General features: G+C 40.0%; 4 protein-coding genes and 1 pseudogene across 5 annotated transcripts; 3 read left to right on the forward strand and 2 right to left on the reverse strand.

Annotated features, from left to right (window-relative positions):
- The first annotated feature begins 1,955 nt into the window (after nt 1-1,955).
- On the forward strand, nt 1,956-3,154 carry LOC149823257 (uncharacterized). The gene is made up of 2 exons (XM_090019907.1): nt 1,956-2,177; nt 3,000-3,154. The coding sequence occupies exons 1-2, from the start codon at nt 1,956-1,958 to the stop codon at nt 3,084-3,086; spliced, it is 309 nt and encodes a 102-aa protein (XP_089876033.1). The 3' UTR covers nt 3,087-3,154.
- Nucleotides 3,155-4,231: 1,077 nt separating this feature from the next.
- LOC149823258 (uncharacterized) lies at nt 4,232-8,887 on the forward strand. Its single transcript, XM_090019908.1, has 5 exons — nt 4,232-4,237; nt 7,904-8,029; nt 8,175-8,306; nt 8,482-8,673; nt 8,813-8,887. Exons 1-5 carry the CDS (start codon nt 4,232-4,234, stop codon nt 8,885-8,887), a joined length of 531 nt encoding a protein of 176 aa, XP_089876034.1.
- Nucleotides 8,888-18,130: 9,243 nt separating this feature from the next.
- LOC149823259 (D-xylose-proton symporter-like 3, chloroplastic) lies at nt 18,131-25,374 on the forward strand. Its single transcript, XM_090018741.1, has 14 exons — nt 18,131-18,500; nt 18,639-18,748; nt 19,118-19,196; nt 19,275-19,334; nt 19,466-19,532; nt 19,626-19,750; nt 20,156-20,257; nt 20,348-20,725; nt 20,871-20,918; nt 21,011-21,073; nt 23,331-23,411; nt 23,602-23,700; nt 24,268-24,405; nt 25,173-25,374. The coding sequence occupies exons 1-14, from the start codon at nt 18,246-18,248 to the stop codon at nt 25,305-25,307; spliced, it is 1,740 nt and encodes a 579-aa protein (XP_089874867.1). The 5' UTR covers nt 18,131-18,245; the 3' UTR covers nt 25,308-25,374.
- Nucleotides 25,375-35,470: 10,096 nt separating this feature from the next.
- LOC149823260 (L-type lectin-domain containing receptor kinase S.4 pseudogene) lies at nt 35,471-37,971 on the reverse strand (annotated as a pseudogene). The gene has a single exon (XR_016435064.1). The product of XR_016435064.1 is annotated as an L-type lectin-domain containing receptor kinase S.4 pseudogene (transcript).
- An 18,040-nt stretch (nt 37,972-56,011) lies between these two features.
- LOC149823261 (ribulose bisphosphate carboxylase/oxygenase activase, chloroplastic-like) lies at nt 56,012-59,932 on the reverse strand. The gene is made up of 7 exons (XM_090018742.1): nt 59,603-59,932; nt 58,145-58,470; nt 57,844-57,949; nt 57,665-57,750; nt 56,818-57,290; nt 56,357-56,638; nt 56,012-56,273 (listed from the first exon to the last, which is right to left on the reverse strand). The coding sequence occupies exons 1-7, from the start codon at nt 59,804-59,806 to the stop codon at nt 56,158-56,160; spliced, it is 1,593 nt and encodes a 530-aa protein (XP_089874868.1). The 5' UTR covers nt 59,807-59,932; the 3' UTR covers nt 56,012-56,157.
- Between the last annotated feature and the right edge of the window lie 12,157 nt (nt 59,933-72,089).

Below are 72,089 nucleotides of genomic sequence, written 5' to 3' on the forward strand. Positions count from 1 at the left end.
GTTTGCAAGGTGAAATCCAAACTATACCCCGAGTATGATCAGTTACAAGAAGATGAGTTAGCTGAAGACAGTGATTACTATCAATCAGATGATGTCTGTGACTTCGCTTATGGTCACGATGTTGCGCATGATATGCATGTCATATCTCCATTGGCTGATGAAACATTCATAGAGGAATGTGATCCAAATGATGTACCAAGTGGATGGGCAAACAATGAAGAAGAAGAAGAAGAAGAAGAAGAAGAAGAAGAAGAAGAAGAAGAAGAAGAAAGTCAAACTAGTGACGAGGAAGAATTCTCAAGCTAGTGAAAAAAATCTTATACTACAAACCTCTATTTAAATGCATTGTAATACTTGATGTGAGTTGTATTGCAATACTTGGTGTGAATGATTAAAAATTTTATTTCAATGTATTGTAATACTTGATACGAATGATTCGAATGCATTGTAATTTATCTGAATGTATTATAATTTATGCAATTAACGAATGATTTGAATTAGTGCAATACTTGATGTCAATGATTTGAATTATTTGAATGCATTGCAATGCTTGATGTGAATGACTTGAATGCATTGTAATACTTGATGTGAATTATTTGAATGTATTGTATGACATATGTTATTTGTTAGAATATGGTTCGTGGAGGTTATAGTGGTCGCTCATCCAGTAGTAGCCAGGCTCAACCTTCATCTTCACGGGCTCCTGTGATAGGTATATCATATAACTAATTAGATGCTTGATTAGTTCAAATGCACATTCTGAGAACTTGGTGTGTATTTTTTTACAGATGATGTTGCGCCTGTATACGACCCACCTACACCAGTTGATCGCACAAGTCAACAGCCAACACAGGAAACAGGGTCTTCACAGGCTGGCACAAGAAGACTCATTCGAATAGTGTATATCGATAATCGACCGTAAGTATTTTGTTTTCAATTATTGCATATCTTTTAAATATTTTATATTGATATTTACTGTGTAACAATTCATGTGCAGCACGAGGTTTGAGCCACAAGAAGTAGTACGGGAGATTAGGAATTCACTTCTTCAACATCTACCAGGACCAGTTGCTCAATGGAAAGAGTACCCAAAGGAGGTATTAGACAGATTGTGGTCCTCATTCATGGTATACAGTTGTTCCTCATAGTTAATGTGTTTCATATTTAATTTATTTAAGCAATGTCTACTAACTTTCTGAAAATATTTGTAGGCTTCGAATCGCTTTGCAACTACGGTGGAAGAAAATGATGCAAGGAAGGTGTGGCAGAAGGTGGCTGCCAATCGATTTGCAGACATGCTGCACACTATGAAGACTGCAGCAAAAAAAACATCTGGCGTAGTAGATGATCCATTACTGTGGAAGGGCCATGGTCCTATTACTATCAGGAGAGATTACTGGGATGAAATGTGCGATATGTGGGCGGGAGATGCATTTAAAAATCGCTCTGCGAAGGCTTCACAAAATCGATCGAAGATGCCCGAAGCCCATCTACACACAGGTGGATCTAAGACATTTGGGAGCCACCTAAAGAAAATGGTAACTCATCAATATATAATATTAATTTTATAAGTATAGTTGCAAATTTGTGTACTAAATCTTTTGTCATTTAACTTTGCAGGAAGCAGAAAAAGGAGGCAGTGTACCATATAAGGATGTGTTTGTAGAAACACATAAACGGAAGACCACGGGAGTCTTCGTATCAGAGAAGGTGAGAACGACAACGGTATGTATTAATTCTATTAATAATCATTGCAATATATATGCAAGTCATCATAATGTTATCATTAATTATTAATGAATACTTTAAACATTATTTTGTAGGAGGCATATGAGCAACAAATGGTAGAGCGATATGGTGAAGACGCTACTCAGCATCCATCATTTGATCCTACAGCATGGGTGACTGCAGCAGGTGAACCCAAAAAAGGTCGCGTGTTCGGGTTTGGGAGTAATATGAACACTTCACCAGTTATTGGTTCTTCCAGTTACGGCTCACCAACTTCTTGCGCCGACATAAGCTCCAAGCAGCCGACTATTCTTTCCGGTGATGATGTACGCGAGATCATTAATGAATCACTGAATAACTACTTCCAATACACCGTCGCCCCCTTTCTCCGAAATGAGATCAAGGCCGCTGTTCAGGATAGGGGATCTTCGATTCCAGGTCCCTCTCAGGTATAATCACATATATAGTTTTTTTGACTATCTTAAAGCACATCTGAGCATGGTAGAATCACATATAGAGTTTTTCTAGATGCCTTAGAACACATATGAACATGCTATAATCACATATTCAATTTTTTTACTGCCTTAGCACACATATGAGCATGATAGAATCACATATATATATATTTAACTTTTTGTCTGTCTTAGAGCACATATGAGCATGATAGAATCACATATAAAGTTTTTTTTATTGCATTAGAACACATAAGCATGCTATAATCACATATTCAGTTTTTTTACTGCCTAAGAACACATATGAGCATATTATAATCACATATTCTGTTTTTTGACTGCCTTAGCACACATATGAACATGCTATAATAACATATAGAGTTTTTTAACTGCCTTAGAACACATATGAACATGTTATATATCATTTATGATAGAATCACATATAAAATTTTTGGCTTTGCCTGCCTTAGAGCACATATGAGCATGCTATATTCACATATTCAATTTTTTTACTGCCTTAGCACACATACGAGCATGATCGAATCACATATATAGTTTTTTGCTTGCCTTAAAGCACATCTGAGCATGGTAGAATCACATATAGAGTTTTTTTATATGCCTTAGAACACATATGAACATGCTATAATCACATATTCAATTTTTTGACTGCCTTAGCACACATATGAGCATGATAGAATCACATATAGAGTTTTTTTATTGCCTTAGATCACACATGAGCACATGATAGAATCACATATAGTGTGTAATTTATTTCATTATATTTTGTTTATCAATACTGACTGTTCTTTTCTTGTGTAGGCTGCTAGCGATAATCAGGGTAGTGGAGCTGAAGGGACAGATAAAGACAATGAACAAGAAGACGCACAAAATCTTGGCGATGATTAGAGGACTGTGTTGAAGAAGTTCTATTTTTTTTATTTTTCCTAATTGTAATTGTTGAATTGTAAATAATTAAACTTTTTAGTTTTAAGGTGGAACGATTAATTATTATAGATACTTGTTATATGAATTTTTTTGTGTGGTTTGTTTTTTATTTACAGGAAATATAAATTGTACAGGAAATATAAATTGTACAGTTCTCCGTAATTAATTTTTAAATAAATTTTTTTTGATTTTTTTTCGTTTTTGCGACGGATTAGCGACGGATGATTCCGTCGCTATTCATATTAATCTAGCGACGGCTTAGCGACGGAATTAAATCCGTCGCCACGCCGTGGTCGCCGTTTAGTACCGGCGGATTGGCGACGGAATATAGCGCTCGTTATTCCGTCGCAATTAGCGACGGACTTGGCGACGGAATAATTCCGTCGCCAGTTAGCGTCGAAATATTCGCGACGTAAGCATATTGTCGCCGCGTTGTCGCTAATCCGTCGCTAACATGGTTAGCGACGGATTAGCGACGGATTAGCGACGAAAGGTGGTCGTCGCTAATCTACTGCTCTGTTGTAGTGATCCCTACTTCATGCATATTCCTATTCCTATTTATTCTTGTATACCAAATCTTATATCCCCAAGGTTCTATCACTTTTGCTTTCTCACTTACCCATTTAGTCTCTTGTAAACATAAAATATCAATCTTTCTCCTACACATAACATCTACTAACTCTACCAACTTACCAGTTAAAGACCCTATGTTCCAAGTGGCTAACCTAATTTTATTGTCTTGGACTAACTTTTTTACCCCCACCCGTCCAACAAAGTGAGGGAACCCTTGCCTATTTGACACCACACCCCGGCACCGGTGTGACGCGTCGCTTTCGGGCGACGACCTAGCAACCCTTGCTCATTTATCACTGCCTCCAAGCCTATAGAGTACAACGCGTCGCTCAGTAGGGAACACCCCAACGAAATTTTCATATTGGTTCATATTCATAGGGTATGACTAAGTTTTTATGTTGGTTGTCACTGGCCTACAACAACCCTCCTCCTTTATCCGGGCTTGGGACCGGCAGTGTATAACTAAACAGTTATACACAGGCAGAGTTAACTAAACAACTATACTATAAATATTGGGAAAATATTAGCGGCTAATGAAGGTAAGAAATTAATGAGTAAAATTCACTCATTTCTTCAAAAAATTTCCAATTTTTATGTGATTTACATGATTTGTTTAGTAGAAAACTTGTTTTGAATCACATGATTATAACAAGTAATTAGGTTTTTAAAAGGGTTCAAAAATCAACAACCTACAATGTATCAAAATTTCATAACTCAAAAGATCATGTTTTTACATGGGAAAAGCATGGTCTATGAATTGATCGGTAGTAAACAAACCATGCTGAACACATGTGCTTACATTCAATTGATACAACTTGCATGTATGATTTCTAACTCACTAGTTTCTTACCTTCATTAACTGTAAATATTTTTGCTCATATATATATATATATATATATATATATATATATATATATATATATATATATATATATATATATATATATATATATATATATATATATATAGAGAGAGAGAGAGAGAGAGAGAGAGAGAGAGGAGAAAAGTGACAACTGCATACCACTTTTTTAGCTTACCGCAAGTGAACTAGTGTTTTCAGATTGTTTTTCACAAATCTGACCTTGCTAATGTGTTTGGCATGGTTGATTTATTAGGAAAAGATATTTAAATCATGTTTTTTGTTAAAAAACATAATTTTTTAAGCCATGAATACTTATGAAAATCTTAGACCATTGATGTTTAAACCTTATAAAAACCTACTTGTGTGTTAGAATAAGTGTCGATTCTTACAAAATCAAGCATGTAGAATGTATCTGTATGGTCATTTAAAAAAAACTATTAAAAAACTTTTTAAAAGCCTAGTAGGTTGGCAGTAGGCCGAACTGAATGGGACACTCAAGGTGTGTTTGATTGTGCGCAAAAAGGTGCTTCAGTGGCGGTCATCGACCACAAGGCATAAATTTGGTTTTCAGCATGTGACATTAATTGTGTGTACTGTGTACATCTGATTTCAATGGAACATGAAGGGTCTCTCTCTCTCTCTCTCTCTCTCTCTCTCTCTCTCTCTCTCTCTCTACCACTTTTTTTTATTGGGTTATGAAGGGTTTCTTCTCATGTTTTCCTTAATTCTGACTGTATAATTGTGTTCTGCATGCTTGAATTTGCAGGAATCAACTATTGGATTGTCCAATTCTACGTATAGGTAGATTGTTATAAGGTTTAAAAATTGATGATCTAGTTTTTTTATAAATATTCAAGGCTTACAAAGCATGTTTTTTTTTTATAAAATAACATGATCCAAATATCATTTCCAAGAGGCAATGAGCGCGCGCGCACACACACACACACACATATATATATATGAACATCAAACATTAAAATAACCGTATGAGTTAATCAAAACATGTTTTTTTTTATAAGATAACATGATCCAAATAACAATCGATATGCGAAAACAACCTGAAGTTTACTTGCAGTAGACAAGTGGTAGACCAAAAAAGATAGGCAACTACTGCCTACTCATTATATATATATATATATATATATATATATGAGTTAATCAAACATTAAAAGTGTTTAACATGAATTCAACCACATTAAAATAACTAAAATACCCTTAAAAAGTGGTATTTTAAAACATATAAGGTTAATTTTTAAGGTAAAAAGATAACTTTAATGAACTTATAAAGTTGTCTTTTTGAAAAAGGTGTTTAACTTTTCAATTTTGTTTAAGTTCAACCAAAAAGTGTCCATGCATTTCTTAAAGTACCACTCTTTTGAGGGTATTTTAGTTATTTTAAAGTTGAATCTACATATAAGATTTTGTTGCCGGGCAAGAGGAGCATCTCCCATCCAACCATGACAAAGGTGGTTATTGCTATTCTTCGTGGTGCTATTTTTTCTTATATATTGCAATAAGATTTCTCCTTAATTAAAAAGCACTGAAGTGGCCATAATTCTGTTGATAACTTGTGATGGTGGTGGTTTCATGCAATTTGATTTGCTATACATTTTGCTTCATCTCATGTTATTTATTTTATTTAGAACATCAGTAATCCATGCTTTGGTAGATGAAACTGATTAGAGCATGCTGTTCACTTCAAGACTGTCTTCTCCATTGGATGGATATTATTATTTAACTGTTAAAATTGCATAAAATGCGTAACCGTTTTTGTTTGTAATATATGTGAGTACCATGATACTATCAGCATCTCTTATTAGCCCATATACATGGAATTGATTGGTGGCTTTTGCCCTGTGGCACATGAGGAGGGTATTGAATGAGTGTAATAGAACAAAACATATAACAGAAATTTTGAAGCACAAGCTATCTTCTCAAGAAAGTCCTTCAGGTTTGACCCTGTATTCTGCAGCCCAGATAATGATGCAACAATGCACAACGTAATGTACTCTTTGTCAAGAGGGATTGACTTGTTACACATCTGCCAAGTAAAATGGTACTTGAATTATGTGAAACAAGCTGCAAGAAGAGCTAAAGTCATTCTTGTGGGAGCTTATTGGGAGATGTGATATGTGTAGTAAAGGGTGCAATTAGCCTCTCTTTGTTGACCTAGACAACCTAGGTGCTGCCTTAGTTGTCAAAGGCGGTCCCTAGGCGGCCTAAGCGACCTAGGTGCAGTCCTACCACTTGGGCGATCAGGTCTGGGCGGTGTCACGGCCTAAGTTTTTTTTAAAGCTTAGTTTTTTTTTTTTTTGAAATAATTTTTTTGAAGATTTTTTTCTTAATACATATCATTTGTTTTCTTTTTTGAAGAAGAGGAGAAGAAGAAGACAGAGAAATGTTATTTATTGTATTATGTCTATTGTTGAGAAGAATAAGAATAAGAAGACATTATTTGTCTATTGCTTGTATTATGTTTATTGTTGAGAAAAAGAATAAGACATTATTTGTCTATTGTTCGTATTATGTCTATTGTTGTTAATTTTTTTGTATTCATGATTTTATTTTTTTGTGTATTGTTCATTTAACTTGTTAGTTGTATGGTTGTTTATTCATTTGTTAATTTATTCTTAGTTTGTTTGAGCTGGTTAAGGTTATGAAAAATAATTATTTTATGGTGTTTAACGGTGCCATATTATTTGTCTATTGCTTATTATTGATTGATTTTATGTTATATGCATGTTTCTTATAATGTTTTTTATATTTTTAATTTTTATTTTATTTTAAGTACCACCTCAGCCTTTTTAGGGGATCACCGTCTAGGCTCCTCTTAAGGACTATGACAACTAAGGGTGCTGCACAGAAACTAGATAACACTCGTTTTAGTTAGTACAAACTGTATGAAGGGCAGCCATGTGAGGGCATAATTGACCAGTGCATTGGTTTTTAGTCTTTTTAGTTTTTATTTTAATTTTTAATTATAATTCCAATTTCCAACAAAGGCTAGGCATGCCCAGGCAAGTTAGTCAATTAGCCTGGCAGTCTAGGTGGCTCTTAGCGATTTTGACAGGTAGAAATTGTGGTGTCTAACCAACTAAAAGGCCACACTAGTCAGTGAAGGTGAACAACACTAGAAAGTATGATTTTTTCTTTTCGCCTAGAAAACCAATTTCCTATTGAAGTTCGTAACTTGTGGTTAATTATTCTATGGTACACAATTATGTCAAGAAAAGCTGGTGTTTCCTGGCATGTTGGGTAGTTTAGCAATAAATTCCTTTCTTTGTTCTAAAGGACATACCAATGATGGTCATAAAGCCTTGATTTTATGTGTTCTTATGTGAAGGACTTCTTCGTGATGAATGGTGGTAAGCGAAAACGAGAAAATTATGCTCCACAGATTCATCCTGCTGGGCACATTCCTCAACAAGATGGAGCTGACGATGTTGGCTATGATTCCTTTCTTTTGAATGTGCGCCCACGTTCCCTTTAGTTGTTTCATAAAAAGGTGGTGTATCCATGTGGCAGCTGTAGCTCTTCTGATTACTGCTTTGTTTTTTTGATACTTGATTTCCATTGTAAAGCATGATTATTTCTTAAGACACTTGACTTTTCAGGCTAGTGAAGGTGCAGCTTCATTGGCTGATATGCATAAAGGAATTGCAAAAAAAGGGATGGCACTAATTCAAAATGGAAGTAGCAGTGTCACTATTCCGCAGCAAGATGGATTTCATGATGATTACCAAGATGTAAGCACCATTCTAAAGATATTGTTTGTTGATATTGGTCATTCTTGCACCTTGTTAAGCTGTTCCACTTGCATTTTGGTGAAGGGGTTTGTCATTGAAGACTACAATACAGCAGACCGTGGTAAATTTAAACAAAAAATGTGTATCCTTGAATATATGGCCAGTTCTTTTGCAGGCTCACCCTGCAGTGTTTCTTCATGCCATCCACAGCATCCCTGTACCTGGCCCAAGTGGAACTGAAGTTGGTGATGTTGATGATAATGATGAACCACCTTTAAATGAAGATGATGATGACGACAATGATGAATTTGAGCAGGGAGAGGAGAATCATGGCATGCATCATTTAGTTCTCTCCCAGTTTGAAAAGGTATTTTTGAAAATGCCAAATTGCAAAAGTGGATGACTGGACTTGGACTTTGTGTGGTCCTGAATTTGATTTAATTGGTAGCAAGTTGTGAGGATTGTTGCCTTATTTGTGCTTGATAGTGGCCATGAATTTGATGCAGTTGGTAACAAATGCTGAGGAATGTTACCCTCTGCTTGGACTTGATCTTGTTGCTTTGATCAAGTCTTCTGGATGACAAGTTCAGTTTTTGCATCCTCGAATTTGATAAATGCTCCTCTTTTCCCTTTTCTGCATCACCTGCGTAACTTGGTGTTTTGGCCCTAAAGGTGGTTTGCGTTACATATGTAGGTGACACGAACCAAAAACAGATGGAAATGCATGCTCAAGGGTAGTATAATGCATCTCAATAACAAAGACATCCTTTTCAGCAAGGTTAGTTTCCTAACTTTTCGAAAATCAGAGACTGTATAATAAAGCTAGTTGGTTTATGCTGTTCCACATATAACTGTAAAAACTGCATCAAATGGCGAGCAGTAAGTTTCCCCTATAAGTCAAAAACATGGATCTCAGTATTGTAGGCTGAATCGAGTCGCAACAAATCTGGATGCTTTGTTTATTTTGTAAATCTATTTTGCTGCTTGGTTGTTCTGAGCATCATTATTCTGTCCAGAGGCTTTATCTTGTTCAATTCAACTTCGTGTAGGCAAGTGGAGAATTTGATTTCTGAACTTCAAAACATTCTGTATATCAGCTGGTTGATATTTCCTGTTCTGGTGGAGGAATGAGGTGTCAGGCAAGACTCCAAACTACAATACAGAACAATTGCCTGCAACTGTCCACTCGCATCACCCTGCCACATTCACTTCGCCCTCTTTCTCTGTATAAATATGGTAACTTTTTTCATTGCTGTAAATTATTTTTGACATTGAGAGAGCCGAAAGAAGATGAAAATTACCACTCATGAAGATCAACAAAATGTTGAACCCATGAACCAGACAATATAGAAAACAAAACAAAAACATAGAAAAATAAAAAGCTAAAGAAAAAGAAACTACAGACAGATAACAACAGAGAACAAAGCCAAGCTCAGCCAGGATCCGCTGGATTAGAAGAAACCACCGATGAGTGAACGTTGTTCAGAGAGAATGAGAGGTCTCTAAGATGCATACGTAGAATCGCGTGGTTTTGACATTGAGAGAGAGAGAGACGAACTATAACCATCAACATTACGAGACAGGTTCAACCAACATTGAACCTGCCAAAAAGACAAAAAGGCCCAAGACATGCCAAGAAGCCCAGAAAAAAAAAAACAAGATATAAAATACAAAATACAAAATACAAAATACAGGTAATCGACGAGCATCACCCTGGATCCGGAGGGGGCCATGGAGGAAGATTGTGTTGAAGACCAGGAAGGCTGATGCGCAGAATGACGTACACGTCTGCCAAAATAAGATTCACTAGTTTATTGAAAACAACCGAAATATGCTGAAAAATGACATTGTTGCGGTCATCCAAACGGCCCACCAGAACGAGAGAAGCCAAGTTCGCCAAATAATCCACCATTTATTACAATGGCGAACTGGCTGAGGACCCCACAACAAGTCGATGGCGAACTATTTCTGACACACACTGACCACCGACTTATTCCAGGTGACCTTGAAGATGTTTTGAAAAACAGGGCACTCCCCAAAAAGGTGAAACACATATTCTTCGGCCGCCTCGCACAACATACATTTACTCGGAAGATGAAATCTGATGGATTTGAGGAAGTTGTCAGTCTGCACCTGATCGTGTAAGATGAGCCATGCCAGGAAGCATGATCGAGGAGTCGGTCCCTTGCCCCAGATAATGCTTGTCGGGAACCGGTCCACCCTTGAATGAAGGAGAGCGAGGTAACATTCTTTTGAGCGGAAAGATCCGTTCAGAGCAAAGGCACGTTCAAAGAATTGGGACTACGAGTCAACATTGCCATTATTTGAAAGAACCGCAAACCAAGCTTGGATCCATGATCGTAGAAGTTTTGACATTGTTTGCTGACTCACGCGTGTGACCCCAACCAATGATTCCACCCCCCCCCCTCATATTTAGCTAAAAGAATGCTTTCACACGGGGACCCAAGTTGGTGCGCAAGCCAGCTCTGCTTCACGACGAATATCATACTCCTCAATCTGGGATCCTTGGTTCCCAACCCCCCTATATAGGGGAAGCCTAAGGGTGTCCCACCCAATCAGGTGGCGCTTGTTGTTGGAACCTCGCCCAGACCACAGGAAGTTCGTCATTATTTGAGAGAGCTTCTTACTAACCCCCATGGGCATCAGGAACATAGACATAACAAATTCTGGCATAACATTTAGAACATGCTTGATAAGAGTTAGTCTACCAGCGTATAAAAGGTAGGAGGCTTGCCATGCTGATATTTTATTCAGAACCCTTTGAAGAGTTGTAGTCCAAGCTACTGTTGTGACATGACTGATCTGAAGAGGCAGACCCAGATAAGAAAAAGAGTTTTTCGATAACGTGCAACAGAATATTCATTGGCCCATAGCCAACATCGACGGAAGGGCATTTACCATGAACAGACAACACTTATCGTAGTTCATAGATAAACCTGACATTGATAGGAAAAAAAGGACCAACTTGAATCTTAACATTTGTTGGACTGAAGCCCTTCCGAAGATAATTATGTCATCGGCGTAGGTCAGGATATGACTCGGGCACTCTTGTATACCGAGTGGCTCAAGAAGACCACACTCTACTGCCCTCTTAACCAAAACCACAAGACTTTCAAAGACAACGTTGAAGAGTAAAGGAGACAGGGGACATCCTTGCCGAAGACCCCACCCAAGTTTGAACTGCTTGCCCCTATCCCCATTGATCTGAATTTGTGACTGGGCATTGGTTACCAGCTCATGCACTTAGCTAGAGAAACGTCTACCGAAGCCTAAATTCACCAACATGTTGAAAAAGAATGACCAATGAACAGAGTCGTAGGCTTTATGAAAATCAAGCTTAAGAGTGAAAAAAGGTCCTCCGCTGATCTTGAGAGAGTGCAACACTTCTGTGGCCAAAATGAAAGAATGTTGAAGTCTTCTATTAAGGATGAAGGCGAACTGAGCCTCCTAAAAAATTCTATGAACGATTGACCACATCCTATTTGCCAATACCTTGGCAATAATGCGGTATAAACCCCCTAACACTGAAATAGGGTGAAACCACGAAATATCCGATGTGGTTTCCTCCCTAGGAATAAGAGACACAATGGCTAGGTGGGAATGAACCGACAATCGTCCATTGCGATGAAACTCAACGAAGACACTAAGAATGTCACTCTTGACGTATTGCCAGAATATGCGAAAGAAATCCACTGGAAACCCATCAAATCCTAGAGCTTTCCACCCAGACGAATCCCGCATAACTGAGAAGATTTCGTCTTTGGTCAACGACACCTGTATTGACTTGGATAGTGGTTGATCCATTGACAAAAATAATGCAGTTTCCATAGAGCCACCTAAAGCTTGGCTGCAGGAATATAGGTTATAGAAATAGTTGGTGATAGCTTGGAGTACCTGATTGCCCGAGTAGGAGACACCATCAATAGACATAGAATGAATCATGTGTCTTCTATGCCTATGAGAGGCGAAAGAATGAAAGAACATTGTGTTCCTGTTACCTACTTTAAGCCAAGTCACTCTTGACCGCTGCTTTCAGTGAATCTCATCCTTTAGACGCCAATATTTCAATAGTAGAGTCAGCTCGACCGATCTAGCATGAGAGAGAGAGAGATGCCTGGGGTGGGGGCTTTTGGTTTTCGCTCTATGGACTGGTCATTGACTTTGTTCAGATGTAATAGATCCCTATTGATCTCCCTTTTGGTGGGTCTCTCTCTGACCTGAGGGTCATGTTCACTATTGCTGCTATTAATGGAAATGTTTTTCTGTCGGTGACATTTACAAGTTGTCCCAGATCAGTGGAGCTCATTAGCGATGGCAGTGGACCAGGGCTTGGGACAAGGTCTCCACCCTCATCCTGTCTCAAAATCCAGACCTTCATTCTTCCCTCCAACGGGTTATGATTTTACCTTTCACCCCAGTTCAAACAGGGCGATGCAAAATAGGGCCCGTTTCTCTTCGATCCACTGCCATCACTAAAGAAGGATTGAGGACGGGGCAAGGTGAGGATAAAGATGGGGATGGGGCAAAGTGAGAGAAAGCATCAGTTCATCCCCGCCTCCATCCCACACAGGTTTTGATTTTAACCTTCATCCTGCCTCATGTCCTTCATCCCCGCCTCATGTCCTCCATCCCTGGTCCAACCGAGGCGGGGCCAGGCCCCGTTTTTCCCTTGGTCCACTGCCATCCCTAACGCCCGTGTATTCAGACCATGTAGGCTTGTCAAACAAAGGAAAAACAGTAACTTTTGTATTGTGCCCGATCGACTAATGACCTCTTAGGTTTGGGATGCTCTTTAAAAAAAAGTATGGAATGGATGCTTATCATAAAACTAATACAAGATCACGTTATTTGTAGTTTGTTTGTTTTTTTGTTAAAAAGTTCTTGGTGCTCAAGTCTCTTGTTTAAAATATGTTTGGTGGTAAATAGTTCCACTTCCATAAGTGTGGGCTTGATATATTGATAATGTTTGCTGTGACCATAGGCATGTTTTTAGTTGGTCCATTACTGTTTGGGAAGAAAGGTTGGGGATATTTGAACATCTAAGAAATGAGAGGGTCTGATAATAATAATAATGATAATAAATTATTATTATTATTATTGCAATGGAAGGATTTCTGGATCCCTTTCTTATAAGTTGAAGGCCAAAATCCCTCCCAAAGGGTTGTTCCTGATTACGAAATCCCTGCTCCAATACCTTCATGCTAAAAGGCCACAATTAAGGGAGTTTGCCTGATGGTGATGGTCCATTTCTTTGAAATGTCTCCCTAACTTGTGATGCCAAAAGAAAAGTTTAATCTGATTTTTTGATTGAGTTTTGTTTTTATTTAGGATGTGTTTGGATTCAGATGAATTTTTAGTCAAGAGAATTCACGTTTATTGCCACTTCAGATTCTTGTGTTTGTATCTAGTTTCAGTTTTGGGAAAAAGAATTCTAATTCATTTAAATTCAACATTTAAAGTTCCCACCTCCCTAGGTGGAGACTTTAATTCTTGTTCTCACCTGTGATATCGAGGAACCCTCAAATTTCTTCTCTAGAGTTAACTCAACTCTGCATAGCTGCAACCGACAACAGCTGGTATCTCTCTCTCTCATCATCTTCATGTTGGCATGACCAAAGTTGCCAAACTAGGAAGCGAAAGCCCGAAATGATATGAAAAGGTAAAGCAAGAAGCATGACATTTTGAAATTTATAGGAAGCGGGAAGCGAAATATAAATAAAAAAGGAAGTATTATGGTAACTGAATAGGAATTAAACAAGAAGCAAATAAAACCTAAAATAAAATTGATTATTCTTATATTTCATGATTATTCAATAAAAGAGTTAAATTTTTGTTAAATTCTAATAATGATGGTTACCAATATAGAGAAAGTACATGGGAAGTGAGTTAAAGCGTGAGAGAAAATACATGAAAAATATGAAAAAATATGAGAAAAGCATATAAGAAACATATACCATGTGTATGAGAAGCATAGAAGAAGCCTGGGAGAATCGAGATTCCCATAAAGTTTTGGAAGCAAGGAGTATCGCGTTTTCTAAGCACATTTTTGGGAAGCGCGCTTCCCACATACCTAAGAAGCTTCCGATAACTCTGGGCATGACCTCTCATCCAATTTCTGTGCTATAGCTAAATAATAAGAGGGTCCTCATGATGTCCCATATAACAATTTTTTTGCTATGTGATAGCCTGCAAGAATGTGTGTTTATAGCATACAAGACATGCTAATTTTTCTTTGATGCTCCATACTAATAGTATGCATATTCAGAAAAATCATTTATAGTCTACAATAAAGTTACCTGCAGTTAAAAATAATCTTGCCTTTATGTATTGTAGGTTTCTATACCATCATTCTATAATGTTTTTAGTTTTTCAATAAGCGACTGAAGATAAATATCTATTTTATATACTCCAGGAAAGCTTGGTCTAAATATAAGCAGTGAAAACATGGTATATGGATGCTTCATGCACATCCACGATGGCAAATTATATGCAACTATAACAACTGGACATATGTTATATGTTGCACTCAAAGTTTGAAAATGATTAAAACCATCTCTGGCTAACCCGAGTCTCACATTGTGACAATCTAAAGCAAAAGATGAATGTAATGTATAAAAAGATTTCTAAGCTAATGAATCTGCAGGATGCTTTAGAACACCATCTTTGATGCGACCTTCATGGTGCCATCTCATTTGAGCAACAATGTTAGATAACATAAACAACAACTTCAATCTTGGTATCAAGGGAAAGTAATGTAAAGTTTTATATAAATTTTTCTTGAGTTTCTTACAAGATGAAGATGACATAAAATTTGATTGACCTTCAACTTCTCTCCATCTTGATGCCTTACAAACCTCACATGCTTATTTTTTAGTTGTTTCTTCCTAATATAACATGCAATTGTGAGGATATATATCAATTTTTTCATAACCGAAACCAAAATTTTCAATTGTCATCTTCGTGTCATGATATGACTTTAGCAATTGTACACCTTCAAGGAATGCTTCAATAAGTCGAGCAACATATCAAACGATTTATTACTTCAGTCATTAAAATATTTTAACAATGAATGCCAACTTTGTAAATTTAACATATTCGGGATATAGTTCTTGTTCAACATCACTGTTCTTGTTCAGCATCACTCTATAATTTGAAGTATGCATTATCTTATGAGATCTGACTTTTAATAAGCTCATATATTTCATCACCATAAGAATCATGTATTCGAAATACATCATGTATCAATTCATCCATAGTATCTATGTTATCTTTACATGCATCAACATGCTCTGTTGCATATGGGATCGCCGATTCACCATGAAAATGACACAGTGTAGCTTAGAACAAAACTAAAACATACCATGTGATCAACAATAGTTTCAACTGATTACAATAAGCAATTGTTGCATATCATGCATAAGCACCTTATCTTTTCCTCATTAACTGCATTGTTCACTCGAGTAAAGTTGATAAAGCTAATAACCATTCAAATAATCAGTTCCACTCCTATCAAATGCAAAACATAATCCAAATTATTTGCATGCATGAACATTTAATATATTTTTTTATTGCAAAACAAAGAAATCTTATTTGTTTGACTAAATACCTATTCTTTTGAATCCAACTTCTATCATCCATGGTGACTTACTTCTTTCAACCATTAGCTTACAAAGTATACACATAACAATTAATATAGAAGTTTAAAAAAAAAACTTAGACAAAATGAGAAAGGATGAGGAGTTTGAGAAAAGGAACATGGTTGCACATTTTAAGTGTTGTACTTTGGATAAAATCAATAGGTATCTAATTTAATCTCTAACACGTAATCTCAAAAAGTCACTCCAACTCATATGCATGAGATGGTAAAATCTTTCTCACCAGTAAAACTTGTAAAACATGGTAAATACTGCAACTGTTTTAACCAAAAAATGCATTGACGGTCCAACTATACCCCTATCCTCATGACATTGAAAGGATTAGATTTTCCATTCAAACTTAATATTGCACAACTCCCATGAGCATCAAGAGGCTTAGATTCTGGCCTTTAAAGAAGGTTTTGTTCAAGAACTACAAGCGTAGGCTATACACACTTGAGGCACATTTGCTTAACTCCCATGAGCCAAAACAAATGTGAGAGAATGGTGCATGAAAAAGCGACCCTCATTTTCTCAATTAATTTGCTAAAATCATCCAATAAGAGAAAACATGGTGAGGACACAACTTCCAATAACAAGAACAAACAATGTAAGCCACAATAAAGAGTGGACTTTCTGAAATGGATCTTTTTTAAACAGTACCGACGTGTGCACAAGCTTCATAGAAAAGTATACTTACAAAAGAATATACAACTGTTGGTTTAAAGTGCAACTTACCAGATAAGATAGTTTTTGAATGGACAAGCAAATTTCATATGGACATCCATCTTCTGAAACAAGAGAATTCCTATGTTTCACAAGAAGTCAAACTAAACTGCAGAAAATACAAGATTGCATACCCAAACATGAAAAATGAAAAATCAGGCCCCAATCCCGTAGCAGTTTATCCCTTATGGAAGAATAATTGTATCTCATTCAGGTGTCTGCAGCAAGCCAACTCTGCCTGCAGAAATACCCCTCCCTAATCCCTATTGATATTTATCACAAGTGGTGTGCTTCTTCAATTCAAATGAAAACTCTAGTCCTAAGAGAACTGCTCCAACCCCAAATTTTAAAGCTTACTGGAATATCAGCAGACAAAAAACTAATAGTATGGTTATTGACCAAGAATTTTCTTGATGAAATAAACCAGATGAAAGATGAGAAAACACACAGACAACTTAAAATACCCTGAAATCCTCAACCCCACTATGACAATCACCCAAGCCCAAAACAAACCCCCACGCAGCAGTATATTAATAGGTACACCTGCATCTCAAAACCTGTAAAACGCTTGTTTTTAGTCATCTTCTACTAGAGACAGTATCGTCATATAAAATTCAGATCTTGATTCAACTATACTTTATCGGATTTCATTGGTCTCTGTACTTTAATTAGGATCCCCATGCATGCATCTTCGATTCAAATTAAGATCTAACATGATCTAGCCCATATCCCATCTTTTTGCACTGTTATTTCATATTGGTGGCTTGAATATTAGGACACCATCTTATTATGACTACTTCGACAGTAAGGAAAACATACCAAAAAGCATGAAAATTCAATGAGGGAGGATCAGGTGCAATGTGATTGCACACTTTTAGTGAAATGCTGCACCTCATCACTCATCATCTTTGGGAACAATATCAGCATTGATTCAGGGAATCAGCAGATTCTGATTCACCTAATTCGATCTGAATCAGCCAGTTTTGAACCAAGGGATGACACGAGTCAGTAAAATGTTAAAAAATATTAAAAAACTTTTTTTTAACAATTTTTATGCCGAATCAACCCTGTTTGGTACCGATTTTGGGTGGATATGATACGAATCGGCCAATTCAGGCCTATTCGCAACGATACTGATACAATGTGCTGTGGGGTCCAACAGCAGATGGTGGGTGATCAGCAACACTCTAAAAGTGTGCAATCACATTGCACCTTATCCTCATCCAAGTGAGGCTCTTAAAGAGTACTAAAATAAGATTCTGTGCAAAATACAAAATACAAAATACAAATTCTAAAAGTGTGCAATCACGTTGCACCTGATCCTCCCTCAAATTCAATCCAAGTGAGGCGTTTGAAGAGTACTGAGATAAGATTGTCTGTGCAAAATACAAAATACAAACTACTTTCACATGCTATAAATATATGTCCCTACACTTGGCACACTAGAACCAAAAAGATCTGTTCTCTTGTGAGCTCTGAGACTAACACTCACTATAAACTTGAGAACTTAGATCGTTGAATTCGCCACTCTCCACATTGTACTCTGCCCAAGCGCTACATGTCGTTACCGCTCGAAATCCCCTTTATTACGATGTATAACGCAATCGGCTTGACGTTTTGGCACTCCCCACTGTGCGCGCTCGCCTCCTCTCCATCACCATCGAAAGCCTACCACCGATCTCTCTTTCCCATGACGACTCACCGCGCCGTTTCTAGAGAGGGTCTTCTTCTTTCTTCCTTGAAGAACAGCCATCGTAGCAGGGATTCAGTATTACCCACCATGCCGTTTTCTCAGGAAATGCGCTCACTGAAGGTAAATTTCCCATCTTGTGGCCTCCCCAGCACCATGGGAGTGGGAAAAAGCGGGAATTAGTAAGTGGGTTGGGGAGTTTTGGTTGGTTTAGCCGAGTTGGGGACTCTGAATTTCGTGGGATTTTTTTTGAGTTTTTAGGTTCGTGTTCGAGGGGATTACGGGTCAGCAGATGTCGTGGAGTCCGGAGAGCCGTTCGTTGGTGATGCATCGACGGAGGAGAAGTTCTCTTGGTCTTCTGTCATTTTACCGTAAGATCGAGCAAGAGACGTTTTGTTTCTAGCAGGATGGGTTGGTGGTGGTGCTGTTCAGTAATGGGTTTTTAGTATTTTATTTGATTCTTGTTGAATTTAATAATGTAGACTGATTTTTGCTAATCTGTTGATTTTGTAATTTTCTTTTGCTTTTTTATGTTTTTTTCCTGAGTTTTGGGCTTGTATGAATTTTCTATACCTTTCCTTTTTCTTGTTTAGAACTTTAGATTGTAAGTTTTTGCAGCAAGCATGATCTTGAAAATTTGTGTAGTTGGACCAACGTGATTTTTTTTTATAAGGTTCAATCATGTTTATATGTGATTTGATTTATAGGCTTTGGTGCTGATTTGTTTACTGTAAATGCAGATTTTTATTCCCAGCATTGGGAGGCCTGCTATTTGGTTATGATATTGGTGCTACTTCTGGGGCCATCATCTCATTACAGGTACTGCGAATTCTTGATGCATTGTCCTTCTTTTAGTAGCGTTGTATTATCTAATTAGATGGTCTTTGTTATTTTCAGTCAGCAGAATTGAGTGGTACAACATGGTTCAACCTTTCAGCCATACAGCTGGGTCTTGTGGTATTCTTTCATATAATAAGATGAATGTGAATGGTGTTTGGGTTGCCTGTCTGTTTATTAAATTCAGGCATCTCAAGTTTTCATATTTTCCAATCTATTGAATTTTGCTTCATAGCGTTCTCTGTTTGCAGGTCAGTGGTTCACTTTATGGTGCTCTGTTTGGATCTCTTGTAGTCTATCCTATTACAGATTTTCTAGGTATGGCTTTGCTATATAAGTGATTGTCTGATTAGTAAATCGTCATGGGATAAAGATGCAATACGTAAAGTCATTGTCGTTTCTTTGTGAAAGGAAGAAGAAGGGAACTGATTACAGCTGCTGCCTTGTATATTCTTGGTTGTTTAATCACTGGTTCTGCACCTAATCTTGCTATTTTGATAATTGGGCGGGTTCTGTATGGCATTGGCATAGGTTTGGTGAGTTTATGCAGAAACTTTTCCAGTAGATCAGAATCTATTGCATGATTTGTCTTTTATGCGCTTGAACTTCTAAATTGCTGTGTGGCCAGTATTTTAGTTGTTCGGTCAGTTATAGAAATAAGCAGTCTCTATCATTGATTAGACTTAGATTTATGCCTACATTGCTGGATCTGCAAAAGAATGGGAGATTGCCATCTGATTTACTGATTAATTTAAGAATGGACTCTACAAAATTAGGTATTTTTATTGCCTGTTGGAGACTGAGGGTGTTTCTTACCTTTGTCCACGATCAGGATTCATGCATTTGAAGTTATTGATATGAACTTCTTGCACTGCGAGTCAAGTTTTACTTAAGACTTCAGTTATGTTTTATCTTAGCATTTTCTTTTATTCTTTGTACAGGCCATGCATGGAGCTCCTCTCTATATTGCTGAGACCTCTCCATCTCAAATTCGTGGGACACTGATATCTCTAAAAGAGCTATTCATAGTTCTAGGAATCCTGGTATTGAAAGTGCTAAACACTTGTAGTTCATGTTGTGGTAGCATAAGCACATAAGTTCTTTCTCTGAACTGAACTGAGTCATACTTGCAGTTTGGTTACCTTGTTGGAAGCATTGCAATCAGTTCTGTTGGTGGATGGCGTTTTATGTATGGATTCAGTGCACCTATTGCAATCCTGATGGGTCTTGGAATGTGGATTTTGCCACCTTCTCCTCGATGGTTGCTACTTAGAGCAGTGCAGGGAAAAGGCAGTATGGAGGAAAACAAAGAAAAGGCAATCTATGCACTTAGCAAGCTAAGAGGTCGACCTGATGGTGATAAGGCATCTGAGGAGCAAATAGAAAGTACTCTATCATCACTGAAGTCGGTCTATGTAGACCAGGAGTCAGAAGGTAGTTTTTGGGAGGTTTTTCAAGGATCTAGTTTGAAAGCCTTCGTAATTGGTGGTGGATTGGTCCTTTTTCAGCAGGTACGTGGTACATACATTCCAACAAGTTGCATTCAAGGTTTTCTGGATATAGTTGATTCAATCTGAGCTTTGAATATTGTTGTAAACTTTTCTTGTATAGTATTCTGAATTTAATCGGGCCTAGTGTCTATGTCTACCTTGATAGATAACAGGGCAGCCTAGTGTCTTGTATTATGCTGCTCCAATTCTTCAGGTACATTTGATAATGCTGATAATTATTGATCATTTGTCTCTATAATTTTTAGAAAACTACATCTTGATGCCCTTTTGTAATGAATACTTCAGAGTGCAGGATTTTCGGCTGCTTCAGATGCTGCTCGTGTATCAGTAGTTATTGGTTTGTTTAAGGTACAATGATGTTTGCCTCTGCTATGGCATTTATTTATCTTGCTAGACTCCACTTCTTTTTGAAGTTGGGCAGACCATGCTTTAAATTCTTGTTCATGAATACTAGTTTTTTTGGACAAACTGTGCTTTTAAATTCTTGAATACTATTTCCATGAACCAGATGATATCACAATCCAATGTCATGATGTCACTTTAAGTCGTATAGTAGTTGAAGGATCACTTTGCTTATTTGGTGTAAATCTAGGATGCCTTATTGCTTTGCATTTAAATGCTGCCATCTTGTCAAATGTATCCAAATGTTTGCCAATTATTCTTTTATTTTAATATTGGATTGGTTCCAAGATTTTTTTTGTTGGTTTGTGTAATTTATGTCAATTCCTATTCATGGTTTTCATCTTGTTGCTTGTTTTCTACCTTTTTTTTATTAACATTGTTTTCTACCTTTGAAGGCATGTTGTTTGCAAGTTTTGGTGCCTATGCATGAAGAGTATAATAATGTTTTTTTCTGTTTTTTTTTGGGATAAGCAAACTGGGTCCTAACCCCTGTATAGTAGGAAGTCAGATATAGAGAAGCCTGCTTCAATGTTGCTGGTCACATTGGTGTTTGGTTTGAATGCTTAAACTCAAAGTTGCTACTTGAGCATGGACTGAGTTATGACAAGCCTTTTAACAAGCTGAGTTTAAGTTGAACCGGATAGTTTGGTTCGATGATGACTCCTTCGAGACTTAACGTCTCTAGTTAGGTGTTGAATTGAGTTTGCAGAGTAAATAGACTAGACATGGCTCATGTAGTCTTGGCAGACTTAGTTGAGCTTGTTATGCTTGTGGGCCATGGCTGAGCCCTTTTCTTGGATGCTTAAAAACATACTTTGGCTCTCAAATCTTAATAGCTATTGAACCTGTCATTTGTGTGACTCATTATAAAGTGCTTAATGCTTGCCATGACACTGTATCTGACTTTGTGGATCCAGTTATACAACTGGATCCAACTCAGATCTCACAATGGAGTCCCAGGTCCAGTTATGATACAAGTCCTTGTGGTATTGGATCTGTTTAAAATGGGCTAAAGCTGGGAAAACTCTATCGATTTTCATGAGAAAAACGTAAAATGGGTCATGTTTAGTGCTGGGAAACAAGATGAGTCAATAGTGGTCTGGCTCGTAAAGAGCTTGTTCTAACTCATTAAATAGGCTCTACATGCCAAACATGAACAACAAGTGTTTGTCTCAGCTCGGCTTGTATAGGCTCGTTAAATGATAATAAGTATAATTGAGATGTTGCCAAAGTCATTATCAAGTTTTTGGACATGGCCCTAACTGGACATGATTTGGAACATATGGGTCAGGTTTTTGGCCTTCACATGGATCTGCTAGGTTGCCCTTTATTTGGATCTGCAGGACTTGGATCAGGAACTGCTAACTTGTTAAGGTTCCAGTTACTGTAGGGCTCTGGTTCATAGCTTATCTTAATCCACATGGCCCATCGTATTCAATGGACAAATTTGGATCCAGTGTTGCCAGGTTGAATCCTTTTCATGTTTGAACCAATTTTGGAACCTATATCCATGCTCAAGTGGGCTGAGCAGGTTATGAGTCCATAATTTGCAGGACCAGATTGCACCTGGGTTATGATAGTGCAACCTAACCATCCAGCTATGTCATTCAACCCCATATAATAGTGGTGTTTATTGTTTGTGACTTGATATAGTTTACACGCATTTCTAAATTTGTTCTTTTTTTTACATGATATTTAGATCAGGAATTGATGATTGAAATGGAAAAGTCATAAATCGACAACCACTGAAATTTGCTTGAATTTTCTGGGACCTAATCACACTTTGTTGGAACTGCTCAACTCAGACTGTCATGCATATATTCTGTAGTCTTTAGCCATACAACTGAATATGAGATTTTTATCAGAGAGATTTTTAGCAATTTATCTTTGAATTAATGTAGAAGTTAGGTTGGGCCAGATCCTGAGTTGGTGAGTTGCTAAACATTTCTGTTGAACTTGTTTTTTATTTAGTGGATCATGTTTGTGAAGTTGAGTCGGAAATGTCAACTTGGGCCTGCCTCATTAATGCTTTCCACCAAGTCTGCAATTCCTTGTAGACAGCCTGGAAAAATAGCAGGAACAAATAACCCAGGAAATCATGCATGTCTATCAAAGTCTTTATCAATAACTCAACTCATCTTATTTTCAGTCACTAATGTCCCAAATAAATGTTTAAGGAGAGATATTTGTAATGCACCTGCAGCTGTTGATGACTGGGATTGCTGTAGTAAAGGCTGATGATCTTGGGAGACGACCCCTGTTGATAGGAGGAATAAGTGGAATTGTACGTATATTTCTTACTTTTAAAGCGTTACTTATTGCATGGTTATCAGTATGTTGCTTTTCATGACAGCTCTTCAATCTGTTGCAAATCCCACTTTTATCCTTCCTGTTTACATTATGTTCTTCCCCTGTTTAGTTGTTTCTGGTTATTGTTGGAATAAACGTGATGTTCGCTGTTTTGTCTGTGACAGGCACTTTCTTTGTTCCTTCTTGCTGCTTACTACAATGTTCTTGAGGGAATCCCTATTGTTGCTGTGGCTTCTCTGATCTTATATGTTAGCTGTTACCAGGTAAGCTCTTGACGAGGGTAGAATAAATCAAATTTCTGTTCCCTATATTTGTGAATGTCGGGGAAAGTTCTTTTTGTTGATTAAATGCCCTTAACTTTTTAGACTTGGTGGATATTCTAAATTATGAACACCTGCCATCCTAACCCATTTTGACTATTCCATTGAAATGATTTAGTTAAAGAATTAGTTGATTAGTTATTCTATAGTTCTTTTCATATTACACATGAGACTCTCTCTCTCTCTCAAATGAGCTACTGCAGCAAAATTAAGCTCTTATAAGATGAATCCATTTGTTTCAAATGCCTGGGTTAATTTAGAATGTCTAATTTATAATAATCTTCAAAAGTTGATGATGAGTGTGTTGGTATAATTTTTTTTTCTTGTCAAAATCTCCTGACAGAAAAGTCCTTGCAGTCAGTATCCCATAAAGTAAAATCAAGCACGTACTGGAAGTAGATTTTCCTTTGTTGTACCATTAATGTTTCCCTCTGATGACCACATTACTCTTTGTATTTTCAATTCAAAGTTTATGTTATTGACAACAAATTTTCTGTAAAACTTTTCTAGATTTCCTTTGGCCCGATCAGTTGGCTGATGGTGTCTGAGATTTTTCCTCTTCGCACAAGAGGCCGAGGGATCAGTCTTGCAGTTCTTACTAACTTTGGCTCCAATGCTGTAGTAACATTCGCTTTTTCACCGTTACAGGTATGTGCCATTTGAAAAATGCGTATATTGCAAGTCCATACTTCATTTAGTGATTGGCATATTATACTCCACTTTCAGACCCTTCTGTCTTTTGTATACATTTTGCTGATTATATGCTTTTGAAAGATTTGCAAACTGCCAGAAGAATTCTGAGGACAGAGTATTCACACTGGATCCCACAGTTCTTTTGTTTAGGGTTCATTCTATGAGAATTCTGCTTCCTCCATAAAAAAAATGAAAATGATTTCCTGCCATTGTATGGAAAATGGGTATTTGAATTCTTGAAACAAGTGGGTTTGTGCACATGGATTCACACAGTTCACACCATAACAAATTCACAATTCCTGAGTCATAATAGGAAGCAGGAAAAGAAAGTTTTGCCTATGAGAAGTTTTAATATGAGAAATTTTCTTTATGAAAATCTTCTCTTGTTTGTGTGATATGAAGAAAACCAGGTTGGGAAAATGTTAGGTGTTTCCACTAGGGTGAGGGCTGCCCTCAAAACTGAAAACTTTGGCTAGGGAAAATTCTTCCATCTCTGAGATGGAGAAAAATTTCCTGTCAAAACCAGGGCAAAAAGTTGGTTCCTTTCAAAAAAATTTATTGTTTGGAACGATGGAAAAGTTTCCGCTTTTCCTCTCTGGCTTGCAATTCTCCTAGCCTTTCCCCGCTTCCAAACATGCCAAGGTCTAAACACACCCTAGATTTTTTTTTTTGAAGGTAAAACTGGTGATGAAATTTCTGCTTTGACTTGAAATCTCTTGCAGGAGCTGCTAGGGGCCAGCAACTTGTTTGCACTTTTTGGGATAATCTCTCTGCTCGCACTTTTGTTTGTAATCCTCTATGTCCCAGAAACAAAAGGGTTGAGCCTGGAAGAAATAGAGTCCAAGATATTAAGATGAGAACTCTTGTACTTCTTAAGAATTCTTAATCTTGTAAAGTAATAATGAATTGTGCATTGCCCACAAAGGACGACATTCTATACTTTTATCTTTCACTTCTTAAGAAAAGAAAAAGATTTGCCCACAAGTAGGGCTGGTAAACAAACCGAGCAGCTGAGTTCGGCTTGTCACAAACTCGTTCGTTATTGGTTCGTATAGCTGGCGAGCTGAGACAGGAACAACTCGTTTTAGCTTAAACAAGTCGAGCCTAAATACAAAGTGTTTGATTTGGCTCGGCTAGGCTTAGCATTTTGGATAGAATGACAAAAGCACGCAGTCATTCACGCATGCATCTATCATTACGTAATCAAAGCTAGTGCGATTAACAAATTTATTCGCCTCGCGGTGAGAGTTTGACAATCTCTTTCTCTCGGGCAACGCCTCGTTCAATAAATCAATTAGCATGTTGAACGATTTGTTACTCTAATTGTTCAATGTTTTGATATGTAACAACTTAAGAATGAAAGTTAGTTTTATTAACTTTGTACAACCAAGATATAGATCGCTTCGGGCAAGGAGGTTGTGTTTTGCATCCAATATTATCCTCATAATAACATTGTTCTGCAATTCATCAATCCGATCTTGATCCTTTATCGTATCTTCGCTCTCATCATGCACCGTATTTACGTAGGTTTGTGCCACACTCACATGTGATTGAATATATTTTATGGTAGAACCACGTGCAATCTATTGGGTTTTGATATGATCTACAGGTCTATATTTTGTATTCTTGCAGTCCTGACATGGGCATTACACTCTACCAGCTTCATCAACATAAGCACGTGCCACTTTTAGGAATTGATCAATTTCAGATGTATAAGGTTTAGAATTTCTGTCGTGTATCCATGATTGATCTATATTCATAAACAACGGCCCACTATATTTAACAAGAGAATCTTTTAACAATAGCATAGCCAGAAATCTATGGGTAAAAATATTCAGGGTTGGCTAGTCATCATACTTAATTGACCTGCTCTCATGTTCCAAGGGGTTTGAGCTAGGATTCTGGTGCTCTATTTCATTCTTTTTCCTTCAGTTTTGTTTAGTAGTCCGGCTGTTTCTCATGCCACCCAAATATTTTGATTAGGATTGGATGTCAACATAATCTTCTATACGGCCAGCATGATTTGTTGGTTTTGAAGTTTCTCATGTGAATTCTTCAAGTGACTTCAGAATTGCTGAATCAAATTTTCAGCATTCAATTCTGAAACGCTTCTCAAGTAATAGTCATCAACTCCAGAAAAAGGGTAGAAGAGAATTCTCTTGACAATTCAAAATGTGTCTAGACACTTGAAGATTTCATCTCCATATTTCAGTTGTCCAACGTTTGTATTTTTAAGGATAAAATTAATCAATGTGGGTATCCAAGAATTCGTTTGTATATTTTCTAAAACTTCTTATTGAAACTGAGAATATTTTCAACATCTTTAGAGGAACTCCTTAACACTCAAAAAGCAAAATGGAAAAAGTCCATTACATAACTTTAAGGGGACCATTTCCAGTTGCAACGATTCTAATCCCTACAGAATTCCTATTTTCTTCAAGAAAAACTCACGTAGGAAGCATTGTTTCTATCTAGTTTTTTTAATTTATCTTTCTCATTGTTTCCTTTTGTAAGGTTAACCTAATATTTATTCCCATTTCAAACTAAAACCGTCATTTCTCACTCCATATTTTGTTCGAAGAATCGATTTTCTACTCCTATATGCAATTTCCATATTTTTGCAACTATTTTTGCCTTTGCCCACAAATCCTCACTACACTGTGACCTAAATGTGCCAGAAACATTTTTGAACACCTTTCTCAAGCACTTTTCCACTTCTGTACTTGTTTTCATTTCATTTAGTTCCTTTTGAAAAAAAATCATACATACACTATTTAGAATTACTGGACATAATTGATACTAAATGAGTTGAGTCAGAAGTTACTAGGTTTTCAAACTATGTGTGAAAGAGATTGCACAATGGCCTGTGGTCATAGCAAAGGTCTTCCCAAATATAGATTTCCTGTATTTCACTTGAAGATTAAATGCTTTTAAGAAAAGAGTGCAGATTTTCAAATCATACGCACACTCGGAGAGGGCAGAGAGAAGCTCATCGGGGAGTGTCGCCTGAGTAGAGAGTAGAGAGATCGCACAGACAGAGAGAGGAACGACTGTCCAACAGTGTCACCTGAGTAGGGATTGGAGGTGGTGGCCAGCAGTGTCACCCAGAGAAATCGCAGAGAGTGTGAGAGAGGATATCCTTCAGTGGTGGCTAGGTAGTGTCACCCTGTTCACAAATCGGAGGTGGTGGCCGACAGTGTCACCCAGAGAGAGAATCGATCCTCGATCCGATCGCAGTCATGTGGTGTCACTTGAGCAAGGAGGAAGGAGGAGGTGGTCCGACGATGATCTAGCAACATATATATATATATATATAGAGAGAGAGAGAGAGAGAATTCGAATTAGGGCATGATACCATGCCCTAATTATAAACCTTATAAGGGCGACACCTAAATGTCGTTGTTATAGAGTAAAACCTATAATGATGACAAAACTGTTGTTATTTCTTTATGTGATATTCCATGGCCATTAAATATATCCATAAAAGTGGTTTAACGACAATATTTAATGACCTCACATGTCATAGTTAATGACACATCGATAACGGCAACATACAATGTTGCCATTATAGAGTAAAATCCTATAACGATGATGTTGTAATGTCATCCTTATTGATCAATAATGGCGATATTTAATGATCGTCAAATATTATTGTCAAAAGTATTTTAACGACAATATTTAAAGTCCACATATGTTGTTGTTAAAGACAATCTATAACGGTGACATTCATTAACCACCGTTAGAGACATATCTTTAACGGTGATATATAAAGTCGTCGTTATAGATATATCTATAACGGCGATATGTAAAGTCATCGTTATTGTGGCAATTCAATTCCAGCAATAGCGGTGAATTTTTGTGTTGCCTTTAATGAGTCGCCACTATTGACCCCATCATTGTAGTAAAGACACTTACCAATTGTGAATTGGTGGGTCTGAAAAAAAAAATGGAAATTGGGTATTTGGATCTGAATCCTGAGAGGATCCAAAACCCACATTGGATTTGGTTAGGGGTGGGATGGGTTTGATCCAAATAGAATTGGATCAAACATGGATCCAAGATCCAATAAAAAATATAATTAAGGTTTTTATTAAATAATTAAAATTAGATAGTATACTTATTTAATATGCTATCTTAATGGATCTATAAATAAGCACATAAACCCAGAGAGTGAGACGACCCCACCTCTCTTTGAAATTCAATGAATTAAATATCAAGTGAATTTTTTTTATATTTGTATCTAACTTAAAAGATGAGTGAAATAGATTTAAAAAACCCTTGTTCAACTTGTCCCTTGTCAGACACATGCCAATTGTGAATTGGTGTCTGCCCTAGGTGGGTCGTAATCCAGGTCAAACTCTTGTTCAATTTGTCCCTTGTCAGACACATACCAATTGTGAATTGGTGGGTCTGCCCTATGCTATCATGGGAATCAAACCTTGAATGCCCGTCTAGCAGCCAAGGTCCCACCCCACTACTTATGCCAACCCTCCATGGGGCCTATTTCGAGTTTGAACTAGCCTATAAAATCAAGCATGTAGATCATATAGAATTTAAATAAATATTACTAAAATTGGCTTCATTGATGTAAAAACGTGATATTTTACAAGCCGGTGATATTTTGAAAATACCGTCCACGATATTTTTAGCATCGCATGAAAGCATAGTTGAATACAAGATTGCCAAGTAACAATGGTCCACATAATCTCATTGTGGCGGTCCCAACAACTACAACTGGATTGACTCAAAGTGATCATTTGTTGAAACCGTGAACCCTAAACCCTAAAACCAACCAACTCTTTTCTTGGAGCCATCATCATCTTCCACATGAACCCAATTGACACAGACCCCACACAGCCCAACTGCTTCTTTTTTTTTCAACAAAGAGCTTGCCCACATCACAAACTAAAAGCAACAGTTTGCAGAAGTCAAGAACATGATGACCCACCTCGTCCAAGCAGAGGATGATAATCAATGAAACGGTAGAAGAAGTAAAACCCTAATTCCTAAGGCACATAAAGCCACTCAATTGTTTGCTCTACAAGGCTATGCAACCAATTAAAGCCACAATTTGCCTTATTTGGATGATTCAAGAAACTACATGCATGGTGATCCCTGAATTAGACTAGCCCCACTAACAAAATAATTTGATAGAACCCTATAGTCTAAAAGCAGAAAAGTGCTAAATCAGTGCATGGCTATGACCATTGATGAATTGACCCCACTACAGAAAAAAAGAAGCTTTTAGACATAAAATATAAATGCTCTAAATCAATTTTGCCAAGTCAAAAACAAGTTGCACAATCGTCTTTCCAAGAAATGACCAAACAGCTGCAGCACATTAAAAGCAAAAATGAGTGAAACTCTAAACCCTAAAAGCCTAAAACCATACAACTTTCTTGCAGTCCAATATGCAAAACCACTGTTTGCAGTTAAAAGATTTGACAACACCAACAGGGGGCTCCGCTTGTCTGGTAAGAGCAGCTAGTGCACGTAGGGATGGCAGTGGACCAGGGAAAAAATGGGGCTCTGCCCCGCATAACATCAAAACCAGTGCAGAGATGAACTTACGCTTTTCTTCGCCCTGCCCCGTCCCCTATCCCCATTAGTAAAATGCTAAAATACTCTTTAAGGATGACAGTGGACTGTAGAAAAAAGGGGGGCCACCCTGCCTAGATCCATTTAGACGGGAGATGGAGGGTAGAATTTTAAAATGGGGCGGAGGTAAAGACCTTGTCCCTGACCCTGCCCCGGTCCACTGCCATCCCTAAGTGCACATCGCCTTGTGTTGGGACGTTGCAAGTTCAAAACCCAATGGTATAGTTGTATAACTGGTAGGGGACTGCCTAACCCCAACTTGACTTAAAAAAAAAATTATAAAGTGAGATAATCATGTCAGCTAACGGTAATACTGTCAGAGGCGCTTTAGGGCATGTTTGATGTGCTGTTCCCAGTGGGATTCAGACCGAAATCCCACGGGGAACAGCGAAAGCAGACAAATGTTGGATGTGGCGGACGGCGTTCCGCGCATTCGCCACGTCCATAATCGTTTGTAATTTTTGATCCACCTCCCCCCATGTTACAAATGCATCGACGCGGTGCGTCTCTCTCTCTCTCTCTCTCTGGTCGGTCTGCTTCCCCATTTTCTCTTCGGTGAGCAGACCTCACCAGTCACCCCTCGGACTCATCTCCTTCCTCGCAGTTGCGGCCTCATCCCGTTCGCCTTTCTCGCAGTTGCGACATCGTCCCCTTCACCTTCCTTGCAATCGTCCCTCCTCTCTGACTGGCAAAAACACATGCGGTAACATCAGATGCATATGTGAGTGTGGATTTTTGCTATCAAACATCTCGGATTGATGGGGTTTCCATTATTAGAGTTTTATTTGTTATATAACTTAAATTTTTGCCATGGAGTAAACATTTATCCATGAAGAACATATTTTGGTGTTTTTTTGCATTCTTTAGGGTTTCAATTTAGGGTTTCAATTTTTGGGTTTGTGCATCTTACTGGCATTGTACAGGAGATGGCATGCAACTGACATTGCAGTTGCAATTTGGTGTAAATTTCGTCAATACATTCAGAAGATTGGTTGTAATGTAGCGTAGATGATTTTGTTGCTATTTTTCATGGATCTTTCCTTACAAGTGATATTCAAACGAGAAAAATATAAACATATGCATAAATTAGATTTTTTTAAGGCTTTAAAATCAACAACTCATAATTAATTTATCATGTTAATTACCATTTTTTTTTGGGAAATCCTTATATTTCTAGATCTCGTATTCTACTGTGTGTCTGTGTATATATAAACGAAAAGAATTTGCTCTATGATTGATCGAGTCATTGTCCTTTTATTTATGACACACAATTTTCTTTTTTGCCTTTTTATTTGTTCTATACGGAAGTTCTGTGATGAATACTATATGAAATTATTTTTTCTGTTGATTTTATGCTGGAAGCATTTCATTCATGCCCTGTTTGGTGGTCTAATAGACATACTAATTGATTAAATATAGTTGGTTTGTTTTGATTATTTCTTGAACGAAATTGGTAGTGGTTCTGATTTTGGTTCCTTCATTTCTAGAATACAATTGGTTTTTTTTCAAAAATGAGTAGCAAGTGATTTGCAATGATTATACTCCCCATGTAGGTGTACTTCATCATGATTTTTCCATTGGTGCTGTGAAAGATTTTAGTTTTTCTTTTTTCACCATGATAATCAAAGGGTCTCATGTTTGAATGGGGGTTAAAAAATTGACATTATCTATTGTTAATATATATATATAATCTATTTTGTTTTAGTCCTTCTACATCGATGTCTCCGTGTTGACCGACTCAAGCGGGGTCTCGCTCGGATTTGGGTCGTTCTCTCACGAATCATGACCCAAAAGAGGAAAAAGGCAAAAACCTGATGTTTTGAGGGCAAAAAAATCATATTTGGGGCAAAAATCTAATTCGCGATTCATATTCGGGCAAAAATTCATATTCGGGACAAAAATCCAATTTGAGATCCATATTTAGAGCAAAAATTCATATTCGGGCAAAAATCCAATTCGAGATCTATATTTGAAGAAAAAATTCATATTTTGGGCAAAAATCCAATTCCAAATTCATATCCAGAGCAAAAATTCATGATTTTAGACATAATTTCGTAATTGAATCTATATCCGGACAAAAAATCATAATAAACTTGTTAAAACATGTAAAATGATGGACGGATCGGGTTATACTATCCAAAATAAAGTAATTCAACCCATTATCAATAACTGTCCAAGTTGTCCTCACATCTTCATCAAACAATGAACATTTGAAACATAACATTCTGAGTATGGTTCAAACAAACATTGGACTTGGAACAGTTATTATGGAACAAACATAACCAATGTTCTGTTCTGTCTTTTTTGTTCATTTCTTCCAATCCTATACAAGCCATCAAACATACCCTGAATTTCATTTATGTTAAAAATGAACATCCATCAAACAGTGAATTCCTCATGTGAGTAGGGATGGCAGTGGGGCGGGCGGGGGACAAGGTCTCCACCCCCGCCCCGCCTCAAGATTTTATCCTCCACCCCCGCCTCCATCCCCGGCGGAGAATGGATTTTATCCTCCATCCCCGGTTCAAACGGAGATGAGGCGGGGATATTGCAGGGAAAAGTGGTTGGGGCGGGGATTGGGGCGGGGTGGGGAAAAGTGCACGTCCATCCCCGCCTCCACCCCCGGACGGGGATGGATTTTAACCTTCGTCCCCGCCTCCATCCCCGTTTCATACCCTTCATCCCCGGTCCAAACGGGGCGAGGCGGGGCCCCGCTTTCCCCCGGTCCACTGCCATCCCTACATGTGAGCCTGTAAAACCACCCCCAGGATCAGGTGCATGGCATACTTTGAGTGTGCATCTGCACCTGGCTGCCCTCCATCTGCTTTTGAGCCCTACAACTAACAGACTGTCAGCCAAAGATGGAGGGCATCAGTTTCTGCGGCACACTTCAAAGTGTGCCATGCGATAGCGTATGATCCAGCCATTCAATGGGCTCATTTACATAAAAAAAAAACTCGAGCTACCGTCATTTTACAGGACAACCAACACATGGAATATAATCAAAGAGTTTTCTTCCAAGTTCCAATACCAACAAGTGGCAGTTGCCACTAGGGGTGTCATCGGCTCCGGTTTGGTTTGGACCCAGGTGGAACCAGATTCAGACCAGATTTTTGGTTATGGTATCGGGTCCGGACCAGGTCTAATTGGGTGTACTATAAGAGAAACCACACTCGGATTCGATAACCTGGACCATACCCAATAAAATAATATTTTTTATCATTTTTACATTGAAAATTTGTGGGTCTTAATCGGAACTAAGGTCGGCTTTGCACTGGTATAAAATTTTACAAACTATACCTGACTCCATATATTAATGAGACCTTCGAGTCCAGGCCCGTGTCTTAATCGGGTCTTCTTATTTGTCACCATACCAAACCCGACCCATTGACACCCTGAACTGCTACACCCAAAAGCCATCACTCAAATCTCTTTCTTAGATAATGTGCTGAACTAAGTCAATATAGTTGAACAACGTGCTAGCACACATGGAACTAGATTAATGATCACACCCTCAAATGATGGATCGATATTTGGATTTTACATGGTGCTGGATAACTCTTATACAAAGGTTGAAGTGTCATAAATCTCTTACATAAATGTGTTGAAGTGAACCAACATGGTTGATCATCATGCTAGCACACAATGGTGCTGGATTAATGCTTAAACCCAAAAATAACGGATCAATATTTGGACCATATATGCTGCTGGCTTGATCCAACAAGTCTTAGACAAAATGTTAGAGTAATATCTCCAGAGTATCTGGCGGATCTCTATATCGCCCGACCCTATCGACGCACTGCAAGGTCCGATACAATGATAGATCATGTTTTTTTTTTAAATGACTTTTTAAGCATTGAATATTTTTTAAAATTGTAAACCGTTGATTTTTTAATCTTATAAAAACCTAACTTGGTGTTGCAATCGGATGATCCAAAAGTCGATTCCCACAAATTCAAGCAGGTAGATTACATATGTATGGTCAGATTTTAGAAAAAATAGAAACAATCTTTCCAAAGCTCGATAGGCATGCAGTAGGCAAAAAAAAACATCAGGCCCATGGGCTGCCGACCTTAGGCTACCTCCAGCAGTACAACGCTCAAGGCATAGAGGTACACTAGTTCATATATATATATATATATATATATATATACAACAACTACGCCTTCATCCCAAAACAATTGGGGTCGGCGATATGAACTAACAAAGAAAATCATTCTGGGTCTTCCACATGAATCCTTCTCCTCCATTCATTTCTATCCAATGCCATGTCCTCGGTGTGGATGTGCATATGTCATCTATGAGATGAAATAAGTAATATTTTATTGCTCATAGTTTTTCAAGTAAATCCAACCTTACATATTTGATCTACATGGTCTATTTGGCAGAGATAGACTTTTGACTCATCAAAATCTAGTGTGTAGTTGCTTTGGTGATTCAAAAGTCAACGGCCGTAAACACACTAAACTTTTATGACTTAAAAAACGGTTTTACTTTTTATCGAAGAAACACAATCAAAGGGTTGATCTCTAACCAATTGACTATGCCGAACACATCTGCAAGGGTCAGATTGAGTAAAAACAACATGCATCCTTGAGTTTCAACATCTTCACCAAAGACTTATACTACCTGGACAGGATCCATATGAGTGAGCGAAGTAATTCAAGGGTCAAAGTGAAAGCTATTGTTAAAGATTAATTAGTTTTGTGTCACTAGAGATTAGGTCATATTTTCAGCTCTAGGTTGCTAAAGTATCCTCATAAAATTTTTGTAAGCTAGAATTAGTTGTATCAAGTCATCTTAAAGACTTTGTAGGTTGACAAAGAGTCATGCTTTGTCATTTATGTTCAATGTTAAAGAAACAAAAAGTAATATATATATATATATATATATATATATATATATATATATATATATATATATATATATATATATATATAGGTTTTGTTAATAGTCCCAGCAGACAAAATAGCTGTTTGCAATTAAAAGAGATAACACCAACATTTATAAGCAAAAAAAATTGAAGAAAGATTTTCACAATCATCTTCTTAAATGCTTGGAAGACAATTGATGAACAGCCAAATAAAGAAATTGATACAGTTTGGCAAAGTTGGCAGTGGGTTCGGAAAACCAAGCCATTAAATAGGCTTATCTAACCACCGGGGGGTGGCAGGAGCAGTTAGTGCACGTCACCTTGTGTTGGGACGTTGCAAGTTCGAATCTCAATGGTACGGTTGTATAACTGTGGCAAGGGTCTGACTAACCCCAGTTTTCTCTGTCAAAAAAAAAATTTTTTATCTGAATAAAAAAAACTAGAAGCTATAATTGTAGCCAACCCCCACGTGAAGATAATTAAAGAGTTTTCAAGTTCCAATAACAACAAGTGGCAACTGCCACACCAAAATGCCATCACCCAAATCTCTTTCTTACGTAATGTGCTGAAGTAAATCAATAAGGTTGTTGAACATGCTAGCACACATGGTGCTTAGATTAATGCTTACACCCCAAAATGATGGATCGGATCTTAGATGGAGCTGGATCCAACAACTCTTATACAAATGTTGAAGTGTGATAATCTCTTACATAAATGTAACTGAACCAACATGGTTGATCATCGTGCTAGAACACAATGCTGATGGATTAGTTCTTACAACCCAAAAATAACGGATCAACTTTTCGATTTTACATGCTGGTGGCTGGATCCAACAAGTCTTTACACGAATGCAGGAGTAGCCTCTCCAATATCTGGTAGATCCTTTATATCTCCGGACCCGATTCATGCATCGCAAGGTCCGACACAATGCCAGACCCGGAACCACACACAAGAAAAGATTCCACTCCTTAGACGACATCCTCAGCCTCCCTTGGATCAAGAAGCGCGACCGGCGAAGACGTCCCATTGGGTTGATGACCACTGGGCACGGACCCAGACGACACCTTCCCGGCCGAAGAAGACGGGTACGAATGGATGTAGTCGTCGAAGCACTCGGCCCGAGCCCCATAATCAACCGGGGGTCCGTCAGTGCTGAGCTCAGGCAAGGGTGCGTCCCCGTCGAGGTACTGCATGACCTGCCTCATTGCGGGGCGGGCGGCCGGGTCCGGGTGCGAGCACATCAGTCCGAGCTTGAGCACGAGCTCAGCCTCGGCGTGGTCGAAGTCGCCCCGGAGCCACGGGTCCACCGAATCGAGGATCCGCCCCGCGCAGAGGCAGGCCCAGACCCATTCCACAAGGACCAGCTCCTCTGGGCTGGCTTTCGGCTCGATGGGCCGACGGCCGCAGGCCACCTCGAGGAGCACGGCGCCGAAGCCGTAGACGTCGGAGCTGGTGGTGGCCTTGCCGGTGCGGGTGAGCTCAGGCGCGAGGTACCCGAGTGTGCCGACGACGTGGGTGGTGCTCGGGTTGGAGCCGTGTTCGTAGAGCTTCGCCAAGCCGAAGTCGCCGAGCCGGCCGTTCATCTCGGCGTCGAGCAGCACGTTGCCGGCCTTGACGTCGCGGTGGAGCACCACCTGCTCCCACTCCTCGTGGAGGTAGAGGAGGGAGGAGGCGACGCCGCGGAGGATTCGGTGGCGCTGCGCCCAGCCGAGCTGGGGTGGTGGCGCCGTCTGGTCGAAGAGGAGCTTGTCGAGGCTGCCGTTGGGCATGTAGTCGTAGACGAGGAGGAGGTCGCCGCGCCGCCGGCACCACCCCTGGAGTTGCACCAGATTCCGGTGGCGCAGCCGGCCGATGCTCGAGATCTCCGCCACGAACTCCCGCAACCCCTGCTTCGACCCGTGGGAGATGCGCTTCACCGCCACCTCCGCCTTTGTCCCCGGCAGCACCCCACGGTAGACCCTCCCGAACCCACCGAACCCCAAGAGCTCCTTCTCCCGGAACCCCTTCGTCGCGTGGGCGAGCTCCCTGTACGAGAACCGGTGCGGTCCGTACTCAAATTCCCAATCCTCCACTGGGTCTTCCGCCATCAACCTCCGGTAAATCACGATTGCGGCGACCACGGCCGCCAAGAGGAGGAACCCAGTGGCGATGGAGGTGCCGATGGCGAGATTCCGGATTCTAGACGCGGTGGATTTCGGCTTCGGGAGCGACGGGAGGGCGGAGAGGTCGAGCGCTTCAGCTTGGGCGTTCATGGCGAAGCTCCAGCCGAAGAGGTAGTGGGAGCTAGCGAGGAGGCCGGTGGAAGCGGAGAAGCCGACGTAAACTGTGTCTCCGACGATGGTGGGGACGTCGACGGCGAGGGAGAGGAGCGGGCGGGGCGGCTTCGACCGGGCGGCGGCGGAAATCGGGGCGACGGTGACGTTGAGGACGCCAGACCGGCCGTCGTAGTCGATCCAGGCGACGATGGTCTCGCCGCCCTTGAGATTGAGGGTCGTCAGCGGAGATAGGGAGTCGCCGGACTGGAAGTATCCTGCGGCAGCAGCGGCGGTGGATTGGAGGGAGTTGATGTCGATGCCGACGTGGTTGTCGTTGGTATCGTTGAACTCGAAGTCCTGGACGGTGTCGAACTCGACGGCGAGGACGTGGTCGGCGGGTTTGCCGTTGGTGGAGGCGTTCATGAGGCCGAGGTACTGGCTCGGCTGGGCGCCGGGGAGGATGGGGCTCGGCACGAGAGCGAACGCTAAGCCGTGGCCGCCGAGCTTGGGGTACTCCGGGACGATGGCGAAGGCGAAGGAGGTGGAGAAGGAGGAGTTACGGAAGCGAAGTGGGTGGGGGTAGAAGGCCCGGCCGATGAGGCGGGAGGTCTCGTTGGTGAGGCGAAGCATGCCGCTGGGCTCGATCTCGGCCGTCCGGACGAGGGTTATGTTGTTGTTGCTGCCGTTGTTGTTGCTGAAGCCGTTGTAGATGAAGCGGTCGACCTGCTGCGAGTGGGAGAGGTGTAGAGGGAGGAGGAGGTAGAGGAGAAGGGAGAACCAGATGAGGTTGACCATGGTTCTCTCTCTCAGAGAAAGAGAGATGATTAGGGGTGGTGGTGGTGGTGGTGGTGGAGCTTTTGAGAAGATCGAAATTGAACAGACACCCACGAAAGGAATTTGACAGAGAAAATTTGGGATATTGGTAGAGTTTGAGAGAGAAAACGGAGGAGAAGAGGTACCCACAAGACAGAGAGAGAATTTACTGGCGATCCTGGAATGGCTTGACAAAGAGACACCAGAAGAGAAGGGACTACCTGAAAAAATTCTCCATGAATCTCAGAGAGAGAGAGAGAATGTTTATGTGGAAACCGGTGAGAGAATAGGGATGATTAAAGATTTTGGAAGGGTTTTATATTACTATCAGGTTAAAGTTTGGTGTATGAAAAAACGGCAGCCAAAAACTCGCGAAATTTTGATTTTTTTTTTAAAATCTCGCGTATTCTTTGCAAAATCTTAGCAATAAAAAATTATTTTAAAATATAAAAAATATTTAAAAAAACTACACAGTTTTTCATGATAAATAGCCAATAAAAACATAAATATCATGTTTAAAACACTATATTTATCCTTTTGAAAAACTCGTGAGAAATTACTGTTTTTAACTTTCAAGATATTTTTTCATAAATCCTGCAAGATTTGTCGCGTAGAAGTAGTGGGATGGGGGGCCTAGGGAGATAGGCAGTCAATCTAGGTTCAAATCCATGGGCGTTGAAGCATGGTGACTCTTTTGGGGGTAAGGGATAAGCTTACAGAATTTTAGGCTTCAAGAACAGTGATCATAAGTAGGTCAGGCAGAGTCAGAGGGGTTTTGAACCTATCTGAAGCTGTTTGAGCTTGGCTCATTAAATAATTTGAATAGCTCAAACTCTACCAGCTAGGCTCATCAAAAAAAATTGTGAAACTTCGTTTATATGTATTTCAAGTTTAAACTAACCAGAAACATGTAAAATACTCACGTACCAGTACCAGTACCAATACCTTGTACCTATACTTGTTTAGGGATGACAGTGGACAGGGGGAAAGCGGGGCCCGGGCCCGTTTGGACCAGGGATGAAGGGTATGAAACGGGGACGAAGGTTAAAATCCATCCCCGTTCAGGGATGGAGGTGGGGATGGACTTACACTTTTCCCCGCCACGATCCCCGCCTAGCCCCGCCCCATCCCTAGTCCTTCTAAAGGATGGCAATAGACTACGGGAAATGAGGCCCCGCCCCACCTCATCCCCGTTTGAACCGGGGATGGAGGACATGAAATGGGGATGAATGCGGGGGTGGAGGTTAAAATCCATCACCGTGCTCGGATGAAGGCAGGGATGGAGGTTCTAATCTTGAGATAGGGCGGGGGTGGAGACCCTGTCAACGGGCCCCCTCCCCAGTCCATTGCCATCCCTATACTTGTTAGTAATAACATGTTTTTTTTTTAACTCGGAGAAACCGCTTCAAGCGCAGAGACCTAGCTGAGCTAGCTCAGCTATTGTACTTACGGTCTTTGTCTATGTCAGAGTAAAACTCTGAGGGCTTACCGCTCAACACCAAGGAGTCGCAAAGCTTCGGCCTTTGAGGGGGCGACGCTCATGTTTTTTTTTTTAACCTAGACTGCCCATCAAAGTCTAGGCCCCATCCCACTAAGCCAAACCCCTTGGGTCTTAGTAATAAGTACATGTTGCTGGATAAGACTACCACTAAATTCTTACACACCGGGTACGTCACAGGGACACTCAAATTCAGTCTTCTGTTATGTCCTCTCATATATTTCAACAAAAATGTCGTATATCGTGTCCTTGTGATGGTAGCAAGAAGAAGTTTTTGCAATTTTTGGTTGTTCCAAACCAGAAGGATTTGATTCTGATCTGAATCCCTATGTATTTAGCTGTTCTAGATGCGAACTGCTTGCATCCCTAACTCTCATGGGGACTGTGCTCATGGAATAAATCCCCAAGAGTATAAATCAAATCCTTTTTCACCCAAAATATTATTATAAAATTGACCAAAAATATCAAGAGTAGCTGGATAGTGCTTGAATACCATGAGCTAAACCAACGGTGCCTGTACCAGGCTCTTCTTTTTAGAAAAAATTTCACTCAGGGGCCAACCTTTTGCCTTTAATTTTAAATAAGGGCCTTTGTTTTTCTTAAAAACTGATAAACAAATACTCAAGGGGTTTGGGATAGTGGGATGAGGCCTAAACCATTTGATGAGCAGTCTAGGTTCAAATCCCTTGGTGACTCTCTGAGGTCGGAATTTTATGCCCACATGGATAGATACCGTATTGAGTAGGGATGGCAGTGGACCGGGGGAAAGTGGGGCCCCGCCCCACCTCGCTCCGTTTGGACCGGGGATGAAGGGTATGAAACGGGGATGAAGGTGGGGACGAAGTTAAAATCCACCCCCGTCCGGGGGTGAAGGCGGGGATGGATGTGCACTTTTCCCCACCCCACCCTGTCCCCACCACGATCCCCGCCTCATCCCTGCCCCAACCCCACCCCGACCACTTTTCCCCGCAATATCCCTGCCCCGCCCTGCCTCATCCCCGTTTGAAGTTTGAACCGGGGATGGAGGACATGAAACGGGGATGAAGGCGGGGATGGAGGATAAAATCCATTCTCCGCCGGGTCCCCCGCCCCGCCCCGCCCCGCCCCACTGCCATCCCTAGTATTGAGACTAGGTCGGGTAGTTTCTCCGAATAAAAAAAACGTACAAACAAAGGCCTGTTAAATTACAAGAGTGACCTTCATCGTTAAGAGTTCCAACCGTTTACTTTTTCTTTTTATATGAGGATGAATGAATACTTTTACATTTTTAAAGGATAATAAAAAAAAACCCAAAAAGAAATACGTTTTCCAAGATAATATGTTGATCTAAGGTCCTTATTTGATTGTTTTTACAAAAAAATTTGGCTTATATTTGGAATTTCAGAAAGGTGTGTCATTTTTTTGTAATTATAGGCAAAAGGTTGGTCCTTAAATAGATTTTTTTCTTTTTTTATAATTTTAAAACTTTTTCCCTGTTTAATATTTAACAAATATAATAAAATTTCAATATTATTATATTTATCAGGGTTCGTCAAATACCATCGAGTCCGTCTTAGTCAAAAAGCAGAACGGACAATGTTGACTCCCATGGTCTCAACTAGTCAATATGGTCCAAAGAAGCCCTTGACTTGTAGTACCCTGTGGCCGGACTAAAGATAATCGAGTTTCTCATATTTTAGAAGCTAGTTTTACAATAAAAAGAATTGAGTTTCTCATAGTTAAAAACTAGTTTTCTCAAAGCTTTTCATCTTTTAAAAAAAAATGAAAAGTTTTTGGCTCGAAAAATAAACCCCTCCTATGGGGTCAGAATGTGTCTGTCACGGGCTTAGAAGCGAAGGCCCCCGCGATGGCGCCTCAGTCCTAAACAAGGTCATCTATGAATTTTAGCTAGGAGGTTCGGTACCCACGAGTGTAGCTGGCCAATAATTTTCCAACAAAATCTGATTTAGGTCCAGTAAGGAGATATGTATTTGAATCAAAGTCATAATCCAAATTAGGGGCAGCAATTGGGTCGGGTTGGCGGGTTAGAATACCTCAACACGAACACAACCCGTTTATTAAACAGGTTGAATGTGGCAAACACGAACACAACCCATTTATTAAACGGGTAACCCGACACGACATGGTTAACCCGTTTAATAAACGGGTCAGATCAACACGACACAATTACACAATACAGCGACCCGTTTATTAAACTGGTCGACCCGATAACATACACACGATAACCAACCCGAGTAACCCTTAATTGATTTCCCTTACTAACCCGCCCACCTAACCCGTTTATTCGGGTTGCGGGTCAACACGTCACAACGATTCAGGTTGCGGGTTGACGGGTTCGTGTAAACGAGTTGACGACCTGCCCGCCTGACTCGTTTATTAAATGGGTCAAATTGGTTGGCGGGTTGGCATACCCCTAACACTAACACGACCCGTTTAATAAACGGGTTAGGTGGGTCGACCCGTTTACAACATGAACCCGTTTAAGCCAAACCCTAACCCGGCTAAGAAGCGGGTTGGCGGGTCGGGTTCCACCCCTAATCCAAATGGAATCAAAAGGACATTCAAACAGGATTTCATCCAATTAGCTATTTAAGTTACTCGGTTTGAGAATCAGATTTAGCTTTTTCCATCCAAATCAGAATCTGATCAGATCCAATTAGGTGGGATCCAGTAATGCCTACATCCGAATTGAATCTAACCTCTTCACATCCTTAGCTGGTATGCGTCTTGCATCTGACTAGATCTAGGCGAAACCGGATCCTGATTTGAGCTCTATTAGCAGGGGAACCAGACCTGGCAAAATCCGCATTTTGGTTATAGATCATTGATTCGATCTTGAGTTGGACTCCAATCTGATTTATAGACTTGCAAACTGAAACCGGATTCATATGCTACATGGATCTTGTGAATCCAACCCGATTAGCAAACTGGACTTACTAGGTAACCAACATGTTGATGGTCCTACCAGTCATGTACCTAATGCTGATTATTTGTTAAAGATGTAATCTAAGTGTTAAGCACAACTTTAGGGGATGAAAATGTGTCCAATTTGGTTTAGCAAATCCTACATAATCTGTGTCAAGCTGAAGGCTCAGGATCGAATCCCTCTGCTACATGGGGCGGCTGTTGTTTTGGTAAGGGTCCGCCTAAACCTCAGCTTGCCTTTCAAAAAAAAATCCTACATAATCTGACCCATTAGGTGTTGGATACTGGTTGTTAAAGCCTTCACAAAACCCGGATCCGTTTAGCCATTTGGGTCTGTTGAGTACAATCTTGCGCAAGTTGGGTTGTCGTTGGTCTAATTGGACTCTTTTATGTCACACGGTTCAAAGGACAAATATTGTGGTACTTTCCTAAATATTGGGAAAACACGTGATATTATAAAAAAAAATTATTTAAAAAATAAAAAAGTTAATGATGATTAAATTTTGATATGTATATTGAAATTAGCATGGATTTTATCATTAAGACTGAGTATATTTTAAAAAACTTATATTTTACTTGTGATTTACTTTCTCATTTGACTGAGAAAGTGAATCTGATTTGTATAAGCAGCAGAACATAAAAAGATAAGTTGTGGACCATGGTTTGGCCTAGTTTTTTAAAGATCCGACTGACAAAATCTCACATTATATATATATATATATATATATATATATATATATATATATATATATATATATATATATATATAGGGTTAATATTGGCTATTAATGAATGTAAGGAACTACTTTTCTTTAAAAAAATTCAATTTTGTGTACATAAATGTTATAGATGTGATCTATATGGTTTATTTAGTAGTAAACTCATTTTGAATCATATGATTATGACAAATAATTAGGTTTTTAAAGGGGTCCGAAAATCAATGGGCCTACAATGTAGGCATCTAAGTGGTTAGATTGAGTCGATACAACTTACTCCTATGATTTCTAGCTCATTAGTTTTTTACCTTCATTAGTAACCAATATTTATATAGACGAAATTAGATCAAGTATGTGATTCAAAAACTGGATCTTGAATCCAATCTATCTTTAGTATTTTTTAAAATTAAAAAACAACTTAAATATTTAAGAAAATAAATGAAGAATACCATGAATATAAGATTTGTAACTTGACCCGAATTAAACCTATGGACTAAACGGACATGTTGTGGGCTTTGTATTGGACTTGGGCCCAATCCAAACTAGGGGTGGCAATCGGGTCGGATTGGCGGGTCGGGTTGGCGGGTTGGCGTGTCAGCATACCTCAACCCGAACCGACCCGTTTATTAAACGGGTCGGTTGTGGCAAACACGAACCCGACCCGTTTAATAAACGGGTAACCCAACACGACCCGCCAACCCATTTAATAAATGGGTTGGGTCGGGTAAATGGGTTTTCAGGTTGGCGGGTTGGGTTGGTGGGTTGACGGATCGGGTTGGCAGGTAGGCAGGTTGGTGGGTCGGGTTGACGGTTTGACGGGTCGGGTTGGCGGGTTGACGGGTCAGGCAGACGGGTTGGCAGGTCGGGTTGGCGGGTTGACCCACCCGCCTAAACCGTTTATTAAACGGGTCAGCCGGGTTGGCGGGTTGGCATACCCCCAACCCGAACCCGACCTGTTTAATAAACGGGTTACACGGGTCGACCCGTTTATTAAACGGGTTGGCTTAAGCCCAACCCAAACCCGCCTAAGAGGTGGGTTGGCGGGTCGGGTTGGCTGGTCGTGTCAGAAATTGCCACCCCTAATCCAAACTGGGCATAGGCCTGACCCTTGGTCAGTGGGCCGGGCTTGACCAGGCCTGGCCTGATCAAGGCCGTCCACTAACCGGCAGGAGCCAGCCCGGCCCACCCGTGGTCCAGCACTACGCGTGAGTGGCTGAACCAATTTGGTGAAACCACGGGCTATCCTTTCATATTGATTATGACTTGACCTGACCCACTGTGAAGTGTCTAACAAATCTTATATTCATTTGGATCTAACTTTCAATTTCCACAATGTCACTGATACTCGTATAGGGAAGCATTGTGATAAATTTAATTTTTTTTTTTTTTTGGACAATCTAGGATACGAGCGTGTGCATAGAGGAATTTTTTTTTTCAAAACTCTAGAGTACCATACTCTCTAGCTAAACCTCATATAGGGATGGCAGTGGGGTGGGGCGGGGGACAAGGTCTCCACCCCCGCCCCGCCTCAAGATTTTATCCTCCACCCCTGCCTCCATCCCCGGCGGGGAATGGATTTTATCCTCCATCCCCGCATTCATCCCCGTTTCATGTCCTCCATCCCCGGTTCAAACGAGGATGAGGCGGGGCGGGGCGGGGATATTGTGGGGAAAAGTGGTCGGGGCGGGGATGTGGTGGGGATCGTGGTGGGAACGGGGCGGGGCGGGGCGGGGAAAAGTGCACGTCCATCCCCGCCTCCACCCCCGGACGGGGATGGATTTTAACCTTCGTCCCCGCCTCCATCCCTGTTTCATACCCTTCATCCCCGGTCCAAACGGGGCGAGGCGGGGCGGGGCCCCGCTTTCCCGGGGTCCACTGCCATCCCTAAGCTCATAGGTGCAAGCTTTCTTTGATGAATCTATATGGGTTGCATTTATGATGGTTCATTTATTAAGAAATACACTTTGAATCGAGTGGTTTTGACATGTAAGCGTGGTTTTGTCAACCATAAAATTTTGGTGAAATGTACTGTTCAATTTTGCAACCCTTCGATCTACAAAACAAATAGGAAGGAATGGGCTGCTTCTTCTAGAGTGTATGATACACTCGAGGGCCACAAATATTTTGGATATTATATATATTGAGAGAGAGAGAGAGAGGATAGCATTTGTTAATGGACATGAGATACAAACCTCTTTTTTTTTACATTAAACTAACCTTATAGATGCAATCTACATGTTTTTTTATGCATCAATTGGCTCTTAAATTGTCCGATTATGACACATAGGCATATTTTTATAAAGCTTCTAAAATGGATGGCCTACAATGCATGATGCTTTTTTGGGTCATAAAATCATGTTTTTTCGTCAAAAAACCTAATCCAAAATCTCACTTAGGGTAGGAAAATGTTTTTTCATGATCTACATGATGCAATGCCCCCAACATTGTGTTGATGCTCAAAAAATGCTTAACAAAATCAATTCATAAGAAAATCTCAACAATATAATAGTGAGTCCTATTGGGCATGCCAAAAAGAATTGTAAGACTGAAATCCTACCTTTGAAATTATTTTTATTTGAAAAGAGATTTTAGAAAAATATTTCTTGAGAAACTAAATTCTTTTTAAAGAAATGTGGGGGTCCTCGTTGAGATTTTATTGAGAAAGTGATCTTCCAAAGCTTTCATGAGAACTTATGGGCTAAGCTTAGAGTGGTATACCCAGCAAAGGCTCAAATAAAAAAAAAAAAAAACAAATGTGTGCAAGTTAGTGAAGTGAGTAAAAAACAGAATCATAGAAAAAATAACAATGAACAATAAGAGAATGAGAGGGACTACTTACTCAGGCTTCCGGCGAGCCGGAGCCCTCACTCAATGAATCGACATAGTCGCCTCACCAACCGCAAGCCGAAAATCCAACAAAGTCTCCCCTCTCTAGTCAGGTTTCCTACATAGGAACAACATTCTCCATAAGAAAAACTACTCCACAAAGCGAGAAAGCGACGAAAAGTAAATTATTCATAGGTAGGTAGAGTGCTAAGCACTTTTTACTATTTTCCAGGTTTGGTGGCCGTTCAAGTGGGAAATCTAGCATAAGACAAAGGAAAACAATCTAGATTAGCTACCTAGCCTAAGGAAAAAGTTGAAAAATCTACTTAGATTTGCGCTAGATAGCTTAATTGGTGCATATCTTCTTGATTCGGGTCAGGTTTGGATTGGGTCTTGATCTAATCCAGATTCATACCCAAGGGGTCTGAGCTAGATGGACAGACTGGAGCCAAATGTATTAAGGTTAAATGAATCAGGTTCAAAATCAAGGGGTTTGAGCCAGATGGATAGACTGGTGCAGACTTGGTTTGCTCTAGTCTGTCCATCTGGTGCAAAGCCAAATGGGTATGGGCCAAATGGATCAGGTCTAGATCTGATCCATGTCCAGACCTCAAGGGGTCTGGGCTAGATGGATATATTGGTGCAGATTTGTCTGCACTAGTCTGCTCAACTGGCATAGACCCGATTGAGTTTGGATCCAATTTTGGTCAAAACACAAACCAATGTGGATATGGTTCAATAGGTTATTGAAAAACATTTATATCTGGAGATTTATAAATCCATTTGACAAACATTTTACGACATTTGAAAGCTAACATCATCGGTTACAACAATCGGTCTTTTATACTCAAAACCAAATTCAAGCATTTAAAAGGACAAGAGTGCTTTCAAATTGGGTCCTACTTTCTAAATAGGTTATTTCAAAATCCAAAATCATATTTTGGCTATAACTTTTACTTAGACATCAGGTCAAAGTGATTTTTAGCTAGTTGAAAAGCCTTTAATTTTGGTTGAAAGATGTTGAGAATGTTATTTTATGAGTCAAAGTATGGTAAAAAATAGATTTTCTTCTTAATGACCCAAAAACATCAAAAACCTTTGAAAATGCTATGTAAAAAGCATTTTATCAAATGGGACTTTGAAATATCCTTTTAAAATGTTGGAGTGTGCTTGATAGTAGTTGGAGAATATAAAAATCCTTCTTCTTTAGAGAAATACTTTGTATTCTTGACAAATAACAGGTTGGCGGGTCGGGTCGGGTCGGGTGGGCGGGTTGACAGGTTGACCCACCCGCCTAACCCGTTTATTAAACGGGTCAGCCGGGTTGGCGGGTTGGCATACCCCCAACCCCAACCCAACCCGTTTAATAAACGTGTTACGCGGGTCAACCCGTTTATTAAACGGGTTGGCTTAAGCCCAACCCGAACCCGCCTAAGAGGTGGGTTGGCGGGTCGTGTTTTGCCACCCCTAGTGGGACCAGATCAATTTCGCCAGTATATCGTATCGGCAGAAATTCGATACGGTTTAATTTTTTTAATATCTTTAACACGTGTTGCATTTTGATTGACATATAATATTTTTTAATTATTTTTTGACCGAATTCAGAACGATTCACACTTGATGTCGATTCACCTGAATGGTTGGTGAAACGATACAGGGCTAAAACCGATACTGACAACATTGGGCCAGATGTATTAATCTTGACAAGTGGGGTCTCCCTCATGTTCAGGCCCCAAAGGGGAATCTAGAAGTGTGTGGGCCCCGTCAACCAAGTTGGGACCCTTTTTTCTTCAATGTAATTATTCTCTAGAGGACTTGAATGCTGCATTGCGTGGGGTGCATTATTTTGTAGGTAGGTGGAAATGTGGAATCTTTGGACCTGGAATGTGTCCTTTTTGATCTTGGCGTTGTAATGGGTGACCATGGGCCAACTAATTAGACTTAAGGGAGGGTTGGTCAAAAGAATTGTGACTATGACTGATAATTTCCGCATTGACAAACATGAATTATTCTATCAACCAAGTTTTTCAAGGCAGAATATATAAATATAAATAAATAAATAATATATATATATAGGGGTGGCAATTTCTGACACAACCCGCCAACCCGACCCGCCAACCCGCCTCTTAGGCGGGTTCGGGTTGGGCTTAAGCCAACCCGTTTAATAAACGGGTCGACCCGCGTAACCCGTTTATTAAACAGGTCAGGTTCGGGTTGGGGGTATGCCAACCCGCCAACCCGGCTGACCCGTTTAATAAACGGGTTAGGCGGGTGGGTCAACCCGCCAACCCGTCTGCCTGACCCGTCAACCTGACCCGCGAACCTGAAAACCCGTTTACTCGACCCAACCCATTTATTAAATGGGTTGGCGGGTCGTGTCGGGTTACCCGTTTATTAAACGGGTCGGGTTCATGTTTGCCAGAGCCGACCCGTTTAATAAACGGGTCGGTTTCGGGTTGAGGTATGCTGACACGCCAACCCGCCAACCCGACCCGATTGCCACCCCTATCTATATATATATATATATATATATATCTATATATATATATATATATATATATATATATATATATATATATATATATATATAGGATGTAATACTTATGTTAAATAATTTTTTTTTGAATTTTTTAGTTTTAGTTTTAAATTTTGACCATACATATGTGATTTATGTACTTGATTTTATAGGGATAAACTCTTCAAGCGTTCAGTTCTGACACATGAGTGGAGTTTTATAAGGTTTGAAAAAATCAATCATACTAAATTTTTATAAAATTTTGAAGCTCTAAATATCATTTTTTTTCATCCAAAATGCATGAGGTGTGTATTTTTAATAAATCGACTATGCCCAACATATTTATGGGGGTCAAAATTGAAAAAAAATGAAAAAACTGAAAAACTATTTATTAATTTTCATTTAGCATAAATATGTATATGTGTGTGTAGAGAGAGAGAGAGAGGGTGGGGGCGTTGGGAATTCAATCTCTTTCTTTGTCTTTGATTTATATTTTCTCGTCTGATAGGTAGTTGGCCAAACGATATAAGGCCGGAAGGCCAATACTGATACTGACAACATTGGTCTAGATCTCTTAGTAGATATGTTTGTGTATTTTGTTGATGAATTATGGCTCCTTGCATGCATGATGCTTTGGTCACCCAAAATGCAACCTACAAATTTTTTTTTTTTGATAATCCAAGGGAAAACCCCTCCATCACCGACTGCGCCTTGGCTGGCATCCGGTTGGTAAAAACCCTAACCGGACACTCAGCTTCGACCTTGCCGCAAACTATGCCACCCATGAGTTTCGAACTTGTGATGTCCCATCAAGTTGGTGATATTCACTAGTGGTGTAAGACCCGCAATTTTTCAGAAAATATCTGAATAAAATTCATGAGGCATTTACCGGTAAAAATAACATTTCTTCTCAGAATGCGAAACGAATCAATTCCTGCGAGCCAGTTATACTTAGGATATTCGTCGAATCGCGAATATATGCTCAAACACTCTGGAAGCCATAACTTCCTACCTGAATGAAATCAAAGGATTCCTGCGAGCCAACTTTCTTAGTTACGTCAATACGAAGGGAATGACGTACTCAGAATTTTTCGGAAAAAAATCGCCGGAAACCCGAAATTCTTGCGGGACCCACGGAAATATTGGTGGGACCCACAGAAATATTCCTCAGAAAATATCTGGTGGGACCCACAAAATATCCCATGGAAATATCTAGGTGGGCCCCACACCAAGGAACCTCTTGGAATTAAAAAGAAGCCAAGGGGGTAGAAGGGGCATGGAAAAACCCAAGAGGAGGTGGGCTTGGGCTATAAATAGCCCTCCCCACTCTCTCTCTTCTCATAAAAATCGACCCCTCTCTCTCTTGCCTTCTCTCTCTCTCCTAAACCTCCCCTACCTAGCCTAGCCCACCTGCGCCCACCTGACCTGGTCTGAGCCTGCCTGACTTAGCCTGAGCCTACCTGACCTGGTCCTAACCCACCTGACCTGGGTCTGAACCCACTTGACCTGGTCCAAACCCAGTTGACTTGACTTAAACCTAGTTGGGTTTAAAGTCAAAGTCAAAGTCCTTTTTAGTCCTGATTCCGGTTTGGGTTTCTGAACCCAGACTTAGCCTACTTGAGCTGAGTTCGAACCTGCTGAACCCAGTTGACTTGGATCGAACCCTGTTTGGTTCAAACCACTTAGGTTGAGTAGCTTGACCTGCTCTACCTCTTTCTCAACTAAGTCAGCTTCATCTGACTTAGTCTGACCTCTCGAAGGAAGGCTCGAAGCCAAAGAAGCAACCCGGAGCTGTTTCTTCCACGATTTGAAGTAAGTTCGCTTCGTTGATCCATCTCTCTCAAGTATTTGACTATTTGTATATAGAATATACTTTCTGAAGTAGTATCTTGCTTTAGTTCTTGATTGAGCCCTTTTTGGACACTTCGGTGTTCACTCGCTCGTCTCGTAACTATCGTCGGATATATCTATGTTCAAACACGCAGTATATGCGTTTTCAAAATGGTATCTCGCCCTAGTTCTTGGTTGAGCCCTTCAGAACACTTCGGTGTTCACCCGCTCGCCTCGTAACTATCGTTGGATACGGATCTAGGTGTATATCTGATGATTCTGCCGACACGTCTTATATCGCACAGGCTATGTAATTTACCTTTGCCGTCGCATCGTATGATGCCAAGGCTCCCTGTTTTCTGCACTTCCGATTACTGCACTTCCAATTATGCATTTACTTACGCCGTCGCGTCGAACGATGCCAAGGCTCCTGCTTTCTGCAATGTATTTACTTACGCTGTCGCGTCGAACGATGCCAAGGCTTCTGCTTTGTTATATATGTAGAATATTTCGTTCAGTTACACACCCTGAACAATAGTATATGCATTTCTTTACGCCGCCGCTGTATAAAGCACAGGCTTCTGCTTATACTACATATATAGCGCGTAAATGAGCGTTCAAACGGAGATCAAACTCCAAATCGCCCATGCGATTCCTTGACCGCTCCTCGTTCAAGATTCTGCTTGACGAATGAAACCCCTATTGGAAAGGCTTCACTTTTTGGCAAAATGCTCTTTACGTAAAAATTAAGTCAATTACGTATGGCCTGGCTATGGCCCAGGGTTCCTGCAACCTTGATGGATGCAAAGTACGCACAACGGTGCGCATCCATTTCCCCGGATTAAGCGTGGCGATTTCCTACCAAATAGGGGAGATGCCGCTGAAATGGATAAAAGAAACGCACGCTTTCTCCGTAAAAGAGAGGAAGTGCTGCTGAAATTTCTGAAGAAGCTAAGAATAGCTCAGAAAGAACGTAGCAGGATACTCTGACATATAGCAGAGTGCTACCCAGTTCATGGTTTGCCCTCTACAACGTAGAAAGGTTCGTCGCACCACTGCCGGTAGAGCAGGGGAGGTGCTGACGAAATGGTCGGCAGAAGAGCTGCCGGAACCAATGGAATGGCATAATGATGTCCGTTGATGGAACGATGCCAGATCGGCTCGTATCCTTGTGCCTGCAAGGGCACCTTGCTCGTAAGGGCCGCTGAGCCGGAGTAGAGGTTGCGCCTTGGCTAGGTTTGGACTCGTTGCGTAAAAATACGTCGAGTAGCCGATCTATTTAGATCGAGTCATATGCAAGCTCATTGAGAACGGTTACGCAACCAGACTCGTAAGGGCCGAAGAGCCAGAGTGTGTTGTTTCCACCCAAAGAGGTGTGATGCTCGTGGTGGCCGAAGTGCCAAAGTGCGGTGTTCTGCATGCATATGTATAAGACTTAAGGTCGCACATACCCCGCGGTTGAAAATCGTGTTAGGGGTACCCCCTCAGTAATGACTGTGTTGGGGCAGACTGAATGGGGTCGGGTACACACTCCCGTAGTGCTGAAAGCACGGGCTGCCTAAATGGCATGCAGATTCTGTCTAAGTAATTATAAGACTGGCAGACCCCTTCAGGAATTATGCTCACTGTGGAATGACAGTGATGGTACAGCCTTGAGTGACATGTATTTTACTTTGGACCTGATAGAGTCCACGATGGCCTCAGTCACTCATGGGTTTTGGGGTCGTGGTTATCCTTAAGATCTAAGGATTGAACCCAACTACTGCAAGTAGAGGATGCATCCGAATATGGGCCTAGTAGGATTCTCCCAGTTGAAACACACTGCCCTACTATGGATAGGGTCAACAGGCCTCTGGGGTATCTAAAATACATAGAATAATCAACCCCCAGAACATCGCGTTGATGCCCAGACAATAGCTCTACCTGCGTACCAAAGGCGGGAGTGGTTAATTATCAAACAATGCATTAGTTCTAGGTACAACGATGCTTTGAATGTATGAGTGGATGACGTGTTGAGTCAGTCCTGCATAACCTTTGTGAAGGTGTCATGTTCGGTATACTACTGGACCGACTGGGCGAAGACCCGTGTTGTATCCGCACGACTAAGCGAAGCTCGAGGAGTTGTCCTTAGATGCGTGGGATACAGATGTGCCAAGTATGAAGACTTGAGCTAGACATCACTTTGAGACCCGGAAGAGGTCATGACTAAGTCATGGAGACTTAAGCGGCTATTCAAATCACAGCCCTGAAAAGGCTTGCTCTAAGTCATGAAGACTTGAGTGGATGTTCAACTCATAGCCCTGAGGAGGCTCTTGCGATATACGCTAAGTCTTGGAGGCTTGAGCGTCGTTATTGCGTATTGCGACCCTGAGTGGTCATTATCGTACTTGAGTTGAATGGATGTATGACTGCATGCTTACCAGACCATCAGTGGTTCTAACCCCGTTTCATGGGGATTTCAGGTGTTGTACCTGCGTGGCGATATGCGGAGCAAGGCGACATCGAGTTCCAGGGTTTCTCTAGACAGAGTTGTACTGCTTCCTTTTTATTGAACCTTCACTGCTTTTCTAAGCAGTAGTGTTGTAATAAACATGTGCTTTCGATAAAATGGAACACTTTGGTGGTCAATGAGTTGCTTGGCCACATACCTGCAACGTGCTCGGAGTTTTCTAAAACTGACGACTCATTATCGTCTTATTCCGCTGCTAAAAGCTTTTCTAAGTTCCGCTGCAAAAAAAAAAGAAAAGAAATTCATGAAAATTTTAACTTAGCTTTGTTTTGGAAATCCGGGGCGTTACAAGTGGCCCCTGCCATTTTTCTAAAAACAATTGGTGAATATATAGTCAAATGATTTTCACAAAAAAATGGCTTAAAGAAAGTGATTATTAAAAAATGAGAAAATGTTTCTTTTCATCAATTTTTGGGCGCAGACAAACTGAGGAAAGATGTTACATTTTGGGTGGTAAAGTACGAACTTCGGCCCCATGCATAACTGGATCTGCCCTCTTTGATAGGGCTTGCAACTGAAGCTTCTCGAGATGTAAATGGTTCGAATTCAGATTGGATGTGACTAATACCATATTCAACTAATAGGATGTTGGCTAAACGGATTTGAATTTAGATTCGGATTTGGATAGTGAAAAACTCATACCAGGTTCACTTTTTTACATTGAAACAGATTTTAATATCTATCAAATTTGGATATTTGTGGAATTTGATAGCAACAAAAGAAAACCATATTTGCATCCAACTATAATTGGATATAGTTTTGGCTTACCAAATGTAACTAAAACCAATCAAATTCAGTTGAATATTTGATAAAATCTGATTAGTTGGCATCCCTAAATGCTTCTACAAGACCCTTGGGTTCACTCCCTATTATGGAATTTGTTGAAATAAAAAGGATGAGACAACTTTTATATCTTCAGCGAGATTAACTGTTAATGGAAGTAAGACCCGCAAGTAGGGTTGGTAAACCAACCAAGTAGCTTGTAACTAGGCTCGGTTCGGTTTGGCACAAACTTGTTCACGATCGGCTCGGTTCGACTTATCACAAACTTGTGCATGATCAGTTCATATAGTTGGCGAGCAGAGCCACAAGCATCTCATTTAGCTTAAACGAGTTGAGCCTGAACACAAGGTCTTCAGCTAGGTAGTGCTCATATAGATAAAATATATATATATATATTTATGGATACTATATATTTTGTGTAATATATAAAAGAAAGAATGCATAAGATGAATGAAAATATATTCATAGAGTATGATCTATCAAGTGTAATTTATAAAAAGTTATATATATTTTCAAGTATAATATATATATATATATATATATATATATATATAAAATGTATATACTATGTATAAATAACATAGAATGTTTTCACACAAGCCAGCTTGTGTTCGGCTCATCTCATTCAGGGGCGAGCTGAGTTTGAGTTTGACTCAGCTAAACACGAACATGAGCCGAGCCACGAGCTCAATCCACTAGTAAACGAGCCGAGCCCGAACATACCCTGTCTTAGGCTGGTTATGTCATCATTAGCTTTTTGGTGGAACAAACCTTCCTGAAAACATGTATGTGGTTAGATTAAGTTGATAAAGTTTGAACCTATGATTTCCAGATCAATGGTTTCATATAATTTGGTGTCTTCACTAACACCAAATATTAATCCATTACCAAGCCCTATATGATGCCCATATATGTTCAATTATTGGAGGCACAGTATAAAGCTGCACAAAAGCATTCTAAAATTTCAAGATGGGGAACACCTTTTAAATTCACCATAACATGCTTCTTAGCTCAGCCTCATGAATTGAACTTAAACTATATGCTGCTTGAAGTTATAAATGGCCCTAGCTCACCTGCACTTTTTTTTTTTATCTTTTTGAACAATGTCACAGAATTATGGATACTTGTTCATAAAATTTTCGGAAAATCGGACATCGAGGACTATCTTTTCATATTTAAGCATATATAAAATGATTTTTTATTAAGTATAATCAAACATTATTGAATAAATTAACTACTAAAATGTTAAAACTGTCATGTGTTTGGGTCGTGTCATTGTGTGTCACATTTTTGTTCCCCTGAACACAAATGGCACGTCCATGCGACATAGCTTTTGAGTGTGGATCAAATGCTCTTTACCACGCAGCCAGCATTAGGACTAGGGAACAAGAGGAGCTGCCATGGCTCAGCTTGTGTTTGGCTTGTAAAGAATTTACTTGAACTCGTGAAATAGGCTCAGCAAGTCAGACATGAGCAATGAGTATTTAGTTCGGATCAACTTGGCTCATGTAATCTCATTAACTAGAACTATATACATTTTTCATATGTTTTATGTCACAGTGTAGATGGTTGAAGTGTTTGGCTTGCAAGCAACAAGTTTAAAGTTCAGATCCTGCTACTCATAACTTTGAAATATTGTAGGTAGATCAGCAGCTACCCCCTAAACGGCTCCTTTTTCAAGCAAACATAGAATAACAGGAACATTTAAATAAGTTTGATTCTTTATGGGGTGATAAAAGCCTACTTTCCGAAGATCTCTCCTCTCTTTCGGGATCTAACATCAATTACAATGATTCAATAGGTGGTAGGTGGCTCATTGGGATAGATGGATGGGCAATACCCCTCCCCCTTTGTTAACCTAAGTGAGAAAGAAAAGATATATCTTGTATTTGTTCTGTAAATGAGTCATTTTAAGTTAGTCCCAGTAGGTTTACAGTCCGACTTATTATTTTCATTTAAAAAAAGTATATATATATATATATATATATTGTTAAAGAGCCAGCTCGAGCTCAGCTTATTTAACTTGGGCTTGCCATGAGCTTGAACTTGGCTTAGTTCTCTCTCTCTCTCTCTCTCTCTCTCTCTCTCTATATATATATATATATATATATATATATATATATATAAAGAGCCATCTCGAGCTCAGCTTATTTAACTTGGGCTTGCCATGAGCTTGAACTTGGCTTAGCTCGTGATATGAATGACTCGAGCTTGAACACCCTCCATTCGGCTCATTCGACCTCCATTCGGCTCATTCGACTCAGTTTATCAGCCTTACTGGTACTATAATTGAAGAATTCTGTCATCCAAAAATTCATGAAGTTGAGGTTAAAGATTTCGCACACCACAGAACACTGTTGTTTGATCTCTCTGAAGACGTGTGAACCAAGAATCTAAGATTGCTTGTGAGCAGCAAACTATAACTCGTAAAACAAAGAGTTCCCATAAAAAAGAGCATAGAAGCACAATAATTCACTGTAAATACAATACAAATTTAATGTGATCCCTTCCCTTACATGGAACTACTTTCCAGCCTGCCTTGAAAAAAAGCTAGAGAGGGTATTCTCTAAAACTGATAGAGACAGCTGCCATCATCACTCCTGGCCGTTGGATCAAAGTTCGATGCATTTGGGTCAGTGCAACCTTCTGGTACAGGAAGATTTACTTGCTGAGCTGCTTTGCCTGCACCAAACAACAACCATAATGAGCAACTTCTTTCACTGATAAAGACTCCATCAAGGGCTACTAGAAATAAGAGTGCTAACCATAGAAAACTCCTCTCTTTATGGCATCTTCATTGGCATCACCAAGAGCTGCCTCACTTAAGTACTTGTCTGCCAACTGCACTCTCTTCACATTCTCCTGCTCCTGCACCAGCATGTTGCCATACTCCAGAAGCTTCTCCAATGTCATGGCTGGCTGCTCGAATGTTGGTGGCCCCTCTTTCGAGTTCACGAGCTTCTTCCCAATGTTCTCGACTCCAATGCCTGCGATCCACTTCCTCACTTCATCATCGTATACACGTGCTCTGAGGGCACCGAAGAAGTCTGCAAGTAACACATGAACATGACCACACTGAAATAATTTACATATCAATTTAGATTTCATACTATTGAAGAGTTCTAGTATTGTTGTCAGTATGATTCAATTTCAATGGCTGGCATGATGCTGCATTTATCACAAAGGCATTGACAGAGAACATGGAAGTTAGTACCAAGTGACTTACCAATAGACTGGCCAGGGAAAGCGTCGACGAGTGTGACGATGTCCTCCTGGGGAATCTTGTCTGCTCTGAAGATTCCTTGGCAGACACCGATCCTGTCTTCCCTGGTTGGTGCCCAGTAGAATTTCTCCATACGACCATCACGGATCAGTGGTGCATAGAGAGTTGAGAAGTCGTTTCCTGTGACGATGATCGGAACACGAGGATTCTCTTCCTTGTTGTACATACCGGGAAGCTGAACATTTTTGGGGTTATCAGCAATGTTCATGAGAGTGGCATTAACCATTTGGTTGTTGACTGTGTACTGTGTGGTGCCACCAAGCCTTCCTGCTCCTGCATCAAGATCATTGATGAAGAGGCAGCACATCTTCCCCTTCCTTATGATATCAGATGCCTCACGGTAACGTTGCCTAATGAGTTTTGCTGGTTCACCTGCATCTCCGCTTTCCAATTCTCCGGCACTCATCATGATGGGGCTGCAATGGATTCAGTTGGCAAAGCATGAGCATCAACTTAAACATAGTGAAACAGGGGATGCATAATTCAGGGCATGGGCATAAGCTTGAACATAGTGAAACAGGGGATGCACAGTTGCAGCACACCAAAAGAAAATCAGAAAGAAAATTGGGGGAAATCACTTTTATTAAGTCATGTCCTACTTAATACAGATTTAGAAGCATTGAAAGTATATCATTAGAGTGAACATAAAGAAATACAGGGAGAGAAAGTACAGACCATCAATAGAAAACAATGCAAAAGCAGCATGCTAAGTAGAACAGGTGCTCAACATCAATCAAAGTGAAACCAGATTAATATCGATTGACATAAAGGGAAACATATGAAGAGTCACCTGATTCCCATTTTGGCAAAGACAAGCTCGCACTGGAATGATTTTCCCTGACCCTTGCCTCCCCAAATACCAAGAATGAGAGGGATCTAACATGATCCAAATGAATAAAACCATTAGTCCAGCAATGAATTTGTTACTTCTTTCAGTATGAAGCTGGAAAAGAATTTCTAGAACAATACCTTGATTTCTGGCAAGGACATGAAGTTCTTGCTTAAGTGAACAATAAGCTTGTCCATGAAAGCTGGTGCAATGTAATATCCATCCATTGTGTTATCAAAGTTGTACCTGAATTATATTCCATGAAATGGATCAAATCAATTCCTTGAAATATTTTTTCAAAACATAAACAGATCTTAAGCCTAAGAGGTCGTCAATGATGCAGAATTTGGCTGTAAAACTTAGGACTTCATGAACTTTGCCAATTTTTACTATCAACCGAACATAGTTAGATGTCTTGAAAAGGTTGGTTTTGATTCTTACTGGCGAAGTCCGGTACTGATGTATTCGTAGGAACTCATGACAGCATGATGAGTCCCGGTGCCCATTGGTGCCTGGAACAAAGTATCTACCAGTCCCTTTCCTCTTGTAATATCTTGTTGGTCATCTGAAATATCAGTTACAAGCCCCTTCCATCTATCCTTCTTGCTCTGTTTGGTTTCATCTTCATCCTCTACTGCTGCTACCACCTTAAAACCGGCTGCGAGTGGACGCACACTGATCAATCCAGAGCTGGCCTTTTTCAAGCTGCTACCCAAGAATGAAGAGCTTGAGACAGATGGTACAGACCCTGAACCAGGTCTGTTCAGCTGCATCATACAACACTATTTCAGTACCAGAAAACCCCACCCTCCACTAAAACAACAGACTCCATGTATCCTACTTCAAGGAGGGAGAACTTTATATATAATTAACTTATTATAATAACTCGTGGACTAATTCAAGAAAAATGATAAATCAGCATATTGTATGGTTTTCAAACCTTTGATTTGCACTTAACCATAAGCAAATAAAAACAATTAAAAACAGCAAAGAGACTAATTGTTCCTCTTTACTTCCAAACATGAATTAAACAAGACAAGCATTTCATGCCTATTAAATTTCTTGATTGTTAATATAACTAGTCTAGGATATATCCCTTTCATATGGCATGTGTGTCAAATAGATTATGTATTATTTAGTTATAATTTACATGTGCTCTGTCTCATGTCTGAACGTTTGAACTAGATTTGAACTTGGTTCATGATAGTTCATTATGAGGTTGTTTTCACTCAAATTTTAATGAAGATGAATTGACTAAACTCTATGCAACCAACAAGTAATTCACGTATTTATCTATTGGAACTGTCAATCATGACTGCATCAAGTTTTAATCTCCAACAAAACAAGGTTTGTGACCTGGACAAGAAGCAAATGTTTCAAACTTTAAGAACCTTATGGCAAATTCTGCTAATTCATGATACTTGATGTATCATCTTAGCTCTTAAAGAGTCATGATCTGATAGATAAATTGTCAACAAGCTGCCATCCATATGGGGAAGTGTGTTTTTTCAGTACATATCGGTTATATATCGAAAATTCACAGAACATCTCATGCTTGGCGCCATGTATATTTGAGATGCAAGTCACATGGTTGCACTAATAAAAGGATGTTGTATATTGATGAAAATCACACACACACACACACACACACACACACACACACACCATGATCATATATAAAGCACAAGAGTCCACAATTGATAGAAAGTCTTAAAAGTTAATGGGTTTTGGCTTTTATACTTGAAGATCACCAATCAAAATGATCATATAAAGCACAAGATCATATTTCTTTTAGTGAACAACAGTAAACTAGCTAGATTAACAACTTCCAAACAAAGCACTCAACCATGTATACATCTCCAAAAACTAGAAGAAGGCAGACAGTTAAGAGTGCAGTACCACATTAACCGCGCCAGTGAAGGCGGTAGCCATCTGGATATGCTTAAACCAGCAATCAGAAAAGCTCTTTGAGTCCCAACCGTGAGGAAATGCAGCGTAGCAACAGTCTGTGCCCAGCACGAATGCTATATTGGGTGCTTTAGTGTAGAGCTTGTGCTTGCTATTGGTGAGAATCGTGTGGTTGGCTAATGATTTCCTTGGCATCCACACGATGAAGATTGGTTATTGACAGGTGGCACCCCTGAAGCCAATGGTTTACTACAGAATGGGGATAACTTGCAGACAAGAGAGAGACTTCCAAGATGGGCATTGGAGAAATAAGAGTGCCCAAGAATATTGAGTTATTGTTGGCCACTTAAATATAGGGTAGAAAGTTGGCAAAAAAACAAAGGAAAATTTCAAAATAGGCACCTAAAGTTTGGGCATTAATCAAGAAGGCACCTAACTTTTGGAAAATTTTAAAAATGCACCTAAAAAACATCGTGGTTAATTAAAAAGGCTCAAGAGTTTACAATCATTCATAGTGACAAACATTAAAAACCACAAAAAAAAACTCGGGAGAATATGACAATTTTCATAATTCTCGCATTTTTTCGGCAACATCTCATCAATAAAAAAATATAAAAAAATTTATAAGAAAATATTAATAAAAAATATTTAAAAATAAAAATTCACTGTTTTTTCACAATAAATAGCCGTTTAAAAAGTAAATATCGCGTTTAAATCGTGGTATTTATGTTTTTTTCATAAATCTCGTGATATTTTGAAAATCTTGTGAGAAATTTCTGTTTTAAACTTTTAGGCAACTTTTTGTGATATTATCGCGAGATTTTTCATAAATCTTGTGATATTTGTCACTATGCTACCATCAAGTTTGTTGTCAAATGTGATGTAGAATTCCCAATTTATCCTCAACATCATATTTTCATAAAATGCACATAAAATATAGAGGAGTCTTTAAAGGGTTAACTAGCAAATTAACTCTCTTAACTCATCTTGGGTGGTTAAATGTATGGAAGTGTAATTTTTTTTATTAACGGTGCAAAAATTTAGGTGCCTTTTTTAAATTTGTCAAAACATAAGTGTTTTTTTTTTATTAATGCTCAACATGTGGTGTTGCTTCTGGTGAAGACTAATCGTTGAGAGCCTGTATCCTGATATTGATTCTTGTCTTTACCCACTTGTGAGATGTAATTAATAACAAAAAAAATATACAATGTCTAGTGCTTTGTTTTTATTCATTAATATAAACTATTAGACCTATACTTTAATTGCGGATATATAGTATATAATATATAAAATATATATTTTAAGTGTAAATGTGTAATATATAAAAATATATGTACATTCTATGTGTAAATAACATGATTAATTGTTTTTACACGATGTAGATGTAAGTAAATTTTCTGCCTAAAAAATAATAATTTCAAGCTTTTATCTCAAAAGAATAATTAAAGAGGACATCATAAGCTTTCTATGGCACCAAAAAGCACCTCAAATAGACACTTGAGACAAAAGTTATGACCAAACCAGTATTTGCTCTCAAATTGGATCTGATTCAGATCCGTGTTTTGTTTGGATCTAAACCCATTTTCCAGGACGACAATCTAGATTGTTGTTCCAGAATTAATTTGGACTCAAATTTGGATCCAGACCCGATTTCTCATTTGTTATTCTCATGATAGATCCAGACCCAAAAGACTCATTTGTCATTTTGGCCTCAATTGTCGGCCCTGTGAAGTAGATCCTGATCCGAATGTCAGAACTACACTCTAGATTGTCATCCCATTTAAAGGATCCAGATCCACCCCTATTAGCCCCCATAAGAGCCTGGCTAAGCCCAAAACCCTAAACGGTCCGGGCAGGCCCATTATCCACCTCTATTAACAAGTTATTGGCATTCATAAAATGGACCCAAACTATCCTCTCCTTTGCTATATACATCCTTAAATTAATTAAATTCCTCGTCATTCAGTATCACCAAAAAATGGTGATACCGAGTATGATGCAGTCTCGACTGCTGACAGCAAAAAGTATACAACCGGATCAGGTGCAATCACATGGCACAAAATTTTGTTGAACCTGTCCCTTAACCTCGGTTGATATTTGGAGCCAATTTCCCATAATATGTTTGCTGACTTTGACCTTGTGACCCGATCGAGATTCCTAACTAGGGCTGGTAAACTATCCAAACAAGCCTTGTTCGGGCTCGGTTCGTTTATGGACAAGCCTTGTTCGGGCTCGGCTGTCCTAGCTCCTAAAAGCCGAATGACCATAAGTTCGTATCCGCCCGAGCTAGGCAAGCCAAACCCGATTTTAGTAAAAAAAATAGTCTTAACCTAAAAGTTAATGAGCTACTAGTTTCTTTCTCGGTCAGGGTTTTGAGGTGTCTACACATGCATGCAGCCCTCTTTTCGTTTCAATTCTGTCGAGATAGAGTTTGATTGCTCCAACTAAGTAGAACTAATAACCAGTGTTGTGAGAGGCGTACGCCTCAGTACCTGAAGCGTATGCCTCAGAGGCGAAGCGCACGCTCAAGGTACTGAGGCATTGCAGTGATGCGCCTAAGGTAAATATAAAAAAAAAAAATCTGATTATTTGCAAATGGGGTTTCAGCTTTCCAAATCTGATCATTAAACAAAGGTCGTGCAGTCGAATACGTATTATCGGGGTTCAGCTTTCCAAGGCTCGTTTACCACGGATACTTGAGAGTCTCATGTTGTGAGAGGCGTACGCCTCAGAGGCGAAGTGCAGGCTCAACGCCTCGATTCGCTTCATCGCATTTAACAACCTTGCTAATAACAATCGAACGTATGACATTATAACCTATATAACTGGTTGATTTGCCTAATGTTTTTGACAGATATGAGATATAGAAACTTGATGTAAACTGACTATGCGAGCCTAGACGAGCCAAGTTGAGCCGTGATGAACACCTTCCTGACCTACAAACAAAAAAGCGTTGCCATGCATATGCAGGCAATGTCAGCATTAGCTTGAATTTTCAACGCCGTTTAATGACAGTATAGTCAATGAAAAAAAAACCACCTCAAGTACATTGTTATTGGTCACTTCACAATTAAAACAAACATGCCATAAGTACTTAAACAAGCATTCCACAACTCTCTCTCTCGTAAGTAAAAATATCAAAGGAGTTGATTCTGATTATTTTTAGTATTCAGGGAAGGTGTAGAGTTTTATATCAGGATAAAGCTGGGTTGGGGTGCGTGATCCATTCTAGGGATAGCAGTGGACAGGGGGGACACAGGGTCCCACCCCGCTTTGCCCTGTTTGAATGGATGGAGGACATGAAACGGGGGATAGAGGCGGGATGAAGGTTAAAATCAACACTTATGTGGAGATGGAGGTGGTGATGGACTTATGTTTTCTCTGTCTCACCCCGCTTCTGCCCTGTCCCCGATCCCTGTTAGTAAAATAACTAAAATGCCTTTCGGAATGACAGTAGATAGAAGAGAAACGGAGTTCTACCCCGTCTCGCTCCGTTTGAACCAAGGATAGAGGACATGAAACAGGGATGAAGGTGGGGATGAAAGTTAAAATCAAAATTGGTGCAGGGATGAAAGATAAGATAGAGGTCAGAATTTTGAGAGGGAGCTGGGCTGAAGACCTTGTCCCCCGCCCCCACCCCAGTCCACTATCATCCCTAATCCCAACTTTTATTTATAAATACATCTCCTTAATCCTCCTTCACATCACCGGGGAATGATAGCTTACTTGAGAGTCAAAAAAGCACATATATATATAGGGATGGCAGTGGACCGGGGGAAAGCGGGGCCCACCCCACCTCGGCCCGTTTGGACCGGGGATGAAGGGTATGAAATGGGGATGGAGGCCGGGACGAAGGTTAAAATCCATCCCCGTCCAGGGGTGGAGGCGGGGATGGACGTGCACTTTTCCCCGCCCCGCCCCATCCCTGCCACGATCCCCACCCTAACCACTTTTCCTCACAATATCCCCGCCCTGCCCCGCTTCATCCCCGCCTCATCCCCAACCTGACCACTTTTCCTCACAATATCCCCGCCCTGCCCCGCCTCATCCCCGTTTGAACCGGGGATGGAGGACATGAAACGGGGATGAAGGCAGGGGTGGAGGATAAAATCCATCCCGGCCAGGGATGGAGGCGGGGGTGGAGACCTTGTCCCCCCTCCCCGCCCCGCCCCACTGCCATCCCTATATATATATATATATATATATATATATATATATATATATATAAAGAGAGAGAGAGAGTATATATATATATATAAAGAGAGAGAGAGAGCTTTAAACCATGACTGCCTTCATGGGAACGCATGCTACCACCCTTGTGCTGCTGCTGCTCCTCCTTATCCCCACCCATGCCTTTTCCGACGACTGCCCCACCTCTGCTTCCTCCAGTGACCCCAATTTCCTCTCCTCTGGGGTTGAGTTGTTGGCCCGTAGGCCACTCACAGAGGCCCAGCACGTGCCAACTCGTGCTGCGTTCTGGCCAGCACAAGGCGTTGGGTACCCAACGACTCCATCTTCCTGGGCGATGGCTGCGCTGCTTCCTGACCACCACCGGGCAACTGCAGATAACTGGGCGCAGGGGACGCTGGTTCGCCAACCCCGGCCATGGAGCTCAGGGAAGGTACACGCTGGTGCTCCGGACGGACGGCGTATTCGGAGGGTCCATTTGGAGAACTCCCCTCCAAGTGCTAGCTTGCCGTATCCCAGTTTCAGTCGGTAGTCAGGTGTCCGTCAAGTGTGCTGCTGCGTCCCAGCAGCACAATGCGTCTTGCCGTATCCAATAATCAATAGCTTTGTTGCTTCTAAGCATGTTGGTGATCTCGTGTCGTGTCTAGTGTCGTTAGTTATGGTGTCTGGGTTTCCATTGCTTACAGTCCCGTGTCAATCGTGGTCTGTTGTTCCCCGTGTCAGTCGTGGTTGATGATTACATGTATTCATGCTTTGATGATGTTACTCATGGTTGTTAATGCATAATTATGCTTATTAATTAGTTATTCATTGCTGCTAATGCATGATTACAGCCTGCTCGTGTACAGTGCAGTAAAAAATTAATTCTCCATTTTTGGTGCGTTGGATTTTTTTTTTTAATTATGCACGAGCCAGCTGCTCATGGCTTTAGCTCTATCAAATTTGGTGCACTTACACTACATGAGCTGCTCATATATGACTCTAAATCATGAACCTAAGATATGGGCAGCTCATTTGGTGTAAGTGTACCAAGTACAAATTATGGTTATACTCGTATCTAGCTACGGATGGCAGTGGATCGGGGGAAAACGGGCCCGCCCCGCCTCTTCATGTTTTGACAGGGGATGGAGGACATGAAATAGGGATGGAGGTTAAAATCAAAACCCGTGCTGGAATGGAGGCTTTCCCCTCCCTGCCTCGCCTCAATCTCCGCCTTGCCCCACTTCATCTTCCGATCATTCTTTAGAGACGGGCCCTACCCCACCTCGCCCCATTTGGACCAGAGATGAAGGACATCAAATGAGAATGGAGGTTAAAATCAAAACCCATGCAGGGATGGAGGCAAGGATGAATGGTAGGATTTTGAGACGGGCGGGGGTGGAGACCTTGTGCCCTGCCCCCACCCTGGTCCACTGCCATCCCTACCTCTATCACATTATGGACCTACTCATTTAGGCTTGTTTTCAAAGTTTTAAAGTTCAAAGTTGCCCAGGCTTTGCTTTTAAGATCATTTTTTTACTATTTAAGCCCTTTGCTTTTTTCAATTGTGATCAATATAAAAACTAAACAATTTTATCAAGACTGAACTTTTTTCTCCAAAAAATCATTTAAAAAAAACTCATGTAAAAATTTAAGTCTGGCTGAACACACCTATATTTTGAGCCAAACAACAACCAAAAAAATACACTGCAACACTTGTTTCACAACAAAATCAGCCATGTTACCATCATATAATGCTAATATTTGCCTTTTATTGGAAACCCCAGATAATAATGATGATGATGATTGACTGATGGTAAGAACATACTACTACAGGCTAGCAACCTTGCATTTGACTCTTTTTGTTTTTATATATTCATTTTCCACTAGTTTCCATATTTCAATTTGGCATTTTAACAGCATGATAAACAAAAGAAACAAGAATACAGAACAGAAGGAGGATGCACAAAGCATAACAGCACGAGACTCTTGGCAATCAAATTAACACCGACATTCGGTAACCAAAGACCATAGGAACCACGACTCAGGGAGTTTGGCGTAGTGGTGGATGGGGCCTAGACCGTTTGACGGGCAGTCTAGGTTCAAATTTCATGGGTGTCACCCTTACGGAAGCCGAAGCTTGGCGACTCTCTAGGTCGAGGGGTAAGCCCTCAGAGTTTGACGCTGACAAGACAGCGACCGTAAGTATGGCAGACTGAGCCAGCACGGCTAGGTCTTTACCCTTGGAGCAGTTTCTACGAGTAAAAAAAGACCATAGGAACCACGACTGGACACAGGACTCTTATGCATCAAACATCAAAGCAATCAATAGGACTCTGCGATAAAAAAAAAACCAATAGGACTCTGCATTGATCACAGTACTGAAGCTGAAAATGCAAAACCCACGTCGTAAGATAGGATTTTACGACTCTTTTTCAAAATATATCATCTTCCTTAGTACCAATCAGGGGCGTAGCTAGGATTCATGTGAGGGGGGGGGGGGGGGGCAAACATGGGTGTAGGGGAAAAAAATTGTGATAGTTGGGGGTTCGGGGGCAGCGCCCCCATTTTTTTTTTAGATAAAATAAAAAATGGCTACAATTATTAATAAAAATCTATTTCATATGGACAAATCAAACTATCTATCGTCATCACAACGAGACCCTCCAATCCACAAAACGAATAGTCACAATTAAATAGAAATAGAGGCATCAATTCCCAATCAATCAGCATTTTAGATCAAACTCTCGATTACAGCAGAAAAACATATTATTCTTCAAAAAAAAAGAAGCAAAATCAAAGAAGACCAATATCATAAATCCCATAAGAAACGCAGAGTCGAGACCAAAACTTCTAAATAGGTGAAAAAAATCCAACACCGACAAGAAATAAATATACGAAACACACAACCGACTCAATAACTCGCGTACCCAATAAGGAACCTAGACAGAATCAAGAGAAAACAACTCGAAAAAATGAAAACTCAATCAAGAATTCCACAAAAATCGAATCACAAAGGCATTGAAATAAGAAAGCGAGAAAAATGAAAGGGGAACAATCGGTAGAAGCATTACCCGCCAACGAGGGGAATCATAAATCGGTATCAACGAAATCCGAGGCTTCGGAGAACGAAGAGATCTTCAGATTGGCAACAAGATTTTGGGGCACTCGATCAATGGGAATCACATTGTGGCACTCAGGCATTGATGGTCATACTGCATAAGAGCAAAAAATGATTGAAAAAACAATTGCATAAAAAGAAAATAACCATGTAGAGGAATATAATCAACGTAACTCAGTGTAAAAAGATACAGGTAAGTTGTACCTTGTAAGACACTAAGACTAGGTAAAAAATATGCAAAGCATGTAGCCATCATTGAAGGCAGACTCAAATGCCATCTCATCATTTAGGTTATATGATACCATCAAGCTTCTAATGGCAGCCATGAAAACACCAGCTCAAGCTTAAAAAAGTTCAAATGTGACTGATAACAATTCCTCGCCTCAAAATATTAACAACAATCAAGTTGTTGGGTATGCATATTATATAAGTTAGCATGTTGCATCTCAAGTATTCATTGGAACATTTACAAAACCTGATGGTGAAGTATTGGAAAGTTTACATGACACTATTACAAAGTTTACGGTTACTAAGATTCTTTAACATAACCACCACCACCACTATCGCTAACATCATTTCTCAAATTAGGTGGATACGCAAACAAAACAACATATCACAAAATATAGCATTTTGGCAACGTAGCTGAGCAAAAGCACAAGAACTCTCAGAAAGTTGGAAGCAATTGGGAAAATAAGCAAAACAAAAACAACTTTGCTAGCTAAATCAATTATCGTAACCAATGTCATCGTCAATAACAAGTGACAATCATCAAGAAGCATAAGCGAATAAAACATGCACATATATTGGTAGCAGGGCAGGGCCTGTGGGTGGGTGATGCCATGATGGCATCGATGAGAGAGAGAGAGAGAGAGAGAGAGAGAGAGAGAGAGAGAGAGAGAGAGTACCTGGGGGTTGAGGTTCCACCGGGGTCGAGCAGGGCCTCCGACGAAGGGGGCTCAGGTCCTTCATTACACAGAGGAGCTATGCATTTCTTAAAAAGAACCCCCCATTTAAATCCCTATCGGGTTTTGGGTCCAGGCCCGACTTCCGAGGCAGGACTGGGCTACAACCCAGTCCTGCCCCCCCAGCTCTGCCCCTGGTACCAATGAAATGTAGAGGCCATCTAAACATGACAAATTAAAGTGTGCCACAATGAGAACTGCCATTTGCTCAGCCGAATTCCTTTGGCCTAACGAGCAGATTCCACACATCCATTCATGGGACCTGCCTCCCCAGTGGATGGACAATTAGCATGGATCGAGTACCTTGCGATGTAATTGGTCCAATCACTAGATATTGTTGTAAAAATAAGTTTCAAAATAACAAAATAAAATTATGTTGTTTTGAAATACTGGTTTGAGCTTTAATGTGATTAAAAAATATATTTGAAAGTTTCCATGTGTTTTGTCTATTTTGTTTAATAGAGCCATCAAGGGTCATAGTTCTCCAAAAGATATCAGCCCAAGCCCTTAAGTAAGAAAATTAGGGAGCAAATGTGGGAAAATGGTGGTTAAGGTAAGAAAATGATTGAGGTAGGAGATCAGCTAGTATGACAAATTGAGAAAATGAGAGGAAAAAGAGTAGGAATGACTAGGAAAAGAGTGTTAGAGATAGAGATCAAGATCACGTGGATCACATGAGAGCTCAAGTTCACCGGGCCTACATGTCTCCTATGGTTCCTCACATGGTTTGTGAGCGACTTGCTAATCTAAAATCCTCCAATCAAGAAATCTCTCATCAATCAGAAAAGCTACACAAGAAAGGAAGCTTCCAAGAAGAAGAGTGTTAAGAGACCTAATTTAGAATGCAGAGTTTCAACTTCATAATGTTATCCAAATTCTCTCTAATGTAAAGCAGGACTCTCCTATGTTTCTAAATCAAGAGGACTCTCCTCCAAATCGTGTAACTCTGATGTCACATTATAAATAAAATGTTGGTCATCTTCTCTATTATTGAGAGAGATGAAGAGAAAGAACTAATTGTGGATGTAGATCTTTATGATTGAACCACATTAAAAACTTGTGTGTTGATCTGTGTTCAGTGTGTTGAGGCAAGTCTGGTACTTTGGAATGGTATCAAAGCCATAACCGCTAACATCAATCTTTGTGCCCTCTTTGAGCATCCAAGTTCTCATGGAGATCACCTGGAGCAAGAGTGGTGAGTCATCCTCTATCTCTCTTCTTCTGCAAATTTTGTTCAAAGAGGATGAGGCAATCGAGAAAACTATCATAGAGGTCGAGGTGATGATTATATGTGAAAAATAGAGTGTTCATCTACATGCTTATTGTGCCTCCCCTTCGGTTCCAAAAGAGGACGCATGGTGTCTGGATTCAAGGGCATCACATCACATCTCACCAAATCGTAATGCCCTATTATGTCCAAAATATCAAGGATTGGACGCATAAAGATTGGTAATGGTAAAGGTTTGAAAAATCTCTCATATTAGTAGTTCTACTTTTCAATATGAAATTTCTAAATTTCTTGTTAGTGATATTTTTCATATTTCAAAAATAACTAAGAAATTGCTTTATATATATATATATATAAAGATTCACATAAGACAACAGAGTCACATTCGAGTTTCATCCTACCTATTGCAGTGCAAAGGATGGGGAGTCTAGATAAGAGCTTCTTTGTGGGAAAGCTAAAGATGGCCTCTAATTTATAGATTCCTTTAAACATCTTGATAATCAAAGTGCTTATCTGAGTGAAAAAGTTGATTTTGATACTGGCATAATAGACTTGGACATGCTAACTTAAACATTATTTAGAAAGTAATTAAAAATTTTTGTTTGCCTCATATTAATAGTGACATTCATGTCTGTAATGGGTAAGCAACATAAACTATTGTTTTCTTGCATATCTTATGAAAAGTTTGAGCCCCTGTAGATTATTTTTTTTGATACGTTGTGTAAAGTCGAAGAATTTTAATGATAAATTCAGGATTTTTACGTAAGATTATATGAGTTCAAATTTGGGAGCGACCCAAACCCATCGAGTTTGGGTTGAAACAAACCAAACTCAATATTCGGTCTGAACTGCTGATAGAGCGATAAAAACTCCAGATAATTGATCAATACAGAATTTTGATCGATCGAGAATCCATAAAACCTTTTTAACAGAAAGCGAGTCAGATACGTACACAGGTAATTGGATCGAGATTCAATAACCCAAGCCCATAAGAGCAAGTATGAAATAACTTATAGTGTGAAGAGAAAAATGAATAAAGAAAAGAAGGCATTAGAGGAGAAAGTGAGGAGCATGGGGGTATTTTCCCGTCCATGGTAGCCCATCCCATTAAGAAACTACCATGTGGCAGTCCCTCCCTCCCTCTCTTACCCCAAGCTGATATCCCCCTCTCCTCTCAGCGACTCACACTCTCTCTTATCTTACTATCTATCACTCCTCATATCTCACTTTCTCTCTTCTCTCTTCTCTCTCATTCCCCATCACGAATTTTCCTCATTCTCTCTTATGCTTATTGACATCACTACCGTCGGACAAGGGCATGCCTCCGGTCAGCTTCCGACCAACGACAACACATTCGTGGGTGGGTGTTGCCTTGTCGGTGGGAGGAACCCACTTTGTTCAGCCATGGCAAGTGTTGAAACCACCTAATCGATCATGACATGATCGCTCTACACGATCACATCATGATCTTTAGGATACAGTTGTGACCCTATCTCACATTTGTCATAATCTTCTCTAGATTATTACCTCTCTTATCTTGGAGTTCCCATCTGTATCATTTATCCCCTTGTTAGTTTTTTTCTTAGACTTTGTGCTTGCTGGGTTATCTTATCAAAGATAACCATTATCACCACCCCTCCTTCATGTATTTAAGTGTGTTATACCCTATGACTCATTGTGAATAGATGTAGACTCAAAGTTGAACCACGTTAATCATAGTCTTTGATTTATTTTTTCGCTTTTCCCTTCATTTTATCATGGTATCAGAGCAGGTTTGGACAACCACATAACTGCCACAATGCCCATCATTGCCTTAGACCATCTCCACCAATTACTCGTTGATGGCGGAAAGGGAGGGCAAGTTGAGCCACAACAACTCCCCAATGCACATCATGCCAAAGATGAATGTGCAATGGCAAAACCCCATGCTCAAGATCACTACCATGTCGTTGAATAGATCTAACTACCTAGTATGGTTGAAGGCTGCCATCCTATTCTTCAGCTAAAAGTTCAAACTCAGTTTCATCAATGGTAGATTATACCTCCAAAACTCGAGGATTCGGCATATGATGAGTGAGCATTAGGATACCACCTTGTCATGCCCTGCCTATTGAACTCCATGGACCCCAATATATTCGAGGGATTCCTATTCCTCGACATTGTTAAAGATATATGAGACTCTTTGAGAGACATTTACGGTGAGCAGAACAATCTTGTAAGAGTTAACCAACTCCAGCAAGACATCGCTCAGTTAACCAAAGTTGATAAGCTATTCCACTTTATCATACCTTAGCTCTTTATGTGCCATGTAGGATAAGATGAGCCTATAACGCCCAATCACTAATAATATAGACATCATTAAAAAAGGCATCAAGGAGGACAAAGTGTTCAAGACACTTGTTGGCCTCAAACAAGACTACAACAACATGAGGAGTCAGATCCTCATGTCTAGAGAATTACCCTGCTTCAATGAAGTATGCTCCATCATCCAATGTGAGGAGAAATGCAGGAAAGTCATGAGATCCAAATCCAAGTCCTTCATCGAAACCTATGAGAAAGTTATTTTTTCAAGCAACTACAGGAAGAATTCGGCTACTCCTATGCTCGAGCACAGAGAAAATGAGCACTCACAGGGCCAAGTGAGAAATCGTTACAGCCACTGCAAAAAATCCATTCACGTAAAAGACAAGTGTTGGGACATTCACAAATGTCCCGGATAGCAAAAGTTGTATAGCAACAGTAAGAGTTCAAAAGTGAGAACCACCATCGATGATGTTGTGCATCTACTGCAACAAATCAACAAGTCAAACTTAGCGGCAATACTCGAAGATCAGAAAAAGAAAGCTACAGGTAACATGTCTATGCTAAGTTCCAAACTTTTCAATTCTGGGTGGGTCATCAACACCGGTGTCATAGACCATATGATAGGCAAGGTTGATCTATTGACGAATCTTTGATCGGCCAACAAAGGCCCCATTAGCATCGCTAATGAATCTCAGA

This window comes from Nuphar pumila, chromosome 10 (genome assembly GCF_984573655.1).
Source record: "Nuphar pumila chromosome 10, dmNupPumi1.hap1.1, whole genome shotgun sequence".
NCBI classification, from domain to species: Eukaryota; Viridiplantae; Streptophyta; class Magnoliopsida; order Nymphaeales; family Nymphaeaceae; genus Nuphar; species Nuphar pumila.

What these genes read in the sequence shown, in the direction of transcription:
- LOC149823261 (XM_090018742.1), bottom strand. Translation starts at nt 59,806, where the DNA reads ATGCCAAGGAAATCATTAGCCAACCACACGATTCTCACCAATAGCAAG. An exon ending in TCACTGGCGCGGTTAATGTG is followed by an intron (nt 58,471 to 59,602) that starts GTACTGCACTCT and finishes TGTATGATGCAG; the next exon opens with CTGAACAGACCTGGTTCAGG. An exon ending in ATCAGTACCGGACTTCGCCA is followed by an intron (nt 57,950 to 58,144) that starts GTAAGAATCAAA and finishes AATATAATTCAG; the next exon opens with GTACAACTTTGATAACACAA.
- LOC149823257 (XM_090019907.1), top strand. Translation starts at nt 1,956, where the DNA reads ATGAACACTTCACCAGTTATTGGTTCTTCCAGTTACGGCTCACCAACT. An exon ending in CGATTCCAGGTCCCTCTCAG is followed by an intron (nt 2,178 to 2,999) that starts GTATAATCACAT and finishes TTTCTTGTGTAG; the next exon opens with GCTGCTAGCGATAATCAGGG.
- LOC149823258 (XM_090019908.1), top strand. An exon ending in TTCATGATGATTACCAAGAT is followed by an intron (nt 8,307 to 8,481) that starts GTAAGCACCATT and finishes GTTCTTTTGCAG; the next exon opens with GCTCACCCTGCAGTGTTTCT. An exon ending in TTCTCTCCCAGTTTGAAAAG is followed by an intron (nt 8,674 to 8,812) that starts GTATTTTTGAAA and finishes AATTTGATGCAG; the next exon opens with TTGGTAACAAATGCTGAGGA.
- LOC149823259 (XM_090018741.1), top strand. Translation starts at nt 18,246, where the DNA reads ATGTCGTTACCGCTCGAAATCCCCTTTATTACGATGTATAACGCAATC. An exon ending in AGGAAATGCGCTCACTGAAG is followed by an intron (nt 18,501 to 18,638) that starts GTAAATTTCCCA and finishes TTGAGTTTTTAG; the next exon opens with GTTCGTGTTCGAGGGGATTA. An exon ending in TAGTTATTGGTTTGTTTAAG is followed by an intron (nt 21,074 to 23,330) that starts GTACAATGATGT and finishes ATGCACCTGCAG; the next exon opens with CTGTTGATGACTGGGATTGC.